The sequence below is a fragment of the Lontra canadensis genome, unplaced genomic scaffold (genome assembly GCF_010015895.1).
Source record: "Lontra canadensis isolate GAN:19392208 unplaced genomic scaffold, GSC_riverotter_1.0 scaffold12, whole genome shotgun sequence".
NCBI lineage: Eukaryota > Metazoa > Chordata > Mammalia > Carnivora > Mustelidae > Lontra > Lontra canadensis.
Window position 1 is genome coordinate 6,687,866 of NW_022631006.1, and position 66,401 is coordinate 6,754,266.

General features: G+C 47.6%; 2 protein-coding genes and 1 non-coding gene across 7 annotated transcripts; all 3 read left to right on the forward strand.

The window, feature by feature from the left end:
* Window positions 1-2,312: 2,312 nt before the first annotated feature.
* Window positions 2,313-51,030, forward strand: SLC7A8 (solute carrier family 7 member 8). 5 transcript variants are annotated; one of them, XM_032856374.1, is made up of 12 exons: window positions 2,313-2,639; window positions 3,037-3,228; window positions 18,507-18,711; window positions 19,626-19,777; window positions 37,820-37,945; window positions 39,656-39,809; window positions 40,403-40,526; window positions 41,996-42,099; window positions 45,385-45,481; window positions 47,776-47,925; window positions 49,708-49,885; window positions 50,386-51,030. In XM_032856374.1, exons 1-12 carry the CDS (start codon window positions 2,597-2,599, stop codon window positions 50,547-50,549), a joined length of 1,689 nt encoding a protein of 562 aa, XP_032712265.1. In that variant the 5' UTR covers window positions 2,313-2,596; the 3' UTR covers window positions 50,550-51,030. The 5 variants fall into 5 exon arrangements, with proteins under 5 accessions (XP_032712265.1, XP_032712266.1, XP_032712267.1 ...); XM_032856376.1 differs by having other exon boundaries at window positions 2,637-2,796; XM_032856375.1 differs by having other exon boundaries at window positions 2,313-3,228.
* LOC116867594 lies at window positions 38,652-38,814 on the forward strand. The gene has a single exon (XR_004382638.1). It is a non-coding gene; the product is annotated as a U1 spliceosomal RNA (small nuclear RNA).
* A 6,132-nt stretch (window positions 51,031-57,162) lies between the features above and the next one.
* On the forward strand, window positions 57,163-59,117 carry CEBPE (CCAAT enhancer binding protein epsilon). The gene is made up of 2 exons (XM_032857062.1): window positions 57,163-58,157; window positions 58,754-59,117. The coding sequence occupies exons 1-2, from the start codon at window positions 57,648-57,650 to the stop codon at window positions 59,087-59,089; spliced, it is 846 nt and encodes a 281-aa protein (XP_032712953.1). The 5' UTR covers window positions 57,163-57,647; the 3' UTR covers window positions 59,090-59,117.
* Window positions 59,118-66,401: the final 7,284 nt, after the last annotated feature.

A 66,401-nucleotide genomic window follows, 5' to 3' on the forward strand; every position in this document is an offset into this window, starting at 1 on the left:
ATGTAGAATAATGAGTAAAAAATAATTCAGTGTTCAAAATTTCAATAAGAAACTTCAGTTAATCATTACTATAGATTTTTTCCAGCATATTACATCAAGACTTTTGTACTCTCTTGTGTTCAGTGTTAGTCATATAGAATTTTGACATCCCTAGGGTTGTTTTTTTTAATTAATTAATTTATTTATTTGATAGAGATCACAAGTAGGCAGAGAGGCAGGCAGAGAGAGAGGAAGGGAAGCAGGCTCCCTGCTGAGCAGAGAGCCAGATGTGGGGCTTGATCCCAGGACCCTGGGATCATGACCTGAGCCGAAGGCAGAGGCTTCAACCCACTGAGCCACCCAGGCGCCCCTCCCTAGAGTTTATTTCACAAAAAGGTTCCAACTTGAAGCGAGCCATGTAATATGAATAAATGGTCCTGTTAAAAGAGGGGAAGAGTCTCTAGTACTAAGTATTTTAGTGGTTGCGTAGAATGTGTTTGATCCTATAACCCTCCTTAACTTCTTTAATCATAAATTCAGTTGACTAAAGCCTGCCATTCTGTGGTCAGTTTGCACATTCATGTTTTACCTCATATTAAATCTATATCAGTTAAATTAGAAATATATATTGTACTGAAACAACTCATATTTGAGGAGAAAGATTATTTTTTATACTTTAATGTTGAAATTTGGGCAGAAATCTTCAAATCACATTGTTTAAAAATGAATACATCAAATTTTTCCTCAATGCTTTGTCCTTCAGGAAAGGCCAGAGGCAACTCAAAATTGCCATGACTCATCCCCTCCTGTGGAGTTTTGTGCTATATATTTCCTCACTTTTCTGCTGTCTTAATTAAAAATCCTATTTATTTATTTATTTGTTTATTTATTTTGCTGAGGCTTTCAATTTGCTGTATCTTGAAGAAAAAGTTGAACTCCCAACCTTTGAAACTTCTTAATACTTGCTGAGTGGTTAAGGGGCAAAGTGGAAATACTGTGGACTGGACTTTATCTTATTTGGAAAGTCTTTGCTACAATAGCTCAGCTATCCCTCTTTTAAGCAATTAAGTATTTTCCTTAAAATCTAAAGTCTTTGGAACATTTTCCAAAAAGTGAGGCCAAATTTCTGTACTTACTTGTTAGCTTTATTTTTTAGACCCACTTTAAAATCAAGTGCTTTTGCACTATTTATTTAATACAGATCCAAAACAATTTTATTTTAGATTTATAGTATGGCCTGCTATATTGCTTCTTGCTGTTTTTCAATGTACTTTACAAATACAATATTATTGCTGTTGCCATAAGGCAGCAGTTCCTGGGTGAAATTCTTCAGGGAATCCAAGACACAATATCAATATGGTAATAAGTTGGCCATCTCTTTTTTTTTTTAATAAGATTTTATTTCTTTATTTGACAGAGAGAGAGGGAACACAAGCAGGGGGAGCAGGAGAGGGAGAAGCAGGCTTCCCGCTGAGCAGGGAGCCCCATGTCACTTGATCCTAGGACCCTGGGATCATGACCTGAGCCACAGGTAGACGCTTAACGGCTGAGCCACCCAGGTGCCCCTAGTTGGCCATCTCTTAACATCAACAATCTGCTTTATGATCAGAAAGGTGCTAAAAGCTCCCCACTCCTTGCCTGGGCTATCTCTCAAATAATTTATCGATGCAAAAAGTATTAGAAGCTATGAAAGGTTCCATTCTATCAGATTTTGTGTGGTTCTTTCCTGGGTCTAAGATGGGAGTCATTTTTGTCCTGTCTTAGCTTACACTAAATAAGAGATGTGAACAGTAAGTCTGCCACCTCTTTTGGTGGTTCTGTTTCACTTATGCCCTTCACAGCTCACAATTACACTAAATGAACCTCTTTCCCATTATTCTTAATTCTTTGCATTCCCCTCCCCCAGCCGTGCATTTCCTACTTTCAGAAACTTGAAAACAAGGTCCTTACAACCTTCTCTCCTGTATCCTCAAATGATCCAGACATAAATATTTTAGCACAGTTGCCAGTGTATTTCTGATGGCATTAAAGTGTCTGCACAACCGGTCCCTTATTTATAAAGCTCGCAAATGCTGTATGACCTGTAATGCTATACCAGCTAACGAACTCTCCCAGAACAGTTGACATGGAAGGATTTTACTTCCACTTCTCACAAGGAGAAAGATGGAGAATGAGAGACGGTTACAAGGCAGAATATTTTAATCCATTTTCTCGCTGATCTTTGGGGGCTGTGTGCTAATATTTAAATTGAAGAGGAGGGAGGAGACGGACTGAGGATGGAGAGACCGAGGAGGTGGGGGCGGAGCTAGCTCAGCACATAAAACCCCATGCTAAAAGGGAAGCACAATCGTGTGTGCCAGAGTCACTCTCCCATAACCTAGAGAGATGGGGCAGTCTGTGCTGTGAGGACTGACGGAGCTCAGAAGAAAGAAAACAAGGACAGAAAAACAAACGAGACAGAAGAGGACATCTGGAAAAAGCGGAAGGCAGAAGACAGGGAGGGGAAAACAAACCCACAGCAGGTGGAAACAAGATCTAGAGCAAACCGGTCTGGTCCACAGTTGTTTTTCTGGAAGAGAAGAAAGTACCGGAGGATTGCCTGTTTTCCCTTCAGTTAATGAAAACTCTTATCTTCATCAAAAAGAAAAGGCTAAGGGGAGGTAAAGACAATCTTTGTTTTCTTAGGGGCAGAGCTGAGTGAAACCCAGACTATCTTTGAAGAGTCTAAAATAAGCCGCTGCCTGGTACACATTGCAGAACCATCCTGGTCTCTGAAGATCTACATCCCCTTCAGGAAAATTCCAGCCGGAGTAGCTGGTACAGTTCTATTTTTATATTTAAATATCTATGTCTCTTCTCCCCCCCCTTTAACAGTCCTTTCCTTGTTCTAAGCACGAGTGACAAGAAAGTGTCAATACGGAATAGGAATATTTTCAGTTTTCTCTTTATCTGCCTGAGTCTTTTTTAAGAGGGGTAGGAGTGGTCCTTGTTTCAGAAAAAGACGTTTCAATTTGAAAGACAGTCTCTTAAAATATATTTACACCCACACTTATTCAGAAAGAGAGATACCTTTCGGAGGTGGAAATCCTACGAGAAAGATGGAAAAAGGAGCCAGGCACCGAAACAACACTGAAAAGAACCACCCAGGTGGAAGCGAGTCGGAGGCCAGCCCTGAGTCTGGTTCTGGAGGAGGCGGAGTAGCCCTGAAGAAAGAGATTGGATTGGTCAGTGCTTGTGGTATCATTGTAGGTGAGTCCAATTACTTTTCCCACCCACCCCTCCTTCCCTTCTCTGGTGGTCCTCTTGTGGAAGCTTAGCTCCTTGAAAGTGCTGTTTTTGCTTCCTGCTCCCCAAGAAAAGAATTGTCATTCACCTGTGCTGTAACCCATCCCCCACTGGTCAAATCTGAGGGGTCTAGGAAGCTGCGTATGTCATCCATCTCTTCCTTCAAACCAGTATTTGAAGGACAAACTTGGAATGGAGCAAATAGGGTTCACACACCTGGCTGATGGTCAGCATTGCCTGGAAGCTTGTTGAAAATATAGGTCTCTTGGCTTCACACTTGAAGGCTCTGATCCCGTTGGCTTACGGTGGGGCTAGAGAACCTGAATTTCTAACAAGCTTTCATGCAGCCATCTCTTTAACAGGCTGGGGACAGGCTTTTGAGACCTACTTAGTTTAGTAGATATTGTGTTGTTTTAAGTCCTGAGAAATTGTGGGCCTTGGGGATGTGTAATATCAAAAATAGCTATGACAGCAGTGATAATGCCTTGCCCTTCTGTAGCTTTTTCATCTTATGCAGCAGTCTTGCTTTGTAAAGTAAATGCGACAGCGCTGTTATTCCCATTTCACTGATGAGGAAATAAATCATGGAAGAAAAGGAGAAATGAGATGGATCATGCCTCTCCCTAAACATAGAATTTGCAGTTTCTCTGGTTGCCTAGCAAGTCCGCCCATCTCTTAACATTTATGGAAGACCTTTTGAGGTTTTCAAAGGGAAATAGGAGTAACTAGAATGACTAGAATGTGGAGTCAAGGAGAAATTGATGGGTAAAATGTGTCCAAGCCAGAAGACTTTGAAGCTCGTGGGCCCAAGTGTACCTAAGAGAGCCAGTGCAGGACACTCCAACCCCCTAACAGCAGTCTGCTGGGCAGAGGGTCCCAAATATGGTTCTATCTCTAAACAACACACCTTCCTCTTTCCAGAGAGGCCCTGGAGATGGATGGGCAATGGCTCATTACTGTCCTTACTTCAGAGGGTGAGCGTTTCTTCTGCTGTTTTTGGTAGAGGGCTTTACCCTCTTCCCAGAGAAAGGGATGTGGGATGATCAGGACAGCTATGTTTGTGTCATCTCTCCAAAGTTCCTTTTGAGGGCTTATTGTGTCCTGCTGCCCTCAAGTCAGTGTCTCTGGATGACCCCATGTTATATGCAGCAGCACAGAGGCATTTTGGCACCTAAGCGATAGTGACACTGGAGAGCACCCTTGAAATCAAATAAAATCAGTACAGTATTCAGATAATCCTCTTCACCTCTACACCCAGACTTCAGTGATCAGGTTATCTCCACTCTGTTTTCAAAATGGAATCCTGTTTTATCTAATTCTCTGACTCTGGGAAATTTTCCAGGCATCTACAATTATAAGAAAGGTAATGTTATTTTTAAAGTTACAGTCATGATCTGAATCTTATTACCTTTTCTTTGCTTTTCCTTTATCTCAACTGCTCTAAAAAAATGAGATCAGCAAAGTATTCAATATGTACAGCACATGCCAATTTAAGGTCTATAAATAGCCCAGAGTCTGTTACCTCTTTCACCAGTTTGGATAGGTGAAAGATAGGATTAAGCATTTTCCTCCCTTTGGGAAGGTTCTGATTCATACACAAATGTGCACACCCACATGCACACAAGCACAATCAAACCTCCTTCCTGCCTCGGCCTTGGTCACCCATCCTGTGTATGTGCAGGCATTCAAGGGTAGAGGATATTTTCCTATATACTGAGGTTGTTCTTGTCTCTCCCTTCAATAGTGTAATAAATGTTGAAAAAATCTCAGATAGGTGAATGTTACTACTGATTTGTCCATAACCTTGTGGACCGCGCTTCAGTGTGAGAATGGTTCCAATATTCCCATTGACATTACAGTGATAAGAATAATAACTCTGTGGTGAAGAAAGATCCCATATAGGTGATTTCAGAGAAATCAGGATGTTTTTCCAAAGTGTGAGAATCTTTGTAGAGTTAATAGGCACTATTCCAACTCCATTTAAGCTAGGGTAAGATACAGTTTTCCCCTTTAGGATGATATGGGGGCAAAATCCTTTCTGCTTCTCCTCCTGCGTGGCTGTTGAATTTCAAATGTGCTAAGCAGCTGCCCTGTCCTCTTCTAGAGGGGTTTCTATGAAAGTGATTTAAGCCTTTTCAAGAATGATAGTGATTCAAACCTTTTCAAGACCAAAGGCAAAAATAGAGATAGCATTTTCCATGCAGAATTCAGTGATCTTCCAACACTGTGGAAGAGAGAAAATTAAAAGGCAAAAAGAGAAAGGAAATTTCCTAAGTGGATCAGGTGATGCTGTATGGGAAAGTAGCTCACTTGCCCCAAATCCATCTATCTCATACCCAATTGACTTAGAGGGATAAGTTAAACTATGTGTTTTGTACAAGCTCATAAAATTTCATTGACAGTCATCCTTGATGATCTAAATAAGGAATAACAGGGGGAGTGAGTGGGGGGGGATAATAAAATAAAATAAAATAAATAAATAAGGAATAACAGAATGGCAGGTGTTATAGAAATATAGAATGAACTAATAGAAACCCATGCCCTAGAGTTACTTATAATATGATTGGGGAGATGAGATTCGTATACATTAAACAAAAAAAAATTAAAAACTAATGATATAGTTGAGTTATGTAGGAGTTGAATGAGGACAAAGTTAGATGAATGGTGGGAAACACAAAGAGTGAGAAGTTCTCACCCAGCACTAGATTAAGAAATATCTTAAAGGATATGGGAAAAGGTAGAATAGAGAAGGTGATTCTGGGAGATTTCACAGGTAAAAAGAGTAACAACTAAACAGTTATTTCCTTGAGGAAAAAAAAAATGTATCTTCTACATCTTTGAATCTTTGGTACTTAGTCTGACATGGAACAATAACTCAAATGATTGTTGTATTTAGTTGGCTCTTGAAAAAAAACCTGAATATGTTATAAGAAGTGTTTATCTGAAGGACTGTTGGGAACCTGGCTTGAAAAATCTTTGAGAAAGAAATAATTTCATCAAGCCGAAAAATCAATTAGTTTGGGCCATTTTAATTTTGTTTTTTTTTAAGTAAGCTCCACACTCAGTGTGGGGCTCGAACTCACAATCCTGAGATCAAGAGTTGCATGCTCCACTGAGAGCTGGCCAGACACTCCTGGCCATTTTAATTTTTTAACATCTACCTTTGCCCTAATCTAACGAGACTATTGCTCTTCATGTACTTGGCTAAGGAAATCTGTTGGCAACAGATGAACTTAGATTTTACCATGAATGTGTGGTCCCTGCAAAATCTAAAGAGAGTGTGATGGAGAAGCAAACATTTTTTTAAAAATATTTTATTTATTTATTTGAGAGAGAAAGCACGAACAGGGAAGAGGGGCAGAGGGAAAGGAGGAAGCAGGCTCCCAGCTGAGCAGGGAGCCTGACGCGGGTCGGGGGAGAGGGTGACTCAATCCCAGGACTGTGGGATCATGACCCGAGCCAAAGGCAGATGCTTAATGGACTGCGCCACCCCGGTGCCCCATGGAGCAGCTATCATTATCTTTTTTAAGATTTTATTTTTTAAACAATCTCTCCACCCAGCGTGGAGCTCGAACCTACAACCTTGAGATCAAGAGTTGCATGCTCCATGGACTAAACCAGCCAGGTGCCCCAAAGCTATCATTATTAAGCACTTATTTATATGCCAGAAACTTGTGCAATTACCCAACATCAGTATCCCATTTATGTCTCACAATACCCTTCTTGGGGGGCACTTATTACCCTTTTTCCAGGTAAGGAAATAGAGGCTCAGAAGGATAAGCAACCTGTTGAAGTTCACACAGCTAAAAAGTATTGAAGGCAAGATTCAAACCTAGAGCTTATCTGAATCCTGAACTCCGCTTTTAAGCATTCTTCTCTATTATTTCTATGTCCTAAAGGGATGCTTTCCTTTAGACCCTGGGCAGAGGTCCTTATTTGTTTTTACAGATAAAGCAGTTAGTGGTGTGTTCCCAGAAAAGTGCCCCAGTATAAAGGGGAGCTGAGCAATCAGCTCAGCTGATTGGGAGCAAAAGGTAACATTCCTGGTACAATTGCAGTAAGACTTGGGGGGCAGCCTGAGGTTGGCTCAGCTACTACAGGATCTGGTCAGCACAGACCATGCTCCTATTAACTCTCCCACATGCACACCTTTCCTCTATGGACCAGAGTTTTCCCCAGCCATGGTAGAGGTACCCACAGAGTTCCTGGCTGTTTAGGTCACTTTATGCCATTTACATATGTAGGTACATACCCAGAATCTAGGTCTGGAGGCACCAGGCCAGCTGAAGAGCCTAAAAAAAATATATTCATAGTATGTCAGACCATTTTGTTTTTAGCACATGTATATTTATGAATGGACTTGGTATACTTGCTGCAAAACAATACTGAATGCAGGTCTAGCTATTAAACCACTCTTTCCCACTAACAAGATTTTTTTTTTTTTTTTTAATAGTGTTTAGCGGAGTGCCTGGCTGGCTCAGTGGGTGGAGTATATGATTCTTGATCTCAAGGTTGTGGGTTCAGGCCCCACTAGGTATAAAGATTCCTTAAAAATAAAATCTTAAAAAATAAAAATTAAAAAAAAAAAGGTACTTGAGCTCTTACTAAATGCCAGTTCCTGTGCTATGAACTTTTAATGTATATTACCCTATTTAATCCTGACCACGATCCCCTGAAAGCAGGTATCATAATTATCTCTATTTTTAAACATGGGAAATTGAGTCACAGATCTGGTAGGTAATTTGCCCATGGTCACAACTGATTACTGAGATGGCCTAACTCCAGAGCCAAAGCTCATAGCCACCATGAGGGAAAGGAATAAAGCCAGTGTGCATTGTGTGGTGGGGCAATGGGCCATGGAGGACCATAACCCTGACATCGGAGTCAGGAAAGACCATAGATGTCTGATACTGAAAAGGTTGAGGGAAATCCTTTTCTTTTTTTTTTTTTTTAAGAGTTTATTTATTTATTTGACACAGAGAGAGAGAGAGCACAAGCAGGGGGAGCAGCAGGTCGAGGGACAGGAAGAAGCAGACTCCCCGCGGAGTAGGGAGCCCAGTGCTGAGGGCCTCCATCCCAGGACCCTGGGATCATGACCTGAGCCAAAGGCAGAAGCTTAACTACTGAGCCGCCCAGGCGCCCCTGACTTTTTTTTTTTTTTTTTTTTAAGGTGATTTGTCAACAAAGAAGTATAGCTATCTGTATGACCATACTACAATGGCACTGGGGTGATTTGGAAATTTTTCAAGTCCAAAAGATTTTCAGACCCATGCATTTTCCACCACTTCAGAAGATTTTACATTTTAGTCTCTAATATGATGTTTATTAGCTTTCTAATCCCTAAAATGCCTATTGGATGTTAACCAGAGGGATGGAGTGTGACAATTGCTTCTTGAGTTTGTACTTCAACTTAAAAAAAAAAAAACAAACACAGAGGGATTAGGATTTGGTTCATTCAAGATAAAAACATGTTTAAAACTCATTGTTCTCAGAGAAAACAGAAGCCAAGTAGACAGAAGCCAAGTAGGAGGCTTGTCAAAACAAACACATCTTGGTGAATAGAGAAAGGCTATACCCAGCAGCGTAATCTTAAAAATAAGTAGCTGCCATTTATTGAGCACCATGATGCACTGACAATAGTACCTGATCAGTGCTTTCTAAATATTCTGTCCTAATTTCATTTCATTAGTACAGTCATAGACAGGAAGGGTTTAAATAAGTGGGCAATGACAGAGCCAGGATTCCCTTCAGGTCATTGAACTCTGAAGCCGCTGGGCTTAACCAAAATGCTCCACAGCATGTAACTCCGGGCAGCTGGGGACAGGGATCCTGTTGCATGCTTCCTGCCTCCAGGAACCGCAGAGCTCAAGGAGCAATCTGGTTGAGCCTGCTACTGGCAGGGCTATAATACATTCTCCCACAGAGCAGAGTTCTGCAGGTTGAGTGTCTAGGAGATTCTTGGGGTTGGGGGAAAACAGTAGGAACCGAGCAAGGAAAGAGTTGTGTCTAAGAAACGGAACCAAATAGCTCATTTTATTTAGGAAAAACAACAACAAAAATACTCTGTACACAGATCAAATGACTTCTTGGAGAGGCTGGCACCATATATATGGCTTTTCTGAATTAAACCAGCTTATTAAAGTGGCGTGGAGGTATGGGGCATACAGATTGGGGTTTCTCAAGTTGCCTGGCTACCAAGGTTTTCTGCTTTCCTCTGAGGGTTAATCCAGCATCACAGCTACCTATAAAGAAATACGTCAGGAATTTTTGCCATTGCTCCCATTTTGTTGTTGTTAATGTTTGGGGTGATGATGTAGGGGTGTCAAAAAAGCAGGCATGAGCAACAAAATCCAATAATATATTCTGAACCACCAAAAACAACAACCATTCAGGAGCTTGGGGACTAGGAACTGCTCCCTTCAAATTTTTAACTCCTGGCTGAGCACACAGGGCAAGAAAGACTATGCCTTGTGCCCCTCCCAGAACATGTCCACAAAGCAGGCTCCCCAAGTCCCTTCTCCCAGGAAATCTGGAAATGGCAAACTGCAGGCTTCTCCTTGGGATGGAGGTAGGAGCTGCTGATCACAGGATTTGAGCCTAGTCTATATTTTAACATTCAACAAACACTTACTCAGCACATTATATGCTAGGTCCTGTGCTGAGCACTGGTGAATTTTGTTTCTAAGAAGCAAAAAGTATCCCTCAGACCTATTTCAAGCTATTTTATTTATAGAATGAATGAAGTTTGAGCTGAAAAGCTTTATTGATTATATCTCATCCCTCATCCTTTGTCACAGTCACGAGTATTCCCATTGGTTTGCTCCCTACTTTAAATAACCTCAGCATGAGCAGTGACGTCACTTCTGGTGTGAGGGTTTCACAATATGCCAGAAGGTGGTCCAGGCAACTTCACACTGCTTCACGTTGTGACAATGGATTACCCAGAGAGAATACTCTTGCTGCAGAATGATCAATGTACTTTTCTCATCTGTAGATAGATTTTAAAGATCTATGAAATGCATAAATGCTATAGCTGGTTCTTTAGGGTACAGTTCTGCATATTTAGTAAGCAGCTGATACAGGCGGGTCCGGTTGCCTTAGGGATAAGGTGGCTTTTGTTAAGCAGGCTCTGATGCTGGAGTAGAGGGCATATAATGAATTTTTCTACAATTTGCATCAGCGTGTCGTTGAAAGGGAGGAAGCATCGGTAATGTACAGAAGAGGAGGGGCTCAGGAGATAGTCTTAAGTTTGCAAACTGCTTGCCCATTTATACGCTTTGTAATCTGCAACAAGTTAGTTATCAGTTTACTTACCTGTAAGTGGAAGTTTCTTGTGGAGTATTAAAATACAGCTGGTCTCTCCTGGTATATATTTAATAAATTTTAGTTTCTTTCTCTCCTTGAGCTCCTCCTCCTCCATCACCCTTACTTCCCTCCCACCTCCAATTTCCTGACACATACTCAGTAATTCTGGTTCAGAAATTTAGATTGGACCGATCAGGCAGATGAGAACTGGCCAGTTCAGACCAAGCCTGACCTGTTTATCAACCAGCCAAGGCTTTCCCCTTCCTCGCTGCTGATTTGAGTCTTCTTACACATCAGCATCCGTCTTGTACTTCCCCTCTTCCAGGAAGCTTGTTGTGAGCGGCCCACGCCAGTGACCTTTCCTTCTTGATATCTTGTCATATAGCACAGTTGTTGTCAGCTCCGTGTCCACTTACGTGTCCTCACTTCACACAATTCCTTGAGGGCAGGGACTGAGTCTTACTCATTTTCACATCCCTGAGTATTCAGCCTGGCACGTGGCAAATGCTTAGGAAGTATTTGTTGAATGATAGCAGTCAGTTAAAAACAAATCATCCATTGGAGATGTTTGACAATGTGAATATATTTAATGCTACTGTACTGTATATCTAAAAATGGTTAAGATGGTAAATTTAATGTTATATGATTTTTACCACAATAAAAAATTTTCTTGGTCTAAAAATCAGTTATTCTCCGGGTGTCTAGGTGGCTCAGTTGCTTAAGTGTCCAACTCTTGATTTCAGCTCAGGTCATGATCTCAGGGTTGTGGGATAGAGCCCTGCATCACATCAGGCTCAGTACTCAGCAGGGAGTCTGTTTGAGATTCTCTCCTTCCTCTTCTTTCTGTGCTCTTCCCTCCACTCATGCTTTCTCTCTCTCTCCCTAATAAACAAATATTGGCTGGGTTATGGACATTGGGGAGGGTATGTGCTATGGTGAGTGCTATAAATTGTGTAAGACTTATGATTCACAGACCTGTACCCCTGAAGCAAATAATACATTGTACGTTAATAAAAAAAATAAAATGAACAAATCTTTTAAATCTTTTGTTTATTTATTTATTTGTCAGAGAGAGAGAGAGAGAGCACACAAGCAGGGGGAGCAGCAGGCAGAGGGAGAAGCAGGCTCCCCGTTGAGCTGGGAGCCCAAAGCAGGACTCGATCCCAGAACCCTGGGATCATGCTGAGCCAAAGACAAATGCTTAAATAACTGAGCCACCCAGGTGCCCCTAAACAAATCTTTTTAAAAATGAGTTAGTCTTGGGGTGCCTAGGTGGTTCAGTTGCTTAAGTGTCTGCCTTCAGTTCTGGTCATGATCCCAGGGTCTTAGAATCAAGTCCCACATTGGGCTCCTTGCCTGGCAGGGAGCCTGCTTCTCCCTCTGCCTGCTGCTCCCCCTGGTTGGGCACTCTCTCACACAAATAAATAAATAAAATCTTTTCAAAAAAATCATCCAAGTTATAATCTAGAAGGAACTTTAGTGCTCGCTTCGGCAGCACATATACTAAAAGGAACTTTAGGGATGAACCAGATGATGACAGTGAGGCTTGAGGTTAGAACAGTGTTTCTGAACGTCAGTGCTGTTAACCTATGGGCCAGATACTTTGTTGTTGTGGGGATCTGTGACGTGTATCCAAGGATGTTTAGCAGCAGCCCTGGCCTCCACTAGATGCCAGTGGAACCCCCTCCCCCCAATTGTAACAATCAAGACTGTCTCCAGTCATTGCCAACTGTCCCCTGGGGCTGGGGGAAATGGTACAAAATTGCCCCTGGATGAGAACCACTGAGGTAGATAAAACCTGTCTCTGCTGGTGCCTGGTTCCCCAACAAGACAGGGGAATGCTGGAGGCCAGAATTTAATCTTTAATGGGCATGTGTGAGGGTTCAGCACTCGTAGCCCCTCAGGCCAGGATGCCTGCCTTTCAGAGGCTGGTGGGTGGAGGTTGGCTCCATCTATGTCATTAAAAGTCCATGTGTGAACAAGTGCTTCCCAATTACCTTTTAAAGCAAGCATGTACAGAGTGGGTGCTCAGTAAATACTTTTTAAGATGCAATTACCTGCTGGCCGCCCACCTGTGGCATCTAAAAATTATACCTAGACAAGCAGACAAATGACTCAGAGAATGCTTCATGGTCCTGGCTCTGCAGTGCTGTTTGGGAGCCAAGCCTCCAAAGCAAGTCCGTTGGATTCTTCTAGAGATGGATTCTATTCTTACTGCTATAAATTCTACCAATTCCTTACATTTGCTAGTATTTCACAGATTACAAAGTGCTCCCACACATATTCCGCCCTTGATCCCCACAACAAACCCATTAGATTGTCAGGACAGGAACAATCATTCCATTCAGGAGGTGAAGGAAGGGACTTTCAGAGAAATTCAGGTCACACGGCTTGTGGGTGGCAAAGCAAGGAATCAGTGGCTCCCCCATCTCTGAGCCTTAGTGCCCTCCTCACTTTTCAGTAAGGGATCCAAAATAGTGGGAGTCCTGCAGCACCTTCCACATCTCTATTCTGCTCAGAATGGCAGCTCCAAAAGGCATGTATCAAAGTCTTACCTGCTGTCACTCTGATGTAGCTATTTGTACGGTCCTGATGGGAAAGTGTCCACAGGGTGAGCTTCCTGCCATGAGGATCAAAGCCCCCAACATACCAGACTCTGCTTCCATCTTCCCCCCATCCTGAAAATCCTGAGATCTTCTCAGCCACTTTAAGGAAGAAACATAAAGAAAGTTCACCTTAGGGGCACCTGGGTGGCTCAGCTGGTTAATCGTCTGCCTTTGGCGCAGGTCATGATCCCGGGGTCCTGGGATTGAGTCCCACATCAGGCTCCCTGGTCAGTGAGGAGTCTGTTTATCTTTCTCCCTCTGCCCCTACCCCTCCCTGCTCATGCTCACTCTCTCTCTCAAATAAAATAGATAAAATCTTAAAAAGGAAAAAAAAAGAAAAGAAAAGAAAGAAAGTTCACCTTGGCTTTCTCTGAACATTATGGAAATGGACAGAACCTCCAAGCCATAAGACGAGCTCTGACTAGACTCTAAGACTAGCATAAGTTATTAAGGAAGGCCAAAACCTTTTGTATCTGAGGGTCTCTTGGGCATTAGAAGTCTGTAAATCCATGCCCTAGGAAATTCTTTGATGCCTGCAGCATTCTAGTATGGACAGGCCTGGATGTGAATAAAGCCTTAATAGGAGTCACATGGGTATTGGCCCACAAGTGGGGAAGTCAGTGGTTATTCATGGCAAACATGGATTTTCTTAATTCCAACATTTCTCTAGTGAAGACTTGCCCACAGATACAACTTGGCCTCTTTTTAAATGGAGTGGTTTGCTTAGCTTTTCTTTGATAGGAGAAGCCAAGCTGGGCCTCATTGTCCAGGCATCCTAGGACCTCTTTTGACCAAAGAAGATCTATGTGATAACATGATTATTTTACTAATTGGGGTGGATGAAAGGGAGGATTGAAACCTCAGCTATACTAGATGGATGGGCATCTCATTCTTGAATGGTTTTATAGACAAGGAGTCTAAAAGTAAAACAATGGAGAAACACATCTCCACAGTAATCAACTTTCTTCCAGCCTCTCAAGAAAGCTTCATAGTCAAAATAGAAAAGACATTTCCCACTTCTCCCTTTTCAGAGCCACTCCAGAAAAACCTCATTTGGACAGGGTCCAAGTGTAAAAGTCCTATTATGCAATTTCTAGAGGAGAGGCCATGTGGAGTAGTGGAGGAAACCCAGGCTGGAAGTCCAAGGCCTTGGCCTCTAGTCCAGGCCTTGCTGCCTATGCTTTGTGAGACTTTGGTCAAGTCTCCTCTCCTCTCTAAAACTCAGTCTTAGCAAAAGTAAATAGGAATGATGATATCCACCCTGTGCACCTAGGAAAGTCGTTCTGAGAATCAAATAAAGTAACAAATGAGAACACTTTGTAAATCACCATCGAACATGGTGCGGTAGAAGAAAGGAATCGGATATGTGTTCCAGTATCTTAATAAGCATCTTCTCATAATAAGCATCATCTTGGTAAAACCGACTATTCCCTGAGAAAAGCTTGAGGCTACGATAGAAGATTTAGGTTCTAATCCAGTTACTACTAACTTACTCTGTGGTTTAGGAAAATAACAACTTGTGTCTCAGTTTCTTCATCCATAAAATAGGGATGGTAATACCTCCCTCATTTTTTACCATTTGGAAAATTGAAGTAATAGTTGCCCTATTTTCCTCCCCTATAAATTGGAGATGGTAGGGGCACCTGGATGGCTCAGTCGGTTAAGCGTCTGACTTTGGCTCAAGTCATGATTTCAGGGTCCTGAGATCAAGACTTGCTTTGGGCTCCCTGCTCCCCAGGGAATCTGTTTGTCCCACTGCTCCTCCCCACCTACCCCCTGCTCATACTCTCTCTCTCTCTCAAATAGATTAAAACTTTAAAAAAAATTGGAGGTGGTAATAATAGCCGGATCACCCTTCAGCAGTGAAATAAGTAGGTTGCTTTATTCACTGGCTTGCCATACATACTTGACATACTTCACAGGATTTGGAGATTCCAAAGAAACACATATAGTGCTCTGTGGAGCTAAGTTCTAGATGGAAGTCTGACACCATTCAGTAAACATATATGGAGTGTCTACTGTGTGACACTTTACAGGTGAAGGGAAACCATAGAGTCCCTGCTGTCATGAGTCTTATAGTCCAGTGGGAGAGAGAAATATTAATCAAATAATCACACTAAGATTGTATATAGTAGACATTACTTTTGAGTAAATGTAATGTGAATGTTTTTTCAGCTATGTCTGACATTCTTCCCCCTCCAGAAGCTCCAGAGGCTGCTCAGGTGGAGGAAATGTTATTTGATTCTGGTTTTCTAGGTAGCAGCTTCCTAGAATCAAAGAGAGACATTCCTATCTTCCTGTTCTCTAGCACTCCGTTTTGGCTATAGCATAATTCTCCCCCCCCCTTTTTTTTAAGTTTTTATCTTTGTAATTTTAATTTGGCCAAAATTAAGATTGTAGGGCAAGGGGTAGAATTCAATTTTTGTAAAATGAAGATTCTTGTCCTAATGTCAACTTATTACAAACCTCACCATCACTCCAACAGCCCCATGGAAGGACATATCTAGAATAAGGGGAGGCAGGAAGTGATCAGACCATGTAAATGGCTGTTGGTGTTGCACATCCCATCTTTCAGTGGCTGCCTCCACCTGGAATGAGGAAAGGAGCACACACTCTGGAAATGCCAGAACAAAAGCTGGAGAACAGAAGCGCTTCCTGAGCCCCACTGTGGTATTTGTTTTCTGAGAATCCTTAGTGGAACATTGACACTTCATTCCTGGGAAGACAGGATCTCTTCAATAACATTCACAACTACTTCCTCCTTGTGACAGCCATTCCTGGCTCTGAGAAACACCTGCCTCTTCCCCCATCAGTATCTTGCAGTATCTTGCAGACCAAAGTCAAACCTTGTTTTTCTCCTGTATTGACTGTTTTTCTAACCTCTTGAACTAGTTTTATAATCTAGGTGTGTTACTCTCTTCATGGCTGCCTTTGAAGTGCCCTACAAATTACTCTTCTGATAAATTCCTGCTAGACAAGGAGTTTGCTATCACCTTTTGCCCTGTTAGCAACTCCGTCTCCAGTTCTCAGCTTCTGGCACTTGGTATCTTCCAGAGGGCAGCAGCACATTTCGCTTGGCAGATTAAGGGTCACCTGCCAGGGTAACTGTGTCCTGAGTCCTGGCACACTATTAGAAGGCCTCCAAGTCTCCACTAGCCCAGTCTTCATGCAAAGCACACGTGGAGACTGGTGGAGGAGAGGGGGCACTGAAAGGTGTCTCTTGTTCCTATCATAGGCAGTGGCTTAACCGACTGAGCCACCCAGGACTCATAGGACTTAAAATAAATGTATGAGAAAAGGAAAAGCCCTTAAGAACCTGTGGGGCCCAGAATCTCATTTTTCTATCTCTCTTTGCCTCATGTTTAGATCACAAAGTTGAACATGAGGTATTGTTTCTTCTTTTAGCGTCATCTCTATATGTGGCCCAGTTCCGTTGGGTTGGACTATCTGCAGAGAAGGAAGGCAAGTTTGAGGGATGCCTGGGTGGCTCAGTCAGTTAAGCCACTGCCTTCAGCTCAGGTCATGATCCCAGAGTCCTGGGATTGAGGCCCGCATCAGGCTCTTTGCTTGGCAGGGAGCCCACTTCTCTCTCTTCCTCTGCCTGCCACTTTGCCTGCTTGTGTGCACATTCTCTCTCTCTCTCTCTCTCTCTGACAAATAAATAAATAAATAAATAAATGAATAAATAAATAACATCTTTAAAAAAAAGAAGAAGAAAGGCAAGTTTGAGACAAATGTGCTTCCCTTCCAGCTGCATCCAGCTGCAGATCCTATATGTCCATCTCATGGTTACTGCTCTTCCACCTGCCTAGAGCCCTTCCCTTTCCCATTCATCTCACACTACAGTTTTTTAGTGTGAAAAGCCATCCCAGTGGAATAAAATGTATTGCTTTTAGAAAGTGAATATTCTCTTCTTGTCCCCTTTGACTGAAATAACTGATGCATGGCCTGGGATTAAAAACTGAATTTTGATTTAGAAGCGAAAAGTTTCAGGACTGGATTGAGGCTGAGTTATGTTTGAGATCTGAAAGTCATTTTTGCAAGTTGAGTGTAAAATCCTATACTCTGCATCTCGTTCAGCCCAGATCTGAACCCCTTAAGAGAAGTGGTAGGAATATGAGATGTCCTCAGAACACTGTCAAACCAGGCTGGCCTCATAATACTCCTGTTCTCCATTTCTACCTGGATCCACTTGGTCTCTGCTTCTTCCTTCAGACTTTCAGTAGTACAGCTGGGTGGGGCTCAGAGAGAGAGTTTTCAAAGCACCTGTGCAGTGCACCCTGATCACCACCTTGAATCACAGGAAGTAGAGGGAAGCTTGGGAAGAAATTGTCAGGAGCTGCTCCCACCCTCTTACTCCTCCCCTACCCAGCACACACATCCCAAAAGCCAACCATTCAATCTTTGCTGCCAGCCTCATTTCTCAGGAGAAAGTCAGCCCCTTGCACACAGAAGCAGAAATAGATTAGTGGAAAGTGCACTGGATTAAGCATCAGGAGACCAACTTCTAGATCCAATTTTACCCGTCAGTAGCCGTGGAATTTGGAAAAGGCAATTAGCCCCTCTGTGTCTTAGCCTCTTTGCAAAATAGAGGAATACCTGTTCTTCCTCCTCTTTCTGTACTTCAGAAGGTTGCTGTGAGGGTCACATGAAACAATGAAGGGGGGCAACCTTTCAAGAATGTAGTGCTAAACCCTTGCACATATTGCATTTCTATGAACCACTTTGTAGGACTAGGACTATTTTTAGGATTGTTTTTATAGGGTTATTTCATGTTCCTCACCAAGAGTGGGGCTGTCCTGTCTGGGGTGAAAGCCAGTCTCCAGGAGTGCTGTCGAGGCTCATAAGTCTTGAAAATCCCCAGTCACGGGGTATGACCACAGTCTGTCTGAAATGTATTGCCCTTAGGCTCACTTTTGAAGCTTTCTACTCTGCAGACTGTCTCTGAGAACAGCCTGCTTTTCCAGTCTTGCCATTTTGTTAGTCTTAAGACCTTTGTTACCTCGGGTGGACCATGGTACAGTCCGGTAACAGGATCTTGAGGTTCAATACCCAACCCACCACTTACTACCATGTGGACTCAGGCAGTGCACTAGGTATCACTAAGACTCAGTTTCCTCCTCTGTAAAATGGGAGAAATGATATCTGACTCTATACTGAGGACTAAAGGAGACATGTAAATTACTACTAGACACACCTGCCTGAAGGTGATTTATGCATTCCAAAAGCATTTTAGAATCAAACCAGAGATGAGACCACTCCTGCGAATGCCAGTCCTATCAATTGTGCTGACTCCACTGTCTCTCCTGGCAACTTTGGTGCCTCATACAGGGAATATCATTGGCTCTGGAATCTTCGTCTCGCCGAAAGGTGTGCTGGAGAACGCCGGCTCTGTGGGTCTCGCTCTCATTGTCTGGATTGTGACTGGTCTCATCACCGCTGTGGGAGCCCTGTGCTATGCTGAGCTTGGGGTCACCATCCCCAAATCTGGAGGTGATTACTCCTACGTCAAGGACATCTTTGGAGGACTGGCTGGGTAAGAGGATCTGTGGAGGCCTGGGTGGTCTAGAAGCCGAGGCCAGTGGTTGCCAGTGTGCCAAGGATTCCTCTTTTGGATTCCTCTTTTGCCTCCCTGTCATGGTCGTGTAGTGTAGCTATGTGTCCCCTCGATTCTCCTGAGGGTGGCAGAAGAACCAGGTTCTAGTTTTGACCTCTCTGTTGACCTCAGCGGGCAAGATTCTATGGGTGACAGCAAATAGAACTTTATGACAACTCTGACTGTAGACTCTCAGGGAAAGCACATCACAAAACAAAGCCATCTTATCTTGACAAATTAGAGTGACCACCTAAGATATGGGGTACCCCCTTCTCACACAACCAAGGATGATGGCTTCCTGAAGGGCCAGGCCCTGAGCTTGAGTTTCCTTAGCATTTGTGGCCCTGCTACTGCGGAGCTGAGCGCTCACCAAGGGGCCAAGGGTGTGGAGCGCACTTCCCTCTCATGACCCCGCTCAGTGCCACTCCTGGCAGTTGCTTAAGCGGCCACACCCTAAGCATGTCCTGGCTGTCAGAATTCTGGGGTTGCCAATTTTATTTTCCACCACTGGATGCTGGGGCCCAGAGCATAGAGAAGAGACAGTAGGAGGACAGGGGAGAGAGAAACGAAGCCAAGACGTATTTTTATGCTAGCAGACTCTTCACCCCTCGTCGTCAAACCACTTTATTGTCATTGCGGAGGGCCGGCTGTCTGGTTGAGCAGGGACTGGGCTCCTCAGCATCCCAGAAAACAATAAGGAGATGCACCCCATTAGCCCACCCACCTCTCTTAATGCTGCCTAGTGACATGCCCAGCCTTCCCCCCATGACTCGTGAATCCCTGCCATGCATGTTGGTGGGGGTGGGGGTCCCTGCAGCTGTCTTGGGTCAAGTTCTGTCCTGTTCCCTCTTCAGGTTCCTGAGACTATGGATTGCAGTGCTGGTGATCTACCCCACCAACCAGGCTGTTATCGCCCTCACCTTCTCCAACTATGTGCTGCAGCCGCTCTTCCCCACCTGCTTCCCCCCAGAGTCTGGCCTTCGACTCCTGGCTGCCATCTGCTTATGTAAGTGCCATCTGGGCCTTGCTCTCAGGATGGCCTCTTTTGGCCTTCCTGGCGGTCCGCATGCCTCCGGTTCTCCTGCCTCTCCCTCTTTCTTTCCTTCCCTCCTTTATTATTTCCCCCCATTGCTTTTCCTACATGGGTGCTTTAGATGAATTGATTCTGAATAATGAGCTGGTTTTCAAAAAAAAAAAAAAAAAAAGAGAAGAAGAAGAAATGCTGGTAGCTACTCAGAGGCACAGTAATTTTCACAGCACTTTCATCTATATTATCTGATCTGAGCCTCATGACAAATCCATGAGGTAAGCAGGGCCTGGATTATCACTTTCCTAAAGCAGATAAGGAAAGGAGCCAGGCAAGTGACATACCCAAGGTGGCAGGCCCTGAGTGGAGCCGGGTCTCCTGACTCCTTCTCTTTCCAGCACGTACGTATGCCGTACACTATGCTGGAGCTTCCTGCTGCTTGCAGGAAGATTTTTCTGGCTTCATCCACCTCCTCCTCAATCTGCCAGATCACATCTTAAAACTCTTTGGGAGGAGAGTGTAAACATGTGAGTTGGGAGAACATAAATGCATTTTCTGTGGTTCCCCACACCCTTGATATGTTTCCTGCCTAACAGGGGGAGAAAAGCTATATACACAGGTTCTGTGGTGAAGAGTCAATTGCAGTAAAAATTCAGAGAAGGGGGAAAGATGTGTGTGAGCTGGAAAAGTTAGAGATTTATTGTAGAGAAGTTCTGCAACTCATACTTTAAGGAATTCTCAGGGATCTCAATGGGTTGGGGTGTTTTATATCTTTAAACCAAAAACTAATTTTTTTTTTTAGATTTATTTCTTTATTTTGGGGGGGAGGGGCAGAGGGAACGGGAGACAAGCAGGCTCCCTCCTGAGCAGGGAGCCTGATGAGGGGCTGGATCCCAGGGCCCTGAGATCATGACCTGAGCTAAAATCAAGGTGAAATCAAGCTGAAATCAAGACCATCACCTGAGCCCTCCTGGTGCCCCCCACAAAACTAATTTCCAAAGTAAATATTTGGATTTTTTTCAAAGGCTCCACTTTTGGAGTTAACATGACCCCTGCCCTACCATGCTTTTCAACACACATACACTTAGCTGAGAGCAGTGACCATCCCGGCCACACCCTTTCCCAGGTCTTGACACTTTCCTTCTATCGTGCTGGTGGGAAAGGGAGGGAGGCATCACTTGCCCACCCCAAAGTCTCTCACAGGGCAGCCAGCTGGGATCCAAGGAGTGGTCTTCTTGGCAAGTGTGCCCTCTTTGGCAGTGATATTCAGCCCTGGGCTAAACCCCTACCATCCAGACAGGTGGTACTCTGGGGCCAAGATACTTGTTTGGACTGTATTCCTTATGCTCGGTCAGGTCTGCTTATGGCCCTGGAGGCAAAGGAATGTGGGCTCCAGAACCAGGTTGCTTGAGGCTGTATCTCTCTGCACCATTTTCTAATTGTGGCAAAGGCTTGGCAAAGTTCTACACCCCACCCCACTGTGAGAGGGGGTTGTAATCCTGCCTCCACAGGAGGTCATGGTTGCAAGGATTGCATGAGACAACACATGTTCTTAGCACAGGGTCATGTAGCCACTGAGGGTGGTCCCTGAGGGTAGTCACTCAGTCCTTGCTTGCTAGCTGGATCCAGAGCTGGGAGGGAGAGGTGTGGGGAGGGGCATGGGAATGCAGGAAGAGTTGCTGTTTCTGCCATCAGCCAGGTTAATGGGCGTGGGAAGAGGGACCCCATAAGTGCTGGCCACTGTTATTTCAGTGTCTCGTGCACGCAGACTTGCTTCCTTTTTCCTGCTGATACTGCTGAAGTGTCTCAGACAAGAAGCCGCCCTTACTCTCCCATGAGTAATTGAGAACCCTCACACTGGTCACCAAGGAGAGAAAGCAGGCCATAGGATAGAGTTCCCTGGACTGCTGACCCTACAACTTCCTTTGCCTACCCCCAACCTGCCAAGGGTAGGTGACCCCTCTGCAAAGACCCTCTGCAGTAATACAGCCCCACAGATGTCCCCTCAGGACAGGAAATTAGGACTGTCTGCCTCTCCAGAAAGACAGGTTGCGTGCCATCCCCTCCACAGCTCACCTCTCACTTTGACACCGCTAGCACAGAGGGAAGGAGGAATTAGAATTTAAAATTCTGAAGACCACATGACAAAGTCTCTCATCTCCCAATTTCTGCCATCCAAGGTTCAGTAAAGCTCATCTGGTTTGTCCTCTGCCTCCTAAAGAGAACTTCAAGGAGATTATCTTGAACTTAACATTGGTCAGTCCTGTCCTCCAGAGACAGGAGTTTTTCAGTGTCCTTGAGATAGGTATTCAAGTACTTTTCCACCTTCGTAAGGAGGAAAATTTTCTTAAACCTGAACTTATTTCTCCTTATTCCTTTTGGGGGAAATGGAAAACAGGTCCTCACCTTAATCCTGTGCCACCCCCTTCCTCCCAGATGGGAAGGCCATGTGGAGCCCAGGACCCCTCTCCCTGCAGGGGTGTGTGAGCAGATGTAGCCACACACTCACATTTTCTCACCAGACACTCCCAGCTGCTTCAAGTCTGTGCAAAGAAAGGTTCTGTTTTCTGGTTTGTTGAATACTTTTTTTTCTGGAGCCCACTTTCACAGGCCCCTCAAATCATCTCTTAAGTATCCAGTGAAGGGGCGCCTGGGTGGCTCAGTTGGTTAAGCATCTGCCTTCGACTCAGGTCATGATCCCAGGGGCCTGGGATGGAGCCCCTCATAGGGCTCCCTGCTCAGGGAGTCTCCTTCTCCCTCTGCCTCTCCTTGCCAGCCCCCTTCCCCCGCTCATGCTCTGTCTCTCTCACTCTCAGATAAATAAATAAAAATCTTAAAAAAAAAAAAAAAAAAAAAGGTATCCGGTGAAATAGGAACCAAATGGTCAGGAAGGCTTTCCTTAAATGCTCTTACCTTTTTTTTCCCAGGCTCCCTGTCCTTTTAGCCAGTGCCAGGCCAGCCGGCTGTGTGAAAATAGGCCTGGTGCTCTTTGGCAGGAGAGCCAAGTGTGGCCCAGTCCAGCTATATTTTTGAGAGAACCAGTGGAGAGCTTGGGCTCTTCTGAGTGTATTTTAACCAGAGGCTCTGTTTTCTGCTGGATCATCCTGGCATGCCAAGGGCAGGCTGACCCACTGTAGGATGAGAGTTTTTGAGGGAAAGGCCACCCTCTGTGGAGAGGTCACTGGTGTGTTCTGGAGAGAGCTAGAAGACAAAGTGGGGAACCCAGCAGGGAGATCCATGTGGCAAAGCCCCTGCCTGGCACTGGCTGTGGGAGGGAGATCAGGTCAAGTGTGGTTCTTTGGTGGGGTCAGAATACATTGGATGAAAAATGGTGGTGGGACAGCCGGATGGGGGTTGGAGAGGTGGAGAGAACCTGCTGGAATTGGCTTGCCTGCAAGGAGCCTTGGGGGGAGGGAGAAGGAACTGCAGATTTGGATCTGCTTATGCAACTGCAGCTGCCACTTTGAGTTATTCTATTATGTAGGTCAAAGCTGATTATTCACTGCTGAGTCAGCAGAATATCCCTAGCCACCAGGCAGTAAAAAAAAGAATGTATTTTACATTTTAATTAAATGGAAAGCCTTCTCCCTTCTCCAAAGCAAGCATATTAGTGGGAGGAAGGAATTAGGAATGAGGGGAATAAGAGGTGTTGAAACTTGGTTTTGGTGCCTTCTTCTAGGATGTGCTTTGAGTGTTTCTCTTTTCTTTCTTTCCCTTTTTACTACTTTGTAAATAAATGACTATATTCTCTCGGGAAAAGATTCAAGGAATACATAAAGGGAGCTGACAGTGAGAGCTTCCCCTTATCATCACCCCTCTCCCGTGCCCAGTAACCATGCTAACTGTGGATAGGTATCCATCCAGTTCTAAATAAAATGCATCCCTCCATGTCGGGCATATAGACATGTGTGTGTCTCAGCATATACATATGGATAGGTGATTTCTGCAGCTTACTGTTTTATCATTTAGCTATATCTTTTGTCTACTTCCTGAGTTTCTAGTTGTAAACAAAGTGGTCCCAGTGGCACTGAAGGAGTATCAGGTGTTCTGGGGTCCCCCATTTGTGCTTCTTGCTCCCTTACTCTGGGTTTTCTCTCAGGATCTGTCTCCCTGTCCTTGAGACTGGGTCAACTTTCACTCAGGCAGCTCCTGGCCTCCCTCCTCTCTTTGGGGTCTGGGGTCATGTCCAGGATCTGAAGTAGAATTTTTTTCTTTTCATTCAAGTCTCCTCTTTCCCCTGAATGCCTGTACTAAAGAAACTCCTTCTCCTTTCTCTCCCTGAGGGGACAAGAGTGCCCTGCATGTATTTCACAAGTAAAAAAAAAAAAAAAAAAAAGCTTCTTATCTTGTTTTCCATCTTTCTACTGAGATACCTAAGAGGCTGGTTTTTTAGGGCTTCAGATTTCTCCTCCTCCTTTTTCTTCTTTTTCTCCTTCTTCTTTTTCTCCTCCTTCTCCTTCTTTTTCTTTTCCCTTGAGCAGTTTAGAAGGGAAAGGACTTTACTGTTACATATAACTTTTAACCCTGAGTTGCTCTGCATTCCTCTGTGGAAAGTCCCCAGGTCCTTGATGCAGGATGCTATGATCGATAAACCTGTATGTTGTTTTGCAAGCCTCTTGCAAATTAATCCCTTGACATCAGAGGGTTCTAGTTGTTCCTAACTTCTAAGTCCCTTAATCTCGGTTCATTTGCCTTTGAGGTTTCACATTCTCTAGGCCCAAATTTATCTCCATGCACTAAACCCTTTGCCTCAGATGCCTGAGCAGCAGTGCCTTCCTGCCATCCTTAGCCCCCAGAGTTCTTTGGGTGCCTCATAATCCTCGTATATTTGAATCCAGACAAACACAGACCACCTACACTTGATTCCCATACATCCAAGTCATATTCCTTCTCTGTACATCTTCTAGCTAGCCAACATTTAAAATCTAAATACAGTTGACCTTTGAACAACACAGCAGTTAGGGACACTGACTCCCTGCATAATTGAAAATCCACATATAACTTTTGACTCCTCCCAAACTTTACTCTTAGCCTACTATTGACTGGAAGCCTTACCAATAACATAGACAGCTGATTAACACATATTTTATATGTTGTATGCATTATATATACCGTATTCTTACAATGAAGTAAGCTAAAAATATTATTAAGAAAATCACAAGGAAAAAATATATTTATAGTACTGTACTAAAGAAAATTCACATGTAAATAGAGCTGGTCAGTTCAAACTGTTGTTCAGGGGTCAACTGCATATTGAAAAATCTCTTAATTTTTTACTGAGTGGTCAATTTGACTAAAACCCCATTTTTCATTTTTATGATTCATAAAGACTAAAGGTATTTTGTAAGTGGCTTCCCAAGGAAAAAAGAAAGAAACTGCAAATCTATCAGTTAATCCCCAGATTGAGCTCCTGCATTGAATGGAGATAAGGCATTATTTATACAGAGTCTGGGAAGAGATTAAAGGCTAATGAAGAGATTGGTGTGCAAACAAATAATTACAATACAATGTGATGACAAAAGTACAACACAGAGAAAGGTCCTTCAAAGTTGGGAGAGGAATACTAGGGAAGGCTCCCAGATTGAGCTCAATCTTCCAAGGTAAATAGGTAGCTCCCGATAGGCATGAAACAGAACAGCGGGGTAAAGGGAAGGGCACAAGCAAGACCTGGCATCAAGAGAAAAATGACCTGTTGGAGAAAAGCAAGTACTTTTGTGTGGAAAGCCCAGGAGAGTGACAGGAGATGAGGTTCAACAGGCGAGCAGGAGCCAGTTCTGGAAGGATCCCGTACATCATGCAGGAGAGAGGAGTCTTCATCCAAGACACGGGAACCGCGGAAGGATTTTGAGCAGAGGAGTAACGTGATTAGGTTCACATTTGAGTGGAGAAAGACTGTGACATTTGAAGCAGTGAGATGAGTTAGCAAGCCAACCAAGCATTTGTGCAGGCCCAAGAAGTCCTGGACTGAAATAGAAATGAAGTTACAAGGTGACAAAAACAAGAAAGATTTCAGAGTAGGATCAACTGGATGTGGTGATTAATTGACTACTAAAAGAGAGCAATCTAGTTTATCTAGTACAAATCAAAATGAAATATCTCAACTGTCCAGCATTTACGATGAGCAGTCACAATGTGTTCTGCATTTCTGCCTTCCACTGCCCCCGCAAAGCCCTGGGGAGCCCTTAGCAAGTATTTGATTGGAAGTCTTCCTCAGGGTGGCCACCTCAGGTTACTGGTCCAAAGCCTGCTCTAGAGTGATACAACTCAGAAAGGGGTTGAGACTCTTGGGAAGCATTATGCAAATGAGAATCTCAACACTCTGTTCATTCAACAAACATTTATTAAGTGCCCATGATGTGCTAGATACTGTTTTGGGCACGAGATACAACAGTGAACCAAAAAAAGCCCCTCATTTGTCTCATTTGCAGTTGCAGCAATGGGAAATTTAGACTTAATCAGCATTTACTGAGTCTACTTGTGTGTCTTCTAGGTACCACACAGGATACAGAATCATTCAGTCATTTTCAAATCTGTGAGTGTCTGCTCCAGGAACTTTGTTAGCCATGAGGATACTTAATTCCTGTACTAGGGAACCATCCATTGGATGATTCTGACAAGTTCACAGGAAATTTCAGTTCTACGTAGTAAATCCTCCAAGAGGACAACATCCAGGCAGAGCTAGATATAACAGAAATGGGGGTGGGGAGTGTGGTTAAGGAAAATCTTGGAGAAAACTACATATAAGTTAAGGAAAGACCAGTTGGAGATAGCCAGGCAGTATCCAGCATGGAGAGGAAAGTGGAATGGGATGGGGCAGGGAGAATGTTATAGCTGGAAGGATTAACATGTGCCAAGGTCTGGGGACAAGAAAGAACCTGGCCCCTTGAGAGAACGAACTCCAGGTAGTTCAGTATAGCCACAGCATAGACTAGGAGGTAGGAGATACAGATAGAAGTGAAGATCCAGTCAGGAAAGGGCTTTATGGGCAATGCTGGAGAGATTGGACTTTACCCTAAGAGCAATGGGAAGGGTTGACATGATCAATATATATTTACATTTTAGAAGACTCATGGCCACAAGGATAAAGGATGAGTTGGAGAGGGGAATAAGATCAGAGGCAAGGAGACCTGGTACAATGTGTTTACAGAAATCCAGGATAGGGATGACAATGATGTGAATTGGGGATGGAGCTGTGGGAATATACAGAAATAGATGTATTTGGCCTTTACAAGGTAGAAATGGCAGGACCTGGTGATTAGGGTGACTAGGGAGTCAAGGATGGCACATTCTTGTTGGAATTCAGATGAAATAAATCAAGGACAACACTGGGTTGTTTTGTTTTTTTTTTAAGATTTTGTTTATTTATTTGACACAGAGAGAGATCACAAGTAGCATAGAGGCAGGCAGAGAGACGGTGGGGAAGCAGGCTCCCCATTGAGCAGAGAGCCTGATGAGGGGCTCGATCCCAGAACCCTGAGATCATGACCTGAGCCGAAGGCAGAGGCTTTACTCACTGAGCCACCCAGGCGCCCCAACTCTGGATCATATTTTAATGCCTTGTCATGGGTGTAGTTCTTACTCAGTTGAGTTGGCCCCTTACCTTTGCAACCATTCCCATTCACTTTTCAATACTCAAATTCTGATGCTGGAACTTGAGGAAAGCAGTCCATGTGCTTTTGGCCTCCATGCCCGTGATGGCAGAGTGAACACCTGCTCTTCAGTGCCATTTCAACCCATCCCTGCCCTATATGGCCTTTGGAGTATTCCTCATGCCCAAAGCCCTAGGAGTGAAGGTATCTTTGTTATTCTCATCTTACATTTCCATAAGAGTGATCCAGTCTTGAGCTCTAAGAAGAAGAAATTATCAGTAACTGCTTTATAGTTTATATATCATAATAAGCAATTATAAATATCATGGTGAATTCTAGAGTTTTATGGAGGTCTTCTTCCCTAGGGATCTACTGGTGATGGACACTGCTGTCAATTAGTCTAAATCGAGTTCTGTTCTCAGACCAGGCTCTTTGTTCCCACCAGCTACCTGAGAAGTCAAGGTAGCTGACTGAAAAGCATTCTTTTCAGTTTCAGTATGCTTTAATTGCTGGTCCAGATCACCTCCTCTTTCCTGGCTTTCCATACTGTCTCTTCTGGTCTCCAGCTTTTAATCTCAGAGTGGCGTTTGCTGTTCAAAGGGTGCACATAGCCTAAGTCCTGGAAACTGGGGAATGAGGAGCTTGTTCCTGGGAATGTGTCCAGACCTACTTGGGAGAATAATGAATGGGATTGAGACCTCCTAAAATAGAGTTTTCCAGTGGTTCAGCTTCCACCAGGATGGAAACAACTTGCTAACTTTCTTGAACCAATAGAAGATAAAATTCTCCTCTCGCCTTTTGTTGTTGACTCTCAGGATTACTTTGTTTTTTCCCAGAGAAGCCAGAGCCTGTGGTTTATGAAGTTCAGGCATTAATTGTGTCTGGTGAACTTGTAAGGGTTAATGTGACACTCCAAATTTATATCACATACCCAAGAATATAAAAGTCAAGACTGATTGGAGTGAGGCTTAGTGTCACAGGGAGCTTTGGGGGACAGATGAGAGTTTAGCGAGTTTGGACACTACCTACCATTGGAATAGGGTTATAACCAAACCAGTCTTGGGAATTTTGCAGCCTGGGTCCCTGTTCATAAGCTTCAGTGACACTAACAGAGCCCACAAGTCTTCCAGTCCAAGAACCAACCAGACCTCCCACACCTTCTCTTCAAAGGCTGAGGATAATGGAAAGTCAGGCTCGCCCTCCTGAGCCCTGTGCAGACCCTACAGAATACACCCCATTCCCCTTGCTATGTGTTGGAGAGGCAACCACCTTGAGAACTGGGGCCTGAGATAACAGGAATTTTTCAGGCCGGGACTGGAACGGTAATGAATAGGATTCAAAAGGGGCTTCCCCGAGGTGGCATGGTGCCTTAGGTCTGTCTCCCCTGCTTTCCAGCTGCCTTCCATTCCCCCCACCACCCCTAGCTCAGAGGCCATGTTTAGTTTCTGCTGAAGAGAGAACTACTCAGCTCTTGGAAAATGCTGAGCTGGGAGTTTGGGTTTTCTTGGCTAAACTCAGTACCAGATGGTGATTCAGCAGAAACTCCAGGTCTAGCAACTGGCACCGAGGGGTCAGGGGAAGAAGGAAGGGGAAGAGAGAGCCGGGAAGGGGGTGGGGCAGCGTGGGTGGGAGCTTAGCTGGAAGAATGCTTCCAGATGAAAGGGGCTGGAGAAGTACAAAATGTTACTGTGGCATGGTAGCAAGATCTGTTTCACAGCCTCGCTGTGGCCTTACAGCTGGGATCAAAGCTGGGATCAAAGCTTAGTTTTTAGGGAAGGGCTCATTTCATTTATTCTGATGTTATTGCTGTTGCTTTGTTTTGATGTTTTTGTCTTTCATCAGTCAAGTTATTTACATGTATCATAATACAACCTTTGTTTTAGGTAGTCAACAACTTGAGACTTTATAATGCAACTCCTCACCCCACGTGAAAATGTCTCGCCCTGGGCACTGGGAAGGATTCTAGGAAGCTGGCTCTGTCTCCTCACTCATACCCAGTTTCCCTCCAGGTCTCCCTGAGGACTCAGAGAAGGAAAGATAGCTCAGGCTGGCCCCGTGGAGACCTGGAATCTTATCAGAGCCTCAGGTTATGTGCGTTAGAACTCAAACAGAGTTCTGTGTTTTCTTTGCCTATCAGTGCCTTTTGGCAGCCAGCACTAGTAACCTCCTAGATCTGGAAACAGCTGAAGTTAGGCAGGCCAAGCCAAGGCAGCCTTTCCGCAATTAGAAACACGTGCCCAGATCCTTACAAGAGCAGGAGAGGGGAGAGGTGGCCAGGGAGTCCTATCCAGCCTATCACAGAGCCCAGTTTTCACCACACCCCCTCCTGCAGGCCGGGTGCTCACGGGGTGCTCCAGCATGGGCACCATGAACACTAGAGGGCTGGTCTGAGGGGCGTCACTTTGCCCCTTTAGTTCCAGGTCTGGAGGGAGGGAGTCAGGGGGAGCTGGCAGAGCATGGCAGAAGGTGGAAGGAAGAGACGTGCGTGCCCCAGCAAAAGGTGAGACTAAGATCCCAATGTTTCTGGCAGGCAGGCCCATAACCCAGTTGAAATTTATGGCTGTTTCAGAGGGCTGGGAGCTCCATCCCAGAAAGGTGCTTATTTTGATGTTCTGGAGAAGAACAGGGTGTTCTGATTTCTACAAAGTGGCTTCACAGCTTCCCTTTTCAACAGCTGTCTGCTTAGTGCATTGCATCTTTCTTTTTTCCTGTCTTGGCCTTCTCTCTCTGTGCCATTTCTCTTGAGCTCTTTCTCCTCACTCGTAACGTTGTGTATTGTTTCTCCTCTTCCTTCCTCCCCACTGGCGTTTCTCAGGCTCACTCTTTCCCTCCCTTCTTCACTACCTGTCTTTATGGACTTTGGCAAGTCTGGGCATTTTTTTTGCCCCTTTCTACTGTCTGTTTTCTCCTATCTGAAAAGATGGAGAGGCCTAGTTCTGAATATGCTAAAGGAAAACAAACCTTTCCAAGCTGCCTCTAGCCCACTCCTGAGAAAGATACAAGCAGCAAGACCAAGAAATCTTAAAGAAGTTCCCAGAGTTCAATAGAACATGTGATGGTGACATTGACAAGGGGTCACAGAAGGGAATACAAGGCAAGGAGTCAAGTCTGCCAGTGAGAAATTATTTTCTAAAGCTCTGAGAACAATGGACACAACTCTCTTGGTCTCTCAGGGGTAGTCATCGTAGTCTTCCCCTTTTTGCCACATTGGCATCTTACTTCCCACCGTTCTGAAAGCAAACTGACTAGTTACCTTCAGGTCACTGACTTAGGGTGGCCCTTGAGCAATGAACATGGGTACCATTGACAGGAGCAGGGTGAGAGAGAATGTGAGAATGGGCAGAGGGACAGTGGGACAATATGTATATGATGAAAGAAAGGCTGACATAGTGGAAGAATAAGCAACTGGGAACTGGTGGGGGCAGGAGGACATTAACTGGGGTCTTGGTCCATGCACATATGAGGTTCTCAGTCTCTCAGGTCATTCCTGGCTCTGCTCATGAGGCTAGAAATGTGCCTCTGGGTAGTAGGGCACAGGCCTCAAACATCTCCGTCCAGTGCTGAGAGCTGTCAACAAGGAAAGCCCCAACCCAGTCATTCTTCTGAGCACTGTTCTTATAACAACCAGTCCAGCCTCCTATCTAAATGGCCGCATCCTGGCTTTCACCCCATCACACCAGAACAGTGTGGTCCATGAAGCAGAAGCTGGCTTTGGCAAAAGGAATGAGATTTAGTTTAGGGATGTATGCAGGAAGGTGTCCACTGGCCCTCTGATGAAGACACAGAATGACCATTTGCCAGCCCAGCTCAGCAAGAGGCCAGAGTCCTGTGTCCAGAAGCAAGGGAGCACCTGAAAACACAGCCCTGGCTGTGCTGATTGCAGACACTTAAAACCAGCCCCACAATTCCTTCCCTAATCCATGCTTAAAATGTTCTAAATGAAGACTTGTTTATTTTGTGCTCTCAAGTCACTGATGTTCTGTTTAAAAATGGACTGGAGAGATTAATTTTAAATTGTTTCTGTTACCTATACTCTATAACATATTCATCTAAGGTAAGGATTCCCAAAACATGTAGTTCCTACTCTTCCCTTCTAAAATTTGTAGTGCTTTAACCTTGCCGTACCTCCTGGGGGTTTGGGTTGGGTTGACTCCACCTGGAAAAGTCCCAGAACGAGCTTTGTCAGGGTGCTTTTGGTGTTGTCCCCTGCAAGATAGCGCACAGTGTGGCCACCCTACCTTTTGACTTGAGAAAGAAACTCAGTCTCAGGAGTTCATCTCTTGGCTTTCCATCTTTACTTCTTTTATGATCTGTGATTGTAGCCTCTGGTCAGTAAAATTAGGAGACCAACAAAACCATAGGGGCAGAGAAGAAAAGAGTCACTTCTGTGAGCCTCCCAGCACTAGACTCGCCTTGTAAGAAGTTTGAAACTTGGGCCTCCATTTCTATGTGTATCTGGGTTGCCTGTGTGGGCCTGAAGTTGTATGGAATATAGAGGATACTGGAAAAGAGCCTGGAATTGGATGGAAGAGGAATATTAGCAGTGTCTTTTGCCCCTGGATTTTTCTGGGAGGAAAAGCACAGCTAGAGTTATTGGAGGGTGAGCCTGTTTAATACTGTATAGAATTAGGAAGGGAAGAAACAGGAGGCAGTGACACCTTAACTATAGGATTGAGGTTATTGAAGAGTTGGGATGCTGTCATGTGGTGTAGAAATTTGCCAACTAGGTTAGCACATGGGTGACCTCACTTTCACTGCTTCTTCTGGAGAGCCCCACCAGAAGAAGCACTGGCGTTCTACACCTTTTACCTCCACTGGCATTCTACAAGGCCTGAGGGGCTTCTCCTTTGGACAGGTACTCCTTTGGGGTCCGGCGGTGTGCCGCCAGGTTGCTCTTTAAAAGTTTTGCTATTTCAGTGTGTGCCACCTGCTTTCTGGTCTTTCTGTATGGTGCCTGGCCCTAAATTAATTCCCTGTTGCTACTATAACAAATTACCATGAATGTAGTGACTACAAACTATACAGATTTAGTGTCTTATAGTTCTGGAGGTCAGAAGTCCTAAACTCAAGGTGCCAGCAAAGCTGTGTTCTTTCTGGAGGCTCTGGGGATAGTTGTTGCCTTGCCTTTTCCAGCTTCTAGAGACCTCCTACATTCCTTGGCTCGTGGACCCTTCTTCCATCTTCAAAGCCCACAGCATGGCTTCTTCAAATCTTTCTTTCTCCCTCTCTGGTTTCTGCTTCCAACATCATGTCTCTTTTTTCTAACTCTGGCCCTCTGTCCAGGTCAGTGACAGGATCTGCATTGTCATCAGTCTGACAAGGACTCCGCACCTCTCTGTCAGCCTTTCAGCTTTCCCACAGACAGGGAGTCCCGAGCCCACCTCTCCTATTCAGCAGCTGAGAAGACCTGGGCCCTGAGCTCTGAGGAGCTCACAAGATTGCTGGGTTCTGAGTGCCCTAGTCCTGCCTGCCTGTTTTTTGTATCCCTCCTGTCACCTTGACATTAAGGTGTCACCTTGTCACCTTTTCCAGCTTGGCAGATTAAGTAACCAACCCCTGACTTCAGCATTTTTTTGAAGTATCGTCTTGATAGTCTTTCCACCTTTTTTTTTTTTTTAAACCCAGCAAACAGAAAGGATACCAAAGAGAGAGAGGAGAAAATGCCCAAGAAATACAGATAAGCCCGAGATTCCATGGGGGTTTCTAGAGAAACAGGAACCTCCACACAGCCATATTACAATGGACAAGAACCAGAGTCTTATGCCTTATTTCTGTTATCCAGCTGGGTCAAAATTATAAAATTCGCCTTTTGGTTAGGGTCTCCCCCCTCCTATAGGACACAGGTCTGAGTCCCCTGGGCAGAGTTTGGGACTCCTCATGGATGCCCACTTGCTTCCATGAAGACCCTTGCTGTCAGCACACTGTTGTATGATCATCTTTTAGCTCACCCATCTCCCCCACCTTATGCTCTCAACTTCCTGAGGACAAGGACTTGTGTCTTGTAACTCCCCCACCTACCAGAGCACCCAGCACAGTAGGCCATTTGTAGATGGTGGTTGGACGGGCAGACAGATGGATGGATGGATGAAGGAAAACCCTTACATTTCAAGCTGCAGAGGCTACTGGTCCCCACCTACGTGTGGCTTCCCTGAGGTCACTGTTTCTCAAGCATTCAGAATGCACCCTCTGGCTGAGAAGAGAGAGGAGCCATAGCCACTAACAATACAAAGGAGCTCTGGGTAGCAGACAGGCAGAGGTAGGATGCCTGAACAGGGCAGGGGCTTGGCAAGCACCTGACAGTATTGCCTTCACTCACTGACCTTTCGTCTCTGTTTGGAGGCTCAGGTTTCAGCCTGCTGTGAGGGAAGCTGTCCTGTGGTAGCAGGAGACTGAAAGTGCCCTCTTTCCCCTCAGTCACATGCTGTGATCACCCAACAGCAGGGATCAGGGTCAGATGTGAGGGCCTGCAGTCATTGTTCTAAGGAGATTAGTGTCACAGGCAAAATGTGTCCCCACCCCATTCTCAGGATTTCTCTTTTTATGTCTGAAAGATCTCTGTAAAGGTAAAAGGTTAAATATTAGTCAAAGACTGGGTTCTTGTGAAATTGTGAAGATAAGGTCAGGTGGGACAGAAGATACCCACAGTGAGTTTATTTGACAAATTATCCCTTCCTTCAAACATCTCCCATCCCCCAGGAATATTCTGGAATTGACTGAAGGAATCTTTCTGACTGCCTTGACAAAGTCCCTCTCCTGGAGATACATGGTTTTGTGTTTTCTATCCCAGCCCACCAGGAGGTGGCCACATTTCCCCCACCCACTGGGGGAAGAATGCCTGTGACTTGTCCTGCTCATCCCTTGTTTCCCTCCAAGTACTTTGCTCTCCCTTCCCCACTGTGCCCTGTCCTCCCCTTGATAGAGGATAATTTTCTTCTCTGGAATCACAATCTGGTTCCTTATTCTGTAATCCTTACCTATCCCTGAGCCTCATGGGTTTTATGTCCTAATCTTCTTTTCATAAATCAATCTCCTTTATCCTTAAGTCATTGCTTGTGTCTTCCTGAACTCCTGGGACCTGAGGGCTGAGCCTTGTACCTAGCAGTCCTCAAGTCCCTGAGGATAAACAGATCTCAGGCCCTGTTGCTTAGAATGATTTGGGTTGGATTGTCACCAGGCTTGTGATCCTGAAATCCTTTTTGAATTGAGTAAGATAAACCAAATGTGTGTTTATCAGGATGTCTCGGTCCATCTGGAACATTCGAGTATTTACAAGATGTTCTCCCTGTTCAGGCGTTTAAAATCCTTCCTCTGACAACATGTTTTTGTTCTCCTTATATGACACCATCTTGGATAACAACTTCTCTGTGAGGAGTCAAGAGTTTCTACTCTTGAATTCAAGTTTCCTGTCGCTCTTTTGACTCTGTGCAACCAGCTGGGGCTCGTGTCTCCTTTTGATGAGATTCCTGGGGAGCAGGGGAGATTGTGTGCATTGTAAAATGTGTAGACTGAGATGAGATTGCAGGGCTAATGAATTGAGGCATTTTCTGTATCCAAGTATTAAATATTTGCTGAGCACATTCTATTTGCAGACATTAATGATGCCCAGGGATTGAAAACATGAAAAGTCATAGTTCCTGCTCTCCTGGTCTACATGGAGACAGAGAAAAAGAAACAGATCTTTATAATACAAAGAAGTAGATGCCAAAATTAAATATAAACAATGTGGTCTGAGAAAAAAGAGGAGGGACAAACTTTGTTTGTTTATTTTGTTTGCAAAATGCAGCTGGTGTATCTTACCTTGCAGCCACATTGTCAGGAATACATAAAATAATAAAGACACAGAACAGGTGACATTTGAGCAGGATCTTGAAAGATGAGAAGGAGTTTGCCAGGTAGAGACGGTGTGGGAAGAAAGGTTATAGATAATAATGTCAGGTCTTCACCCTGTTGACATGGTCTCAGAATCAAGTAAGGTCAGAATATACTTGAAAAGTAAAAACACAGTTTAAAGATCAGTATTGATATAATCTGAGCAACTGTTCAGGTGAAGTCAGAAGCCGGGGCAGCGCTTGAGAAGAAGGCTGGTGCTTCATGTGTGACTTGTACCTTTGGAGGATAGGTACCTTTGGAGGATAGGGTAGGGGGGTGTCCTGGTCACTGTTTCAGGAGAAGGGGAAACAAGAGGATTTTATTTCTTCCCTTTGTTCTCAAGGACTTCCTAAGCACCAGGGAGATGAGTGTCCCATTCCTGCGGCACAGGCTCCCTGGGTTGCTGGGAGAGTGTGGCTGTAAAACAGAGTCCCTCCCTCCTAGGATTCAGCCTTTGAACTCTCCTCCATCCCTTGGAGTTTCCATGTTGTTGGGATCTCTGTGAGAGCCCTGTGACTCCTAGGATAGGAGGCAGAGTTAAAAGCCCCTATGCTACCATAGAAAACAGAGGGCTAGTGGCAAATAAGCACATGAAAACATGCTCAACCTCACCAGTCATGAGGGAAATGCAAATTGAAATCACAGTGAGATGTCCCTATCCACCTATCAGAAGAGCCAAGCTTTTGGAGCTGAGGATTCCAAATGCTGAAAGGATTCAGAGCAACAGGACCTCGCCTACATTGCTGGTGGAGATGCTAACGATACAACCACTTTGTGGGGTTTTGTTGTTGTTGTTGTTTTTAAGATTATTTATTTATTTATTTGAGAGAGTGAGAGAGCACAAGCTGGGGAGAGCAGCAGAGGGAGAGGGAGAAGCAGGCTCCCAACTGAGCAGGGAGCCCAATGTGGAGCTTGATCCCAGGACCCCAGGATCATGACCTGACCCGAAGGTAGACACTTAACTGACTGAGCCACCCAGGTGCCCCGATATAACCCCTTTGGAAAGTAGTTTGACTGTTTCTTACAAAGTTAAACATACATTTAGGGACGCCTGGCTGGCTCAGTCAGTAGAGCATGTGACTTTTCATCTTGGGCCTATGAGTTCAAGCCTGTAGAGATTACTTTTTTTTTTTTTTTAAGATTTTACTTATTTATTTGTCAGAGAGAAAGAGAGAGAGAACAATCAGGGGGAGCAGCAGAGGGAGAAGCAGGCTCCCCGCCAAGCAAGGAGCTCAGTGTGGGACTTGATTGCAGGAGCCTGGGATCATGACTTGAACAAAAGGCAAATGCTCAACTCACTGAGCCACCCAGGCGTCCCTAGAGATTACTTTTAAAAATAACAAAATTTAAAAAAAAAAAAAGTTATTCATTTACCTTATGACTCAGAATCTCACTCCTGGATATTAACTCAAGAGAAAGGAAAATGCTTCTCAAAGATGTCTACAATCCATTTAAATACTTCTATGCAACTGTTTATAGCAGCTTTATTCATAATAGCCCCAAACTGGGATCAGCCCAGATGTCCATCAGCCAGTAAGTAGAAAACCAATACATATAATGGAGTACTATGTTGGGGCACCTGGGTGGCTTAGTCGTTAAGCAGCTGCCTTCAGCTCAGGTCATGATCCCAGGGTCCTGGATTTGATCCCCGCATCGGGCTCCCTGCTCGGCAGGAAGCCTGCTTCTCCTTCTCCCATTCCCTCTGCTTGTGTTTCTTCTCTTGCTGTGTTTCTGTCAAATAAATAAAATCTTTAAAAAAAAAATGGAGTACTACATGACAATAAAAGGACCAGACTATTGATATACACAGCAACGTGAGTGGATCTCAAGAGCATCGTGTAAAGTGAAAGAAGCCAAACAAAAGGCTACATATTGTATGATTCTGTTCATGTGACATTTTGGAAAAGGCAAAACTATAGGGACAGAAATCAAATTAGGGTTGCCAGAGGTAGGGGAAGGGAACTGACTTCAAAGGAGCTCAACATGCCAGAAAGAGAACTTTTGGGAGTGTTGGAAATGTTCCATATAAAGAGTGTGGAAGTGATTAACTAACTGAATACATTTGTCAGATCTCCTCAAATTGTACACTTAGAAAAATGAATTTTATTCTATGTAAATTATACCACAGGTTAAAAAAAAAAAAAAGATTCCCCCTAACCCTCTGTTGCCCCAAAATCAGGCTGAGGAAGATGACATTCAGGACCCACCAGCTGCTCAGGGCTCCCCTTGAACACACAATGGCCTGGAAACAAAGCCCATACTTGCACTCTGGTGAGATGCTGATTTTCCTCAAAGCCTGTGCCTTCACTTCCATGCCTACTTCTGGCTTCCAGCCCTAGGCAGGGCACGCTCTGACCAAGCTCTAATTTGTGGCATGTAATCTCCATTTGTAACCCATTAACCTAGCCAAAGTTTCCGGAGACTGGGGCTGGGCCTGAGGGAAATTTGGCTCGCCTGCTATAGTCCCATCGTGAGAAGCAGGGAACATTTCTACTTCTGTCCAGAGGGCCTCCTACAGCCTCATTATAGCCCTGAGGGTATGTTTGGGGGTCTGTCATTTCAGTGCTCCTCACATGGGTCAACTGTGCCAGTGTGCGGTGGGCCACCCGGGTTCAAGACATTTTCACAGCTGGGAAACTCCTGGCCCTGGCCCTGATCATCATCATGGGAGTTGTCCAGATCTGCAAAGGTGAGTAGCACCCAAAAAACAGGACCCCACCCAACTTTCTGCCGTTTTCATGTGCACACCCCCTCACATTGTCTTTAGACACGTGAACCCTGAGATTTTCCAATTCTGACCTTGAATGACTTTTCTTCTTCACTTGCTTCACAAAGGAGAAGAGAAACCATTTTCCTGGGATGGTTGGAAGTTGAGCCTGTCCCACCTGGTTTGCAGAGTTCAGGTCTCCCATGCTGACCTCCTGGCTCTGGCCCAGCTAGGTGAAGCCCCCAGACCTCTGGACTCCTGTTGCCCTCTTATCCCATCTTCAGAGAATCTCCCTGCATCTTACATTGTATGTTGCCCGTATCTTAAAATGGAGAACAGAGGAGATTTTTACACATTTCAAAATTACTCATAATCTCTACAAGAGAGAGCTCGGCATTCCTGGGGCCCCTGCCAACATTCCCCACTGGATTTGGTCCCTTCCAAGTCCAAGTCTGTATTTGGTTTCCACAGGAACCATGGCACCACTAGGCTCTGCCCATTGCCTCCTGGAGAAAGTCAGATGACAAACAGAGAGACCTCCCACCCGCCTACAAGCCCTGAAGGCCATGTGGGGTGCCTGGATATTTACTCTAGGGAACATAATTAAGGTTCTGCTGTTATTTTAACCAGTTGTGTTAAGTTCTTTAGCAGGTAATATTGTGTAGACTTAAAGAAATCACTTAAAGAAATCCTCCATCTGGTAGGGGAGATACCATGATCATGAAGGGGGTATTCCAAGGGCAAGGTTTATCCATTGCACTATGGATATGCTGACCCCTGCAGTTTCCCCAAACATGAGAAATGGGACTACATAATATATGGTAGTGAGGACTGTGTTCATGCTTTCCCCCTAAAAAACAAAAGAAAGAAAGAACCCACTGTGCTATCTTTTCAGAGATAAAAGTCTCTTCTATTCTGGCCCTGATGCTTTCTCCTGATCATTCTAATTTCCTTATTTCCTGTCCAAACGATGGATTGCAATTGAATAAGTAAAATATGGGCAGTTACTCTGTGTTTCATTACAACATCATCAGCAACCTTTCTTGAGGGCCCACGTGCGTGTAGGACACTGTGCTGAAGGTTGGGGAGGCAGTGGAAAAGCTCTTTGCTGAAGGACCCTGTCCTCAGGAAATCTATACCATGAAGAGAGAGAGAGTGATGCCTTAGAAAGAGACAAGAGGTTATTGACAAAGAAAGCAGAATGCGCATAAACTTCTATGGTGTTAGAGGAACTTCCATTTGAGGGTTTGTTGTTCTTCATGCTTTCTTTGTAAAAATGTATAAACTTAGATCTATAGGAAGGTGGTCAGGAGACTGCCAATGGCCCTAATCCTGCATCTCCAAATCTCAGCTCCCTCCCACCCCCACCCCCTGCCCACCACCCCTGATTTACTCTACTCTGCCCTAACCTGGCCTTTCCTTCCAAGCAAATTTGCCTTTGAAAAGAACATTGAGATCTGTGCTTTGAACCTGAGCCTGCATTTGGACTCCTGGTTCCTAGGTTCTGTGAAAGTCCTAATCTTATTTCCATTCTCCTTTTGGTCCCGCTTCTCCAATGTGTGGAGTTCACTGGAAACAAGACAAGAGCTGGATCTTCACTGCAGGAGGAGCTGAGACAGGACTAGGCAGGCTAGAGGCCTCCAGGCCTCTAGCTCCTTTCTCTGAGCAGCCCCCTGCCCCTTGCATCCACAGGAGAGTATTTCTGGCTGGAACCAAAGAACGCATTTGAGAATTTCCAAGAACCCGACATCGGCCTCATCGCACTGGCTTTCCTTCAGGGCTCCTTTGCTTACGGAGGCTGGAACTTTCTTAATTACGTGACTGAGGAACTTGTTGATCCCTACAAGTGAGTTAAAATAGCCCAGCTCTTCCCAAATCCCTTGAAAGGCCACAGCACCTGCTACTAGGAAGAGAGAGTCAGGTGTCCACTGGCCACTTCTCCACCTCTGCCCCTGTTCTGACTGTGATCTGGTCTATCCTGAAGAAACAATTATTTCTAAGGAACTTAAACCATTTGCCATCTGCCCTGCCAGGAGGAGAAAAACGATCCCGTGACTGTCCCAGAGCAGATTAAAAGCTGAAACAGTGCTGAGATAGCACCATTGCTTTAGAGGATGAAATGTGCCAAGAGGTCTCTGGGCATCTTACTTACCTGCCTTAGGACAGGAGGGTCTTTGTGTCTTGAGGCAGGGGAAAAGGGTGCATCATGGAGATTCCAGTCAGAAAGAGGTCAACTGGTATGAAGCATATTCCCAGCCTATACTGTTTCATTTTCTCTAAATTGCCCTGCCCATTTTGAGACAGAATACATCCCCCCAGGGAGAGGGAGTGTCACACAAGTTGCCAGGTCAGTTTGGAGCAGAAAGACAAGGCACCTCCCAAACCCCGTGATGAGGCAGGTGCCAGGCCTTTCCCCTCTCACCTCCTCTCCTTCTACAGGAACCTTCCCAGAGCCATCTTCATCTCCATCCCACTGGTCACATTTGTGTATGTCTTTGCCAATGTTGCTTATGTCACTGCAATGTCCCCCCAGGAGCTGCTGGCATCAAACGCAGTCGCTGTGGTAAGAAATCAAACTCACAGTTCCTCAAACCAGGAATGTTGACATAGACTTGCCTGATTGGCCCTACTCACTTTTCCCTGATCCATGAATTTGTGGAATTGGAAGTCATCCCAAGTTCTCAGGGCAGAAACCGTATCTTCAAGTGCCCAGGAGGAAACTGACGGCCATGTTGTGCCTAGAACAGTGACAACAGCAGAACCAGCTTGTTGCCACACACTCTATGGCCCACAAAGATACCTTCCTTACTATATGACCCTTTACAAAAAAAATTTGCCAGTTCCTGATCTGGGGCACTTTAAACTCTAAATGTGATGATTGTGTAATGGAGGTAGTCTCCTCCTAGAAAGATATAATCTTCCACAAGACAATGCCATTCCTCTCTGCCTTTGTTTCTTCCTCTGGAAATCATGCAGCCTGACTCCTTCCCTCATCAGGGAAAAGTGTGTGCCAATAAACAGGTAGTAGGAATGGTCTGTGCTCTTTGGGGAAAGAGATCATGGAGATCCAAAGCACTGGGGTCTTTGATACTCAGGAGGAACCTGGGAGCCATGCAGCCCCCTGACCTGGCTTCACCTGAGCCCTGACGCCACCCTACCAAACTGTCATCACATTTTTCCTCTCAGAAGACTAAAGAAAGAGGCCCTTCAGTGTCCTGGGGCATGACTACTGGCCTAACCCAGCAGCACATCTACTCTAAACAGCACCTCCCCCATAATGTGTGAGAAATTGAGTGTGTACTTGGCTCAGAGAATATAGAAAAGCCTAGTCCCTTGACATTTTACATTCCTTCAGTATAGGGAGACTAGTCTGTAGCTTCACCACCTTTTCTTTCTCAGCCTACATAGTGGCTTGTTCTTATCATTTTCCCCCTCTTACACTAATTCTGTGAATTTAGAAATTCTCACCCTATGAATTAGGAACCATTTCTATTTTACAGATGGAAAAACTGAGGCTCAAAAATTAAGGATCTTGCTCAAGGTCTCACAGCTCCAAACTGTTGGGCTAAGATTTGAACCCCAACCTGCCTGACTCATGAGTGTGTAATGTAACTAAGGCCTGGACTCCCACAGCTGGCTTCTGATCCTGGCCCTCCACTTTCTGGGTTTGTGATCTTAGGCAGACTACCTAATTGCTTTGTGCCTTAGTTTTCTCATCCATAAAACAAGGAGAACAAATGTTAGCACATCATCATCATTGTTGTTGTTATTATTATTATTAACACCACCATGCACTGTCTCCTTCAGTTAATAGCCCAAAACACTTGTTAAATCTCCACTGTGTGTGATCACCATGGGAAGGGAAGTGGCGGTGCGGTGCAGGAGGGGCTGGGGAAACAACTCTCCCTGCGAGGACCCTGGTAGTAGAGACTCAGCAAGCGTAGAGATGGGAGGGAGCATTCCCAGCAGTGATGTACAAGTGGTGGGTTGTAACCTTGCCTCTTCTGCTCATTCCCTTGTTTTCTCTCCCAGACATTCGGAGAGAAGCTCTTAGGGGTCATGGCCTGGATCATGCCCATTTCCGTTGCCCTGTCCACATTTGGAGGAGTCAATGGGTCTCTCTTTACCTCTTCCCGGTAAGTGTCATCCCAGTCCTTCCTGGGCCAGGGGCCATTCTGCTGCGCATATTGCTCTGTGTATATGTGGGGGGCTTGTCTCTGTCAGCAGGGGTCTGTGTGGGCACCTGGGTGGTGACCTCGTAGGGGGTGATTGCTCACGAAAGGGCATTTGTATGTCAGCTTGGACGCAAAGGAGTGTTTGCTGCTCATGTGGTTACCTGCGATGTGTGTGGCTTCACATGTAGTGGCGAGAAGCCCTGTCCCACCTCATTTCAACAGGAGCAGAGGGCTGAGGAGGTCCCAGACTGCCTGACGCAGTCCTAGGTCTGGGCACCATGACTAGCTGCAAGACAGTATCTCAGCAGCAACCGCAGAGCCCCTTTGCTACTTGCCTGGAAACAGGCTATGCTGGCTTGAAAGGAACCCCACTCTATCAGGGACCAGGAGGGACACAGGCTTGTGGGGTGGTGATGGGGGCTCTGGGCTGGCCTCTTATGGAAGTTCTGGGACCAGCCTGCAGGTGGGATGGATCCTTCTCCCTGCTCAACAGACAAGTGGCTGTGGGCGGCCTTGTCATGGCCGCTCGGGAGACTTAGGCAGAGCGTGTGAAGTGAGAGAAGTGGGGAAAAGCTGAAGGAAAGCATTTGTCCAAAGCCAGGCCCCCAACTCCCAAACTCTCAGGGAAGCCAGAATCTCAAGTAAGTCCAGAAATCCCTAACATTTGCCTCTACATCCCCAGGAATCTGCCCCTCCTCAGGGTCTCTTCTCCCTATCTCCAGAATGGATCGTTGAGGCTAGCAGACACTGGACTGATTCCTATCAGTGTTGTTCAAGGGGTCTTCCCCCATTTCTTAGAAAGTTCCCCTGCCCCCAGGCCATAGTCCTATTTGAAAGATACAGCAAGAACAGGGAGTCCCTGAGTTCAGCTGCTTCCAAAGCCACCCATTACCTCAGGGAGGAGTTCTCATGAAATGTCAAGGGAGTGCCATGTTTTCAGGACCCAGGGCAGGGAAGAGGGAGTGTGGGTGTCCTCTGTGGCCCGGGACCCTATGAGACTGAGACTCACCCACAGCAACCTCGTGTGCGTGTTACACAGGAGCTGTGGCCACCTGGAGTCCCCAACTGAGGGCGAGCAGTGGAAGAGCAGTGACCCATGAGGCTCTCTGGGATCTATTGGAAGAGAGTGACTGGCTACAGTCACTTTAGAGTGGGGTTTGTCCCTCGGGCAGGCCAAGCGATGGTCTGCGTGCATGTGGTACAGTTGTGTGTGCATGTAGGACACGGCGGCCCTGGCGTGCAAGGCCTCTGATTCAGAGGCACAGCTCACCCACCAGGCCTCCTCTGCTCATCTTTCCAGTTCCTTCGTTCCTTCCTTCTCCTTCCCTCCCTCTCTCCTTCTTTCTCTTACTCCTTTGTGTTTGGTATATGGAGAGGTTGACCCTTCCTGAGAAATAAGTGTGTGTGTGGGCGTGTGTCATGCTTAATGTCATTGTCTCCTCTGTTGTCAGCTAGCTGGGCAAGGATTGTCTCTTGTGAACTTGACACTTGCAAATGCTGTTGGACCTGGACAGTTACACTGGTCCTGGCTGCATGTGGAGGAGGGACATGAATGTGGGGCCCTGGCTACGTGCATGATGAGGCTCCCTGAGCACCCGGGGCTCATTTAGGTGCATGAGGCTGCACCATAGAGGGGCAATGCTGCGTGGCTGCATGAAACCAGTGACAGTAGCCTAGGTAGTTGATGATGGCAACTGATGGTGATGCACATGGGTACTTGGGGCCATAATGGACTCCCACACTTTGCCAAACTGCTGCTGTTAGTTCCTCTCCCCCTCACACACAAATTCCAAAGTAAGTGACAGGTTTTTGTTTTTTTTTCAGAACACCCAGCGTGCTGATTCTGTGCCTTCCTGTGCCCTTTACACCAACTCCTTCCTCCTACCCCTTAGGTGCTTAATTCATACTAATATGTGAACTTCTAAAGGCTTATAGTGTTCTTTTCTCTGAGAAAAGGAAAGGGGAAAAAGAAGTCCCTTTTATGTTAAAATTTCTCTTTTTAAAAATACATATTTTTAGTCATGATATTATACTGTAGTTTGGCAGTATGTTACCAGTAGAAATAGATTGGATACCTAGGATCTCTTCGTATTATTTCTTCCAGTTGCATGGGAGTCTACAATTATCTCAAAAAAAAGGATCTAATTTTTAAAAAGGATTAAAAAATCATTTTTATTCCAATTAAAAATTTCTCATCTATTTTAGAAATTAACTTTTTAAATAAAGTCTATGGAAAAAAATTAAAATTACTCATAATTCCAACCCCTGAGATAATCAGTTGGTATGTTTTTTACATGACCATAATTTCTAAATTAATTAAAATCATACTGTATGGAATCATATAGTGTTCTGTCTTGCTCTTACCATTTAACATTGTATTTGAGCATGTTCTCATGTAATGAATTTTTTTCAAAACATTAAGACTATAAAATATCCCATCTTATAGATATGCTATAATTTATGTTATCAGTCTTTTACTTTGGGGGCATTTAGGATATTTCCTATCTTTTTTATCATCAGAATATCTTTTATATATATCTTTCACTAACTCACTATTCATTTCCTTAGGATGGCTTCTTTGGGAATAGAAAAAGTAGCTTAAGGTTATAAATTTTTAGGTATGATATAATACAATACATGCAATACAATAAAATACACAGATTGTCCAGATTAATGAATTTTGAGAGTTGTGTACAGTGATGTAAGCACCACTCAAAACAAGATATAGAACATTCCCACATATCCCCCAAGTTATTCCATGTCCCTTTCTGGTCCACCACCCATTCTCCATCCCCACAGTAGCAACTACCTCCTGACTAGAATATCAGTGTTTTTAAGGCTTCCCATGGACATACAGTTCAGTCCCCATGTTTCAGAGAACCTGTATTCCTTGAGGATGAGGGAGGCCCATTTTTAAAGGGATTAAGACGTTGTGAGACCCACAAAGTGAAGTCACAATCATCAGTAACCCCAAGCCACTCAGACCATACTTAGGGTCTCCATGCACCCAGAATCCATCCGTTATCCACTGGCTGCCTCTGGTCTGCCTGCACCTGCACTTGTGAATGTGGGTCCTGTGACAAGTGGGCTGGAGTGTGCATGGGAAGGTGGGTACGTGGTTGGGTGGGGGAGATGCTCTTGTGTGAGCAGAAGGTGGGCATGAATGAGGAAGACTGGGCTGGGGAGGGAACTTCCTTGGGTAGTTTGTGGGTCACCCCAGGCTGACCTGTTTTTCCTCTTTACCAGGCTGTTCTTTGCTGGAGCCAGGGAGGGCCACCTTCCCAGCATGCTGGCCATGATCCACGTGAAGCGCTGCACCCCAATCCCGGCCTTGCTATTCACAGTAAGGGCCCCTCCTTCTGCCAGCCCTACACACACCCTCCCTCTTTGTACTTGCTCTGAGCTGAAGTTCGCACTTCCCACACACAGCCCTGTCACCCTCCTGGTCTGCTCCCAGGTTCCGCTGGGTTTTAGATAATCTGGCAAATGGTATACATGGGCTTTGTGAATATCAAGAGAAATAACAAGGAAAGACCCTGTGTCCTAAAACACCTTTGGGCTCTCACCCTGGCTTATTGCTATTCTCCCATCCTTCTGGGTCAGATTGAAGTGACTATGTCACAACTCTACAGTCTCATAAAGAAACCTCCTTTCTTGGCTCTCCCCTGCACTTGTTGCCCCCAGGATTGCAGCTTTGGGTCCCCACTCCTGGCCAATCACATACATGTCCACCACTCCCCATCAGTCTTCTTGCCCCAAGGAGGCTCTGCCTGTCTCTCAGGAAACATCACTGAAACAAATTCAGTGTTACAGGTACACCAAATAAGACAAACTATAAGGAAAGGAAGACTGGCAACTGAAAATGGAGAAAAGGAAACTTGGGTAGGGAAGAAATGAGGGTAGAATGGCCTAGCGTAGAATCATTTAGAGAGGTAAAAAGAAAGAGCAAAGACTTGTCCCCACTGAGTCTTTTAAGTTACTCTTTTTTCTTTCTGGATCCTGAGTAAAATATTGAAAATTACTTCGGTCCATCAGAGAAGCAGTTAGATCACGATAATTGAGAGCTCTTAGGAGTCAAGTGCCTTCATTGTACACCATGAGGTGGAGTTTCAGAATGTTCAGATACAGGATGAAGGCCATCGGGATTGGTTAGCTGTGAAAGGTGCCCGGAGACCCCTAGTACTCCCAGTGAGACACAGACTTATTTCCAGTTTGAGCTATTGGTACAGTACTGTGACTGCAAGGCAAATACAGTCAGAATCTGGCTTCTTCATCCATTAAAATCTTCTAGGTTATTTTCACTGTCAGATCTTACATGAGAACTGAACCTTCTTTTTTTTTTTTTTTTTTAAGATTTTATTTATTTATTTATTTGTCAGAGAGAGAGAGGGAGCGCACAGGCAGGCAGAGTGGCAACAGAGGCAGAGGGAGAAGCAGGCTCCCTGCTGAGCAAAGAGCCCGATGTGGGACTTGATTCCAGAACGCTGGGATCATGACCTGAGCCAAAGGCAGCAGCGTAACCCACTGAGCCACCCAGGCGTCCCTGAACCTTCTTTTTTTTTAGTTTAAGATTTTATTTATTTAGGGGTGCCTGGGTGGCTCAGTGGGTTAAAGCCTCTGTCTTCACCTCAGGTCATGATCCCAGGGTCCTGGGATTGAGCCCCCATTAGGCTCTTTGCTCAACAGGGAGCCCGCTTCCTCCTCTCGCTGCCTGCCTCTCTGTCTACTGTGATCTCTGTCTGTCAAATAAATAAATAAAATCTTCTTAAAAAAAGATTTTATTTATTTATTTGACAGACAGAGCACAAGCAGGGGGAGGGGCAGCGGGAGAAGCAGGCTCCTTGATGAGCAGAGAGCCTGATGTGGAGCCCAATGCAGGACTGGATCCCAGGATCAGGACCAAAGCCAAAGGCAGACACTCAACCAGCTGAGCCACCCAGATGCTCTAAGAACAGAATCTTCTGTTGGCCTTAACAAATTAGCAGAGGAGCAGAACATGATTCCGAGAGAGCCACTGAGCTGATTTTGAAATTGTAAAGTGGATTCTATCAAGAAAACCTCATGGGGATGTTATGAGAGTTAAATGAGTTAATATTTGTAGAACACTGAGAACAGGGCTTGCCACCTAGCAAATGCTTTATAACTGTTTAGAATATTAAAAAAGGTGGGGGGGGATAAATTACATGACTCAGCCAGGAGAGGATGAGGGCAGGAATAAAGCTTTAATCTGCAGTTAACAATCTTCCCTAAGGGATTTAAAAAAAAAAAAAAGGAAACACCAAAATTAGCTTGAGGTACAACCAGGGAAGAAATACAAATGAGACCAGCACTGCCTGTGTGCCCAAGCCGGTTGTTTATAGCCAGTATCTATTCTGAACGGTTAGTGCCCATGCCATACCAGTGGTTAAATATTTTGATTATCATTCCTGCAATAAGAAAGAATTTCCTGGCAATGAAGCTGTTAGCAATGGCCAGGATGCCTAGGGAGGGGAAGCTGTAAAGTCTCCATTTTAGGACATTGATGGTAAAATGGCATCGTCTGCCTAGAGGCAGGGGAACAGTCTCCCACCTATAAACAGCTCCTTCAGTGTCCAGATACCTTACTGATCACTGATGAGCTTCTCCCGTTTCCCACAGTGCATCTCAACCCTGCTGATGCTGGTCACCAGCGACATGTACACCCTCATCAACTACGTGGGCTTCATCAACTACCTCTTCTATGGAGTCACAATTGCGGGACAGATCGTTCTTCGCTGGCAGAAGCCTGACATCCCCCGCCCTATCAAGGTGCGAGAACCTCCCCTTGAGATCCCTTTCCCCTCCTCTACAAATCTAGCTGCAGCTCAGATTTTTAAATCCCCTTGTCCTCAGCTGCTGACCACATATATGATCTACCTTCTCTATGATGGTAGCAGACCCTTTGGAAAGCAAGGGCCATGTATAAATGGGGCAGCCATTTCCATTTTCCACTGGAGACAGGACCAGAACAAATCACAGCTGGAAGAGTAAGTTAGATTAAATGATACTCTCATCAGGTTATTCCTTTGTTTCCTACAACTCTTAAAAACACCGGTTGATTTTTCAAGGCTCCCTTACCTCTCTAGCATTTCCATGAATCCACTGGTATGGCCCATCTCCTCCTCCTCCCTCCATCCTATCCCTGAGTTCACTTGAACTATGTCTCCATCCCAGAGTGAGTTTCCTTCTCCCATCTGCCTATCCAAATTATAACTATTCCCCTCATAGGCCTCAAGTTCCTCCTCTTCCTTGAAGCTTTCCAGTCCACTACAGCCCTCCATGAGCCTCCCTTTTTAAACTACTATAGCCTTATATGTAGTAGGGTGCCTGGGGAACCTACCGATTGCTGCAAGAGATAATGTGGTGAATGAACGGCATTGCTCAGAACAAAATAGGCAAGAGCATTATGGGTTCTCCTGCAAATTAGAATAGAGCATAGACCTGAGCTCTTTGAACAATCCTATTCTGGAAACAGGAGACTAGATCCTTCAAGAAGGTTCTTCCAGCTGGGGATTTCAGCTTTCCAAATCTCTTTTCCACCACCACTTTCCTGTCACTCTTAGAAAGCTTGCTAGAGGGATGACAAGGTAGAATAACCCATCCCTCCTCCCAACACTTGCATACCCTCTGAGATGACAAGGAAGAGAAAGGCAGCTAAATATGGAGTCTTCTTTGTTTTTTAAAGATTTTATTTATTTATTTGACAGAGATCACAAGTAGGCAGAGAGCGAGAGGAAGGGAAGCAGGCTCCCCGCTGAGCAGAGAGCCCGACTGGGGGTTCGATCCCAGGACCCTGGGATCATGACCTGAGCTGAAGGCAGAGGCTTAACCCACTGAGCCACCCAGGCACCCCCTAAATGTGGAGTCTTGAAGAAGACTCTACTGGGCACTCCCACCTGTGGCCAACAAGATGGCCAATAAGCCCATAGAGCTGATGCTTCTTTCTGAATAAAATCAAGGTCCCAGAGTGCCTGATAGTATGGTAGGTTTCCTGACTTCTTGGATCTTGGCAGACTTACCTTCTCAGATTGCTTGAGAGAAACATATTGAGACTGATCCTGACAAGAAGGATGGACATTTGCCACATGGTACCCAGATGAGGGCCCTACCTAGAACTGGGAAAGGAACAAGGACTATGACAGACCTGGGCCACTTCCTTCTTGCCCCTCACTTATTTCTCCACCTCTCTTCTACTCTAGGATGTCAGCAAATATATACCAATAAACCAGTGAGCCTATCAGTCCCCATGGGCCTCCCTGGATGAAGCATGGATGACAAGGACCTATTTAGCCTCTGCCCAGGAGAAAAGAGAAAGGCAGGAGGATCATTCCCTTCCTAGTTGCCCTTCCTCTTCCATCCTACTACCCAAGTTCACCAACGTTTGTTGACATAATACTTGATCTATCAGGGCTTGGGGTGTGGGAGCCATAGAGCCAAGTGAAGCCTAGCCTTTGCCCTCAAAGGTGCCTCTCTGTGGATTGAGAAGAGGGAGGACACCCTGATCCTGGGGACCACGGGATCCACACAGCTAACAACAAGTCTGTTCCACAGATCAACCTGCTGTTCCCCATCATCTACCTGCTGTTCTGGGCCTTCCTGCTGATCTTTAGCCTGTGGTCAGAGCCCGTGGTGTGTGGCACTGGCCTGGCGATCATGCTGACAGGAGTGCCTGTCTATTTCCTGGGTGTTTACTGGCAACACAAGCCCAAGTGTTTCAATAACTTCATTGGTGAGTTGTTAAAAATGCTGGGTGGCTAGAGGATCTCCTTGTCTGAGTGAGGTCTCCTGGTCAGGAGGCCTAGGCTGGTCCACAGAGCTCTGGAGAAGAAGACGGGGCAGGAAAGTATGGGTGCCTTCCCAGAGACCTCTGAGGAGAGGAGAACAGCTGAGGTTTGCACACAGACCCTAGAGCTGGAAGAATAGGCACCCTGACAGCCATTCTGCAGGAGCTGCCCTGGGCAGAGGCCAAGGGAGATCCTGGAACTAGTAGTCACCAGGCTTAGGGAAGGTGGGGGACTAGGGCTTTGATGGGAATGGGCAGCCAGCAGACGGGCTGCCCAGAGCCCCAGGAAGAGGCAAGGTGGCTGTCTCCTGGAATGGAAGTCTCCTGAAGGCACTGGGGCTCTACTGAGGCAACACCTGGGGCAGGGGAATGGAGCAGGGTCATGGCCGGCTTGGTGGGGCGGGTGGGATGCTCAGCACTGACCCATTCTGTGTAACTTCCCATAGAGTCACTAACCCTCGTGAGCCAGAAGATGTGTGTGGTTGTGTACCCCGAGATGGAAGCGGGCTCGGGGAAAGAGGAGATAAATGAGGACACAGAGGAGCAGCGGCAGCCCATCTACCAACCCATGGCCTCCAAGGAAAAGGACTCGGAGCAGCCCCAACCCTGAGAACCACCATCACCTCTCAGCTGGCTCCTTCCTCCTATACCCCATTTTTGCTCTCCTTCCCTGCCTAGGTCCCCCCAACACACACACACACACACACACACACACACACACACACACACACGGTGTGTCCAGCAGGAGCAGAACCTGGGTGTGGGTGGTAAGAAACTATAGACAAACACACTGACATTTGTCAAAGAACCAGCCTCTCGCCACCAGGGCCTGTGTCCAAAACCCTCACCAGGGCTGCTCCAAGAAGTGGGAGGAGAGTGGAGCTTCTGGCGGTACCCCACAGGGCCCTCCCTCCTCAGGAGCCCAGTCAGTACTGCCTTCCCTCCCCATTCCTGAGCCCATGGGAGGCCTCTGCTCAGAGAACCGGAAGCAACAGTGAGTCAGTTGGGGAGGGACAGACTCAGGCAAATCTGTCATCTTTAAAGGTCAGCTGGAGAGACTAGTATCACCCTCCCTTTACTAGGGACCCAAGTAATGAGAGATGCTTCCCTCTGCCCTCTCCTCTCCCCCTCCCCATGGTACCTCCCCCTACCCCATCTTGGGCTCCCTGTCCAGAACAAGGTTCCTGGCAGGACATCACCTCCCTACTGAGCTAAGGACCAATGAACAGGAGAACCGCCCCCTCCCCCTAACCCAAGCCAGGCCTGTGGAACAGATTGGGAAAGGCTCAAATTGCAGAAACCCAGCCCTGCCCCGTCTCCTTCATCCTGACCCCCACTCAGTGCCAAAGCTTCCTGAAGCCAGAAAGTCTTCTTATTTTCGATGTAGAAGACATTTCTCTCCTAATGGCAAAGCTGCTTAGCTCCTCCCTCCCCACTCCAGTGAGAAGGAACAGTCACTCCATGATCCCTGCAGCTACGCCCCCCACATACCTCCATAGAACCAGCACTGCTGGCAGTCCTCATTGTGCCCTTTCCCTCTTCTCTGGCTTGGCTCCGGGACCAACTGGTATGAAGGCTCCCCAAGACCTTCAGGCCGGAAACCCAAGCCAAATCAGCCTTAAATCACCTCCTATCCAAGAACTGGACCTAAAAATACTCCCTGATTTCTAACCCTCAGGACAGACCTGGTATGAAAAGCCTTTCTGGAATGGAGGGTGCTTTCCCACCCACCCCCCAGAAGTATGCCCATCCCATAACCTCAGAGACTGTGTGGGGAGAGAGTGTCTTCTGAAGGCCAGTTCCTTCCTCCTCCCCCAACTCTGACACCTCCCCTTCTGGTCCCACCACTGCCATGTCTTAGGACAGCCTCCCAAACAGAATGAAAGGGCAGTGGCAGAAAGTACCCATTTTGGAGACACATTCTGGTTTGCGCACTTCTGGCCGTCCTGTGGGCAGAGGCTGCCTTTCCCTGCGCTCCAAGGGAACACCACCATGTTTACCCTGGGCCTTGCAGCCTCCCTACCACACTTGATGTGCTAAGGACTAGGATCCTTTCATCCCAAAGCAGGAGGGCCCCCTTTCCTACCTCCCCCTACCACCTGCTTAGACTAGAATATGCTGGGAGTCCTCCTGGCTTGCTTGGCTTTCCCAGCTTCCTACCTGGCCTGCCTGACTGCCTCCCCCCAACCCCAACTGGTGAGATGTCAGGTTTGGTTTGAGTTCCAGTCCCTTCAGAGTGGACCCCAGGTGTGCTGGGCCTGGCCCCTGGAAGGTCAGGGGACCACCCTCCTGTTCCCTCTTCTCATTCCACCAACCTCCATCCCTCCTTCAATTGTTAGGGTTTATTTGTTTGTTTGTTCGTTTGTTTCGTAAAGTGAATGCCTTACTTTTTTGGATAAATATTTTTGAAGCTGGCATTTCTATTTCTTTTAAAATTTTTAATGTAAGGTTGTTTGGGTGGGGAGGGCATTAGTTATACCTGGATAATAATCTTCTGTCTTTGAGTTGGTCTAGGGTTAGAGTTTGTTTTGTGGAGGGTTTTTTTTTTTTTCTTTTGATGTAATAAAATTTTAAATGGAAACGAAGTTGTTGGTGGTAGTAATTCAGTGACCTTCTGAGACAGAGTCCCCGGGCATTTCCTATCTTCGTCAGGACGTTGGTTGCTAAGTTCCTTCCTGGATGGCATTCCCAGAGGCCCTTGCTCTGTCCCAGGAACCCAGTACCAGCACACTCAAACAACTCTCTTGCATTTTTTGGCGGGGAGGGGTTGGTTTTTAACTACCTTTCATTTTGAACCAAAAACTTCCTCATTTCTTCAGTGAAGTCCCAAAGTGTTCATTAAGTTCCTGCAAACTAGCTAGGAAGAACATCACCACTGCCCAGGTGGGAAGGTAGATGGCAGACAGGACTTAGCTGAGTGGAGGGAGGCAATGGCAGAGTGGTTCTCCAAGGTCTGGTCAGCCAAGCCTTCTGGCACTGGGACAGCTGGCACTGAATGGGAAAGGAAGGGATGGACTGAGCCTATGGAGAGAAGCCAGGGGCACTTAGGAAAGCAGCCAGCCAGATCCGAGGGGTTTGACAGAAGGCACTGGGACGTGAGGCAGGGTCCCCTCAGCTGCACGGAGCTGAATGAGAGGGCCGTGTCTAGTCTGCGGTCTAGGAAGGCTGTTGAGTGGGGACAAAGGAGGAACCAGGTACGGTAGGGACACGTCCACTGGTGATTTGGGTTAATTGCTGGAGGAAGTTGATGGGATTAGACCCAGTGCTTGCTTGGAGTGCCTCCTTCGTGGGCAGCCGTCCCAGCTGCCTGTTCTGGGGCAGCATTACTCCAGAGCCAGCACGTCTGACAGACATGAGCAGGGGAGGGGGGGGTGTTAAGACATCATCCTCCACCATGTGGGACACATGAGGACACAGGCAGGCAAAATGCCTCACTCCCAGTCCCCGCCCAGCCCCAACACTCCTCATCTGTGGCTGGCATTTTTCTAGACTGAGGCTGGAGGCGTGCCAGTCACAGGGCACAGATGCTTGGCTCTAAGTTCCAGCTCAGCAGCCACCAAACAGCTCTGTGTCCTTGGGCAAGTCATTTAACCTATTTAGTACTTTCTGAGAAAAGAAAAAAAAAAGGTTGAACCGAATCTCAAAGCTTTCCTCAATCTTCAGCCCAAGGTTGTCCCTAGATACTGACGGCAAAACTGGGCAGAGGCCAGTCTTATGCAAGAGGCTGTCCCCGAGGTCTCAAATCCACACTTTTGAACCCCTTCTTCCCCAACACACACACTTTTCCTTTTAATGGGCTGCCACTGTATTCTCCACGTTGCCCTGTTCCAGCAAGTCCAGCCCTCCCCAAAGCCCCTCTCGCTCTGTGGAGACACTCACTTCTATCCATCACCAGCAGCCCCCCTCCCCACATAAGTGACACATGCTGATCTTTTTAACCTGGGCCATGGTAAATGTGGGTGTCCTCCAGAGCACAAGTTATTTATGTTTAGCCTGGGCCTTTACCCAGTCTTAACCCTGTCAGTCCTTTAATGGTAGGAATTCAGATGCTCTGACCTTAGGGAATTTGGGGGGGGGGTCGCCGAAATCATAGCTGCATAAGCATTCATTTGTTAGTTAATCACACAACACACCTTATAACCATTTTGTCCAAGGAGTTTGTTAGGTGCTGTGAGAATAGCAAACTTATTCCCGAAGTTTCTGGGTCAGCACAGATTTCAAATGCTTTGTTCCATTGTCTCCATAAAAATATTCATACTTGACAATCCACCTTTCCTTAATTTTTATTCAGGCAATACGGTCACCACAGCTGAAAAGGTTCAAAAAATGGATCTGACCCTACCCTTGAGGAGCAAATCATCTACAGGGAAAGAGGGCGAGAACGCTCCTGGCTCATAGGCACTGCTGACTGCCCACTCTACCACCTCGGGGAGGGGGGACCTCCAGCCATGGCAGACAGGAGCTGAATCTGCCAGATCCCCAGAGCCTGCACTGTGTCTGCTACTTCCGTGCCCCAAAATGCCTGTTAAACTGAGGCATCAGATGGGGCTGTAGATATTGTCTGCTTAGGACACTCAGATAAACTGCGGGCGGTGGTGGGAGGAAGGGCGGAAGACTCAACATTGCTCTCCATACAAAGTTTCATTAAACAATCTGACAAAGTAGGAGTTACTACTGCCATTTTACAAGTAAGGTTAAATAACTTGCCCAAAGTCACCAGACTGGGATGTGACAGAGGCAGGATTTAAGCCCAGGTCTCTCTGACACTCCACCGCTGCCATGCTTGGCTGGCTCCCGGTTGTAAGGACTTGGTAAAGGAGGTGATCTTTGAACTGAGGCCTGTTACAAAGTCACTAAGAAAATATACCTGCATTGTTTCCATTAAGGCAAACAGGTAGCAACTGAAGCAGAAAGGAGAAAGAGAGCCTGCTGACCAGGGAGGGCTTCATTCCACACCTGAGCAACTCCACAGAACCCAAGACTCCCCCAGCTCTTGTCTGGGACTGCCCTCCCCATCCCTGCTCTTGTCCAGACCCCCCTCCTCCCCTGCCCAGATATCTAGAATGCTGCCTGCCCTCCCCAAACTCCTCTGTTACTGGGAAACCTAATGTCAGTACTCCAGCAACGTCAGCCACCAGCCTAGAAGGTGAGGGACTGGAGGGAGATCACTTATCTCCCCCTGGCCCCAGCCTTTCTCATTTCCTGCCAGCTCTATTTGCACACTTCCCTGCTTCCTCCAGCGCCCCGTTCACTGGCTACTGACGCAGTCTTACCTCCCCCCCACCCTCCCACCCCCGCGGCAGACTAAGGGCAAACAGGGCTGAGTCACACAGCAACCCCTTTCTCTATCCCTAACTGCCTAGGGGTTTCAAGAACTAGCCCACGGCCTTTTCCCCCCAAGAGCAAAGTTGCATCCTTGTCTGACCTTGGGCGGTTGGGCCTTTCAGCCTAATTTCCCTCCTTGATAAGGCAGATTTAAAATGGCATCGGTCTTGCTTTCCTTCCTACTTAACTCACAGGGAACCGATCAGTATGGAAAAGTGAATGTTTCAATTACCAGAAAGAGCATAACTCCAGAAAACGTCAGGCCTTAACCGTCATCACTACTTCAAAGTCGGAGAGGGCTAGAATTTCTGCTCATTGAGACAGGACCCTCGCCCCAGTCCTCTCAGCCTGCCCACTCTCCCAGTAACTGCGCTGCAAGACCCCACCTCACCACGATTCCCCTCCCTCCTCCCAGAGGCCCGGCAGGATCCTGCCCTTGCAAGGGCTGCGGAAGCCTGCCCCCTGCCGTCCACCAGATGCCTGACCACAGCGGCCCCTCTAGTTCCGCATTCTGGACCAATATTGCCACCTGCCGGTCAACAGAGGCATTCCTGCCAAACTGAGGTAGTTCAGCTCTGGTTACCTGTTTGACCCAAGGTCCTTTGAAAGGGAGATGAGACAGATACCTACCCAACCTACCCTTCCGGTCCCTGAACTCTGTCTCCAGGATGCACACAGATCTCCCAATGCCAGGTCAGGGCTCTCAGAGAAAGGACCCTAAACTGTGCCCAGAAAGCTCCTGGGGTTGATGGGGTGGTGGGGAGCAAGGGAGGGAGGAAGATGCTGCCTGGAAGGGTAACTATCCTGACGCAGAGGCAGGCCTGTCTGCACCTGCTTACTCTATTTTACCATTCAGTGCCACCCATATCCCATCTGCGCCTGTCCCCACTGTGGCCTGGCCCTTGATGTACCCTACTTGTTAAACCTTCTGGCCTCCATGGGGTGCTCCCAGCACTTGCCAATGATCAAAGAGCCAGTGACGCATTTCTGCATCCTTTCCCTCTTCTGGACCTCTAGTCCCTTTTGTAGGTGAAATTCAAGGTAAAAACAGAACCACAGCAATGCCTCTAACAGGAGAGAGTGGGGAGTTCCCAGAGGAAAAAGAAAAAGGAAGGGAGAGGGGGCCCAGCATGAGACCCAAAGTACCGAGCATGGGCTTCTCCTGGAGCCCCTGAAGCAGTCCCAGGAAGAGATGATGACAAAAGAGAAGGCTTCTCAAGCCTCACAAGAGGAAGTGGACCCAAGAGACACGCATCGAGGTCAGAGAACGGCCACGCAGGAGGAAAGACAGCAAGCCGAGCTGCAGGGAGTGCCTGAGTCCTGTGGCCCCAGGCACAGGAAACAGGGCTGAGCCCCAGGACGGGAGCAGAGGGCAGAGCACCAACCTGAGGCTCCCTCAGTGCAGGGCAGCTGGAAGGGGGAGCACTGGAGCCACCCACCAGAAGAGTGCAGCTGTTGGCTCCTGGGGCAGGGGCCTGCCTGGGCCTGGGGCACGGGGCCCAAGTCGGGAGCAGGTACCTCAGCCCAGCCTTGGCAATGAGCAACAGTGCCAGGCTGCTAGGGCCACCCTGGGCTAGAAGCATCAGAGGGTTTGGGCTATTGCATAAAAACCTAGCAAATGAGCATGCTCTGCACCACAGGACCCCGTGTAGGGCTTGGTCGCAGAACTTATCACTATAACCCCCTCAAACAACGCCCCTGGCCTGCCCCCAAAAGAATGCCCTGGGGGTGGGGCTACAAAAGGAAGGACTGCCCCTGGGGGGAGGTGGAGCCCAGCCTTGCTGGGGGACAGAGAGGGAGGCGTGTTCAAGGGAGGAGCTCAGATCAGGTGGGGGGTCGGCACTGGAAGAGGGTTTTCTCTGTTCATTCTGACTTGGCACCTCGTTCTGCACAGAACTTTTTGGAAGTCGGAGGGAGGAGGACACTCAGAGTGAGGTGTTGCCTTCAGCGAGGACTCTGGAATCCCCTGGACTCAAGAGGAAAGGGGGTGGCATTCCCAGAAGCATCAGCCAGGCATCTCAGAGCCCTGGCTTGGACCCTGACTAAGGAGTGGTCCCAACTGCTAAATAGGCCAGGGGCCCCATTTCTTTAAGCCCTGAATCCCTCCCTCTGGGGTGCGCCCTGCCCCTCCCTAAGTCACCCCAGGGAGAGAGGGGGGAAAAAAGGGAAGAGAAAAGAGGCATTGACTACAGAGGAAGGAAAAGGAAACAGCAGAGGTGGGAGGAGAGAGGCCACTCAGGAGTGGGTGACAGAGGAGAACGGAGAGGGCAGATCTAGGGCAGATCTAGGGCAGGGGGAGATAGGGAGAGGGCAGGCAGAGCATCCCAGACGGTGCCCCAAGAGTAGGGCGGCAGGGGCGGGGAGCCGAGGGGGCGGGCCGGCCATGTCCCACGGGACCTACTACGAGTGTGAGCCCAGGGCTGGCCAGCAGCCTCTTGAGTTCTCAGGGGGCCGAGCGGGGCCCGGGGAGCTGGGGGACATGTGTGAGCATGAGGCTTCCATCGACCTCTCCGCCTACATCGAGTCTGGGGAGGAGCAGCTCCTCTCCGACCTCTTCGCGGTGAAGCCCGCACCTGAGGCCCGAGGCCTTAAGGGACCCGGAACCCCTGCCTTTCCCCACTACCTGCCGCCGGACCCACGGCCCTTCGCCTACCCCCCACATACCTTCGGCCCTGACAGGAAGGCCTTGGGGTCTGGCATCTACAGCAGCCCAGGGAGCTATGACCCCAGGGCTGTGGCTGTGAAGGAGGAGCCTCGGGGGCCAGAGGGCAGCCGAGGGGCCAGCCGCGGCAGCTATAATCCCCTACAGTATCAAGTAGCACACTGTGGGCAGACGGCCATGCACCTGCCCCCGACCCTGGCAGCACCCAGCCAGCCCCTGCGCGTCCTCAAGGTAAGTGCAGGTCAGATCTTGTTCCTGCCACCCAGGGGCTGGAGGGAGACCAATGCCAGGTGGGGCACTCTGTGTTCTGTTTGCGCTTAGGGGTCAGTGTTTGGTGTTGCTCTGGGAGACCCACCCACCCCCAAACCCGCTGTGCTCACCGCACCACCACGACCCTGCTTTGCTTCTCTGTCACTTCCTTCTCACCCTGAACCCCACCATGTGGCTGGGATCCCAGGCGTCCTACAGTCCCTGCGGCCAGCTGACTTGCCCGGACCTCGAGACCCATCACTCCCTTCCTCTTGTTTCTCTGCCGCCTGCTTCTGGAAGGGGAAATGCCTACCAATTGTTAAGACTAGAGCCTCAAAAGAAATTGAAGGAAAGTGTCCTCAGACAGTGTGGGAATGGGAAAGTGAGTCTGGGTCAGAGCAGGGGCCCCTCTGCACGCGGCAGGGCGATGGCTGTTCTCACCGGGAGACCAGAGCTGGCTCTGGACCTCGGACCTGTTTGATGCCTGGGCGTTCTCCGACTGCTGCGATTCCCGCCCGGCGGCCACTCTGCGTCCTGGCCAGCCCTCACCTCTGGTCGGTCTGTGCCTTCCCCTCCAGGCCCCTGTGGCCGCCGCCGCACCCCCCTGCAGCCCCCTCCTCAAGGCGCCATCCCCAGCTGGCCCCTCGCACAAAGGCAAGAAGGCGGTGAACAAGGACAGCCTGGAGTACCGGCTGCGGAGGGAGCGGAACAACATCGCCGTGCGCAAAAGCCGCGACAAGGCCAAGAGGCGCATCCTGGAGACGCAGCAGAAGGTGCTGGAGTACATGGCGGAGAATGAGCGCCTCCGCAGTCGCGTGGAACAGCTGACCCAGGAGCTGGACACCCTTCGAAACCTCTTCCGCCAGATCCCTGAGGCCGCTAGCCTCATCAAGGGCGTGGGGGGCTGCAACTGAGCCAGGCTGACAAACTATGGCACCAGCCCCTCCCACTGCCCCGGCCCAGCCCGACCCTGGGGATCCCTACCCTGCTGGGGTCCTAGAGCCCCTCACAGGCCAAGCCTGAGACAGAGACCGTGGACAAATGGCAGCGGGTGGCAAGGGAGGAGGGCAGACCCCAGCATAATGATTCTGTGGCCAAATAAAATTGCACTATGACTCAGTAATGGGCCTAAGCCCCGGGCCTGGGAATTGGGAGTGGGGGGTGCACGTGGGACATGGAGGCTCCAAGGGCAGGGAGGGCCTGTTGCTGGGTCTGCATATCTCTTGGTTCTATTCCCAGATGAATATCCAAAAATAGAGATACACTGCCCACAGCTTGCCCTCAGCACACCACACGGCCAGGCTGTGTGTCTGCCACTCCGCTCCTCTCTTCCCCCGCCCCCACCCCAGCCCACTCTGTCCTTTCAGATGATGAAGGCACCCCACCCGACAACCCCACCGGGCCTGCGGCAGCCTCCGGATACTTCCCTAACAGAGTTCTGTGGCTTGTGGGGGAGATCCCAGTGCCACCCAGTCCCTTATGCCTAGGCCTGCTGACCCCAGCGCCTTGAAATATGGGTCTGGGAGCTCCTGTCAGCTTCCAGATGGCTCTGCCATATTTAGGGCTCCCTAGGTCTGCAGCCAGGACTCGACCACTTCTCTCTGGTTCCACAACTTGAGCCCACCAGCCTGACATCTGCCACCACCCCCCGTGGCTCCCACCCACTCCCTCATTGTCCCTCACTCCCTGGGACTCGGGTTCCCCATAGCACTAGAATCTGAGTGCCTGGGGGGAGACTCCATCGGGAAAGGCCTCGAGACCTGTGTGAACAGGAGAAAGTTGATAATGAGGAAAATAATCCACCTGTGCCAGTGAAACCCCCTCATGTGAAGCGTATCCTCTTTCATGGAGCTCTAGCCCAAGGGCATCCATCTGAATCTCCGTCCTGTTTTTGCTAGCTGTGCAATGCGAACCAGTTACCTGTGTGCCTCAGTTTCCCCATCTGCACCATAGAAGGAGGCAGCATTAGTACCCACCTCACAGTGGTTGTTGTATTCATAGACAAACATGGTCTGGCACATGGTAAGATGACCAGTCATTATTATTCCATTTTGCTAGAACTGAAAGGACCTTAGGATCTTATCTAAACTTCTCACTTTGCAGGTGAGGAAACTGAGGCCTTGGGTGGGGAGGGGGTGGTAGTGGGGTGCTTAGCCAGAGTCACACAATTGCTTAGAGGCAGCGCCAAAAATAGCTCCAAAAAAAATCACGGATCTCCGGAGGTGCTGGAGGAGACCTCAAGAGATCGTCTGGTGGGCTTTGGCCTCAGAAGAGCAAGATAGTGAGAGCCACATCTTACAGATAAAGCGGCTGAGGGCCAGAGGGGATAAGAGACATTCTCCTGACACTCTCTCTGTCCCTTTGCTGTGTCAGCACAGGGCACCTTCTCTAGGCCATGCTCACGCCCTCTCCACAGAGGCACACCGCACGGGGCGGGCCTGCCAGTTCCATTCAGCAAGTAACCAAGGACTGTCAAGACACAAGACGCAGTGCGGGCCAGAGTATCTCCCAGACCACCAATGTTATGTAGGCCCCTGCTGAGAAAGCCCGAGTTGGAGGTCAAGGAATAACTTTCTGAGAGGGGAAAGGCAGGATCCTCTCAGTCTCTTCTCTCTCTCCCGCCCTTCCCCTTATTTCCACACCCCTAGCAGCAGAGACTTCCTATGTGTTGGGCACCTGTGTGCACCATGCCTGCCTCACTTAGGACTCAGCCCCTCTCCTGCCTTTGCCTCTGTGTCCATCAGGCACTCTCTCCTCCACCTGTCCCTGGAGCCTATTGTCCCAGATCTGGTCTGGGTAGATAAATTCGAACCTCGCTGGATGGTTTATTCCCTCACCAGTGGGCGTCCTGAGTTCATAAGGGGGAGATGCCCGTCTCCACGGATGCCCGGGAGAATCCTACACCTCGCTTCTAGCCCAGGGGGATGGGGTTGCATAAGGGGGGTTTGTACAGAACAGGGTAAGTGACTCAACCTCCGGATTTCCTCCTCTCCGCTCAAGACCACTGCCCCTTGACTTATTTTCAAGGTTCTGGGTGATGGGACCTTCGGTTGCTTCAGCATCAGCCCGGAGCTGCTTTCCCACCATTCAGAACTGGGTCTCCTCCCAGCCCCCCACCACCCTGTGACTCCTTGAGGCAGGGGACTGGCACCAGGGCTGCAGAAGAGTCATGGCCCCAGCTTCAGAAAAGAGCACACCTGGTCCGTGCATGAGCACAGGTGGCGAACATGGCCCCAGATCTCTGGCAGATCAAGTCCCAGGGAGGTGACAGGTAGCCTGAAGACACATTTTCTGAATCAGGCTTTTCACCTGACCTGGTGTGGGCCAGAGTAGACTTATTCAACAAGTATTTGTTGAACATCTTTCCTCTTGTGGGTCCTTGTCGGGTGTCAAGAACACTGTGGTGACCAAGACAGACCCAGGTCTTAGCCGAATGGGCGGGAAGAAAAAAGTGCACACTAGGTGTCTTCCTTTGCCCTTCTAGATCCCCTCAATCCCTGGTCATCCTGCTGTTCTCCAGGTGGGACAGGATGTTGCACGGAGGATAAAGATGAGTGCTTCTCCCCCAGCTCTCTCTTGTCGGGGACGGGCACCTTCCATTGTCCCCTCTCACAGATGCCACCCTTATGGCCTTGGGGGCAGCAATGGAGCCTGCGGCAGCTACCCAATGTCTTCATCATTCCTTGCAGCTCTCCCTCAGTCCCGTTCCTTCACACTTCTACAAAGCACCTTCAGTAAATTCATTAATTACTCCACTCGGGAAAACCAAATACACAAGCAGGAAGGGAGGATATTTTTGCTGGGGTGGTCAAGGACAGCTTCTCTGAGGAGGTGACATTGAAGTTGAAACCTAAAAAATTTCAGGAAGGAGGCAGACGTGCCAAACTAGCGGGGAGGCCTAAGACATCCGATGATCAAGAAAAAGAAAGGAAGCCAAGGAGGCTGCCTGAATGGAAAGGAGGAGGAAAGGGAAGAGCAAGAAAATGCCTTCCTCCATCTGGAATGAAATTGCCAAGAACTTTCTTTCCATTCCCTCTGCAGGAGAGCTCAGTCTCTAAGAAGCCCATATGGGCCAGAGAGCAAGATTCCAGTACCCAAGCCCTTTCTCCCGAGTTGCTGTAGGGAAAGAAGAGGCAGAAAGGAGGAGCCCCAAGGCACTAGTCCTTGGGACACGCTGACTTTAAGAAACCAGCAAATCAAGATCCAAACAGCATACACGTGCATTCCCATTGCTTTAGACTCTACAGTGGGATCAGGCCCAATTTTCCCTCATGAGCTGAGCCTGGAACCCAGATGAGAATGCTGAGCTGAAAGTCAGGATCTCAGGCCTGGGGGAAATGGCGGAGGAGAAGGAAGGCTGTTTGGTGACACTGGGAAGAGCGAGGAAGCTGCCCAAGGTGAGCCAGCTAAGGTCAGTCCTGCAGTGGCTGCTTGTGAAAGCCGCTCCCCTGCTCGGTGCACACCTCCCACCCCACCCCCCACGGATTGCCACACGCCTGGGCCCCCAGGGCCCCCATCCCAGTGTTGCAAGATCCCGGTTGGGGTTGTGGGGGTGGAAAGGGGCCTCTTCGCCTCCACCCCTACCCTGCACCAGTGAGGGAGGGGGCTATAGGATGCAGGGGGCTGTATAGGAGATGCTGAAGCAGCGATAGCCAGGGCTGGCTGAGGGCCTGTGTGCCTCCTCTCCGACAGGCCAGTCACTTCCTGTCACCCTCGCCAGCCCCCAGCAAGCACACCTCCCCTTTCAGCCTGTGCTACTCCTAAGTGGGAATGGTCTAGCTCGGACAGGACTTCTGACTGGCCCCTGTCAGTGCAACTATAAGCAGGCCTGGTCCTGGAAAACCTTCAAAGGCACAGGAGGCTACCCCGCTGGAGACGTGGTCGGTGTTCTTAGAGGAAAATGGCTGCCACTGGCCACCAACTCTGACTTCCGGAAGAGCAGAGGGGTCCTAGGACTTGGGAACTGGCAGGCTTCCTAACAGGGAGAGCCCCACCTACAGAGCTGCGACCTTCCCTTTGGTTTTAGAAACAGAGATCTGAGGTAGGTAGAGGCAAGCCACATACAGAATGGCTCCCGCAAGCCAGACTTGCTCCGAGGCCCCCAACTTGTCCAAGCCTATGTCACCCCCCACACCTAGCACTGCTGGCCCTGGCCAGGTCATCCCACCCTGCTGCAATCGGGACGGTTTGCAAAACGCCTGCTCGCTCCCGCTTTGTCACCATCTGAGGTTAGGGCTGCGCTTGGGAGATAAGCCCAGGCCCCACCCGCCGTCCAGAGAGAGCCGGCTGGCCTGCTGCAATCGGGACGGTTTGCAAAACCCCGGCTGGCTCCCGCTCTGTCACCATCTGAGGTTAGGGCTGCGCCCCAAGATAAAGTCTAGCCCCGCCTACGGGCTGGGCCTCCAAACCTCTCAAGCAGCAGGGCCAAGGGACAAGAGCTCCTGGGAAGCCACTCAGGGTCTGGAAGCCTCACTCAGGCCCAGCACAGAGATGCCTCTACCTGGTCTTCCCCTCCCTGCTTTTCCCCTCCATCCCTAACCTCACCTCTGCACACCACCCATCCTCATTACCATCCTGTCCCCACACTGCCCATCTCCTCTCCTCACCTTCTACCTTACATCCCCACCTGCCCTCCCCACTCACATCCCTCCTGTCTCCTCACCATGCCCATACATGTATTCATTTGCTCAAAAAATAATTATAGGGGTGCCTGTGTGGCTCAGTTGATTAAGCGACTGCCTTCAGCTCAGGCCATGATCCTGGAGTCCTGGGATTGAGCCCCGCATTGGGCTCCTTGCTCAGTGAGAAGTCTGCTTCTCCCTTCAACCCTCCCCACCTCCTTCCTGCTCTCTCTCTCTCAAATAAATAAATAATCTTAAAAAAAAAAAAAACTTATAACACCTACTTCAGGCTGGACACTTTGCTTGTTATAGAAGCTACAGGATAAAGGAGGAGAGCAGTTCCTGCCCCAGTTACAGATCCATGAAGGGGATAGACACACACAACACCTCAAATAAATTGATTATTCTAAATGGGCAGGGGTATGTGGCAAAAGCGAAGGGTGACTGGGATGGATGTTAACAAGGGCACCTGACTGAAAGGTGAAGGTCAGGCAAGGCTTCTTTGAGGAAGTAACACACAGACATCTGCAAGGTGAGGAGTCAGAAAGGCAAAGGGCAGGGGTTCCCAGCAGACAGAGAAATGCATGCCAAGGCCCCAGGCAGGCCCTTCCTGGTCACTGATGGACTGGGGAAGAGACCGAGTCAGAGAGGGGCTGAAGCCACATCTCCCTCTGAAGGAATCCAGAGCATGGGAGGGATGAACCACCTCCCAAAGGATGAGGATATTTCCTGTCCTCTGAGGAGAAAGAAGGGACAGCAGCAGCGATAGGCGGCGCCTTCGCCTGTTCTGTCCAGTGGCTCTGTCTTTACCAGGACAGAGGAGCTCAGTGCTAGGGACCGAGCAGAGGCTCAGAGGAGGAAGACCCCAGGTGCTGTGAGGGAAGAGGACTGAGATCTCTGACTTGAGGATGCCCCGCTGAAGTCAATGATGCCAATGGCATGACCGCAGGCTGTCCTCTGGGGTGATTGCCCTCAGTGGTCCTTAGCTGCTGGGGGCCAGTATAGAGAAGACAAACGTTCCAGGGCAGAAGGCACAGGACAGACAGTGAAGGAAATCCCTTTCAAAGGAGGGATTTGGTGATGAGACTGGAGGTGAAGATGAAAAGACAGGAAGGGCCAGCGGTTCTTCCATGAGCCCCTAGAAGAGCGGCAGTAAGCCCACTTGAGCAAACCAACGGTAAGGAAAGGAGATCATATCAGAACGGGTGATGTTTGATTCAGTTATTTCATAGGTGCTACAGTTTCTGGTGATGATAAGGCTCCCAGGAGTGGCTTGCTGAAGTGGAACAGAGAATGCTGGAGATGGGCCAGCGAAGGAACTGAGAGGTCAGTATGCCAGATGGAACATCCACACGGACCATGAAGTCACCGAGACATGCTCTGCTCATCCCCATCCTCTCCCACTCCCTCTCCTCATCCTAGCTGGCCTCTACCTCCTCCCCTTTCTCCTTAACGCCTTCCCTCCCTGTCCCTGATTTCCTCCTCTCACCTTGTCCCTTCCTGTCCTCTTCATCTTCTGCTCTGTGGTCTGCCCCACCCTCTGCCACAAGCATCCTCTCCTTACCCTTCTTCCCTCCTGTCTCCACCCATTCTCCCCGCTCCCCCTCTTTCTCAAGCTGCTTCTCTGATCAATCAATCTTACTTTTAGTCTCCACGCTGTGCACTTGAGAAAATGATAGCATGGTGGCTTAAGCCCCACATTCACCACTGACCCACACTGCCTAATTTTGCTGTGCCTCGGTTGTAAAATTGGGGTAATTATAATCATTCCTACCCTGGAAGGTTGCCAAAAAGAATACATGATTCTAAAGCACTTGCAAGACATCTGGGCACAAAGGGTGTGCTCAAATAACTGTTATTCTCACCCTCTCTCCTTACCTCCTCTTTATTCCCAGCCACCTTCCCACCTCCGTTATCCCTCTGTGCCTACTTAACACCTCTTCAAAGAGGCACAGGCGAATCAGACTCAGCCCCTGCCCACAGTCTAGCAGGCGAATAAGCACAAAAATAAAAGTCAGGAGAATGTAATAGCGCTACTTGAAAGATGTGTGAGACCTGGTATTGGAGGACAGGGACGAGGCAAACCACCTTTCCCCCGCCGGGGGGCGGGGGTGGGTAAAGAAAAAAAAACTCAGCAGGTGGAGACCCTCTCAGCTGGCTCTGGAAAGACTAGGACGAATTTGCCTGGCAGAAGCAGGAAAGAGGTATTGCAGCAGAAGAAGCGCAAGGTGCTTCTGGTGCCGTTGCCTGGAAGGTAGAAGTTCTGCAGGCATGTGTGAAGTTCAGCTGAACTCCCGCCCTGGCCGGGGAGCACCCTCCTCGATGCAGCCACAAGGGGGCAGCAAAGTACTAGGAGTGACAGCAGCAGGGTGGGGGCTGTGTGGGGATACCTGAGGAGAGCCCCACAGACCTTGACCCCCTTGGGCAAATCTGCCCGCCTAGCCAGGAAAAGGAGGGCATGTGATACGTGGAGGAAAAGGTTTGCCTTAGAAAAAGAACAGGAACCCTGTAAAGATTGATGCACATGTCAAGAAGAACAGAGCCATTCTCCACTGAGTTGAAAGTGTAGAATATGAACCGCTGATGTGACTTGGTATTGAACATG

Excerpts from the sequence above, each read along its gene's own strand:
- SLC7A8 (XM_032856374.1), top strand. The coding sequence starts at position 2,597 with ATGAAAACTCTTATCTTCATCAAAAAGAAAAGGCTAAGGGGAG. Across the intron at positions 19,778-37,819 it reads CCTGGCTGCCATCTGCTTAT|TGCTCCTCACATGGGTCAAC; the intron begins GTAAGTGCCATC and ends CTGTCATTTCAG. Across the intron at positions 49,886-50,385 it reads GTGTTTCAATAACTTCATTG|AGTCACTAACCCTCGTGAGC; the intron begins GTGAGTTGTTAA and ends AACTTCCCATAG.
- CEBPE (XM_032857062.1), top strand. The coding sequence starts at position 57,648 with ATGTCCCACGGGACCTACTACGAGTGTGAGCCCAGGGCTGGCCAGCAG. Across the intron at positions 58,158-58,753 it reads AGCCCCTGCGCGTCCTCAAG|GCCCCTGTGGCCGCCGCCGC; the intron begins GTAAGTGCAGGT and ends CTTCCCCTCCAG.